Below are 72089 nucleotides of genomic sequence, written 5' to 3'. Positions count from 1 at the left end.
TGAAAAGGTATTTCTGTTTCCTCAACATGTGCAAGACAAGATAAATAATTAGGAGTAAACATGAGAAAATAGGAAGGATCTGTTTCAGTCCTGCAGAAGATGAGTTCATTCTGTGGGAAATGCTTCCAGTGGATTTTGAATAAGGCCAATGAACTCCATGCCAGAAAAGAGACAGCAAATGCTCAGAGGCTGTGGAACTTCAGGAAAATGATTCACTGGGACACCCTGAGTGCCCCACAGACATCACTAACCACAGCCCTCATCTTTCTGCACTTTCATTGGCTCCTCAAGAGATAAGTTGATATACTAAACTGAGTGATAATAAGGAAGTTATCAATTAATTACAAGTCTTTCTTCCAGACCCTCTTAATCAGAGGGGAATAGAGGACATAAAAATCACTGAACAGGATAAAAAATATTATCAAGATTTATTAAGTGGCTTAAATTTGAAAGAACACAGGCCAGTGAAACTATATCAAAGAGACACAAACCTTCTTCCCGTCCCAACGAGACCCTGAGTTTCCGCCCACGAATGACTCCTCCGACTCCTGAATAACCATGATCCCAAAGGCACATAAACCAATCTTGTAACCCAAGGGCTTTTGGCAAAAATCCTTCCAGACTTATTACTAAAATATCAGAAATCCAAATTTGCGCAGCCACGAGAAATTATGTGCTCTTCATAATCAGCAATAGAAAACAAATGATCTAATGATGCCTTTTCAGCAGGTCTGATTGTTGGGGGAAATTCCAAATAATAATGGTGGGTCTTTTGTCGAAATATTGAATGTGATAAAAATAGAGAGTAAAGTGGAAATATCTGCCACACAGATGGGGAGGGGTGATACGGGGGTATACTGGGGCTCTTGGTGGTGGAAAATGTGCACTGGTGAAGGGATGGGTGTTTGATCATTGTATGACCGAAACTTAAGCTTGAAAGCTTTGTAACTGTTCTCACGGTGATTCAATAAATTAAATAAATAAATAAAAAGACAAAGAGATACAAACTAGGGCAATCATGCAAGCATAGCTGTGGCACCTGTATTATTCAATAATCACGAAAAAAGCTCTTTCCATTTGACCCAGAAATTCCTTTTCTTGGAATATAACCAAAAGGTCAAAAATAAAAATGGAGAAAAAAACATTTGTACCCCTGTATTCCTGGAAGCACTACCCACAATGGCCAAAGCTTGCAAACAACCCGTGTCCAAGAATGGATGACTGGATACTGAAACTGTGGTACGTATACACAATGGAATGCTACTTGGCCGTAAGAAAATATAATGTTGTGCAATTTGCTGCTATGTGGAGGGACCTGGAGAGTAACATGCTGAATGAAGTTAGGCAGAGGGGAAGAAACCGACACCAAATGATGTCTCACATATGGGGGGGGGGGCACAAAAAAAAACATAATGGTGGAACAACAAATACCAGAAGACAATGGAAAGAAACAACCGCAAGAACAACAACAATAAAACCATGAGAACTGGTCTTCAGTAGATAATAGACCACTTGAGGGGCCTGGGGGAGGACTGGGAGGACAGGGAGAGATTGCATCTATGGTGAAGGAAAGCATGCAGCCAGGAGAAAGTGGTGGTGCTGAAAGCTGGAAAACGGCTGCATATGAAATCCCATCATCAGCGGTCCTGTAAGCCACAATGCAAACACTTATATATTAATAAAAGGCCCGCTAGTAGAAGTAGACGTGTGTGGGAGGCATTTGTGGAGGGAAGTGGACACTATTGAAGGGGTCAGTGTTGAAACCCAGCCATGAATAACTTTGGATCTTCGCAGTGGTTGTCTGGCTCAGTTCTGCTGTGTTGCCTTTGGCCCTTTGTTGCTGTCTTGCTATGTATCTGTAAGCCCTACATTTGAGAGATCGTTCGGTATGTATCCCTTTCCTTCTGACTGACTTCCCTCAGTCTGATATCATGTAGAAAGAAAACAACCTTCAATATCGACCGATCAGTCAGGCTCCAAGAAGAAGCAGCCAACCCGTTATGACTTCCTATAAAGACTCTTCTTTCCCATGTCATCTCTCCTGCTCCCTGGGATTGTACACTTCAAAGTAAAACTCAGATTTTCTGTTTTCTTAGGCAATAGGGTAAGATGAAATGCCTCTCTAAAATATCTTTAGATATTTTGTATTTTAGAGTATTCTGTTAAAACACTCTAGAGCTCGTTACAACAGCCTCAAAATAATATATCGGTTGTTTCAATCTCATCTGTTGAAATATAAGAGTTATCAGGAATTGGAAAATTTTGTTGAGATTTTAAATAATAGTTTTTTAAAGCCTCTGCATAAAGAGCATAGGAGTAAAGAGTACCTATCATAATTAAGAGCAGCTGATGATATCCTTTGTCCATAAGAACCTAAAGATATTATTAAGGTATGATTTTTTTAACTTAGTTCTTAGAAGTAGATATTTAGACAGCTGAGTCTCAAAATATAGATCATGATCAATTTTTTTAAAACTACAAAGCATCAGAATTACATCTATGAGGGTAAAAAAATTGGACTTATAATTAAAGCTTTACTGTGAAATACAAACATAGGTAAGTACTTTGTACCAGCTACTCTAAAGGCTCAAGTACTCACGTATGAAAATAAAAATGACTCCAAAAAAATTAAAAAGGCTTTCAGAGAGAACACCTTCAGGTTCGTAAGAGTTTTAGAAATCTGATTGGAGCCAGTTATTTTGCAAATAATGAAAGTGAGTCTTCCTGGTTTCATTTTAAGGGAGGGAGGGAGGGAGGAAGGAAGGGAGGGAGGGAGAGAAGGAGAGAGGAGGGAGGGAGGAATGGATGGTTGGAGGGAGGGATGGAGGGAGGAGTGAATGGAGGGATGGAGGAATGGAGGGAGGAATGGGATGGATGGATGGATGGATGGATGGATGGATGGATGGATGGATGGATGGATGGATGGATGGATGGATGGGCGGGAGGGCGGGCAGTGGAACCAGGTTTTACCTGAGATCCTCCTTGATTGATCCACAAATGGATGAACTGCAAAATGTTCACCACAGAAACACAAAGTTTTAATCAACAGATGAGTTCTCACTTTACAGTAGTCAAGGAAGGTCTTTTACAAACACCTTTCCTTCACCGAAGTTGACCAATGATGAAAATGACATCAGCACTTCCTTGAAATAATTTATAAATGAATGCTCTGAAGAACTCTAGTGAGTTTTCAATATAACACTGTCAGCTACAATCCAAATACCTTGTGTGTGAGTTGAATCAGAATATTTTCTCCCAAAAGCATTACAGAAAATATGCTTTTTAAAAGTTTACAACTACCATCATTCCTAAACCCCTTTCTGCTTTGTTTTCCCCCAAAGCAGTCATAAATAACTAACACACTCTGTATACTTACTCATCTTACTCACTGATCATCTCCTCCACGACAATGCAAACTCCACACAAAAAGAGATTTTTGACTGTTTAGATCCCTGTCAGTGTTCTACTCCCAGTGAAAATATTTGTTAGATGAATGGATATAATCTTTTGTAGCATTCTTGCCACTATGGCTATTAATTTTTACTTCTATGACTATATAGTCATTGATATCCTAAATTAAATTTTATACAAGTCTCCTAAATATCTTGTTATATACACTATTCTACAAATAAATTATTATTTCAATAATCTGATTAAAATGTACTACCACAAAATAACATGTGAGTTAATGCTACTAATGCCAACTGAAGGATTAGAGTGGTAGCACAGCAGGTTGGGCATTTGCCTTGCACACAGCTAACGCGGGTTCGATTCCTCCATCCCTCTCGGAGAGCCCAGAAGGCTACTGAGGGTATCCCATCCGCACAGCAGAGCCTGGCAAGTTACCCGTGGCATATTCTATATGTCAAAAACAGTAACAACAGGGAGAAACTCCAAATCAAAAATAGTGAAATTTTATTGAAATATTGAATGTAATCAAAGTAAAGTTAAAGTAAAGTGAAATTTACCAGTTACACATGCGGGGTGGGGGGCTGGGGAGGTGGGGGGAAGGGGAGAGGTATATTATGATTCTTGGTGGTGGAATATGTGCACTGGTGAAGGGACGGGTGTTTGAGCATTGTATAACTGAGACTTAAACCTGAAAGCTTTGTAACTTTCCACATGGTGAACTAATAAAATAAAAAAAAGAAAAAAAAACAGTAACAACAAGTCTCACAATGGAAACGTTACTGGTGCCCATTGGGCAAATTGATGAACAACAGGACAACAGTGCTACAGTGCTATAATGCCAACTTAAGTACTATTTCCTTTAAAAAAAACTCTCCATAACTCCCCCTCAACAAGGTATTTCTCATCTTAATACTTTCCATACTAATGACTTCCATCACAAACTGTAATTTTCCTCTTGTTACACTTACCACAACTGTAATTAATTCACAATACACATCACTGATTTATTTGTTCAATGATTTCCTTGTTGAACTCTTTAAGACCCAGGAGGATTGGACAATATTACATTCCCAGGATCTAGCAGAATCTGGCATAGTAGACACACTATAAGCGCATATCAATGAATTAGCGTCAAAAATATAATAAATATTTTTGTTTAAAAATATATGGTGAACTAAGAAAGAAAATTACAGACCAATTTCCCTGATGAACACCGATGCGAAGATCCTCAACAAAATACTAGCAAATAGGATCCAACAACTCATCAAAAAGATCATACATCACGACCAAGTGGGATTCATCCCAGGGATGCAAGGATGGTTTAACATTCGGAAATCAATCAACATAATCCAGCATATCAACAAAAGTAAAGACAAAAACCATATGATCATATCAATAGATGCAGAGAAAGCATTTGACAAGATCCAACATCCTTTCATGATGAAAACCCTCGCCAAAATGGGGTTTGGAGGAACTTTCCTCAAGATAGTCGAAGCCATCTATCACAAGCCTACGGCAAGCATAATCCTCAACGGGGAAAAACTAAGGGCCTTTCCTCTGAGATCGGGCACAAGACAAGGATGCCCACTCTCACCACTCCTCTTCAATATAGTACTGGAAGTACTTGCGATAGCTATTAGACAAGAAAAAGAGATTAAGGGCATCCAGATAGGAAGGGAAGAAATCAAACTCTCACTATTTGCAGACGACATGATACTATATCTAGAGAAGCCTAAAACCTCTACTAAGAAACTCTTAGAAACAATAGACTTATACAGTAAAGTTGCAGGCTACAAAATCAATACCCAAAAATCCATGGCCTTCATATATGCAAACAATGAGGCAGAGGAAAGGGACATGAAAAAAGCAATCCCATTCACAATCGTGCCCCAAAAAATCAGGTACCTCGGAATCAGCTTAACCAAGGAAGTAAAAGACCTTTACAAAGAAAACTACATAACGCTACTCCATGAAATCAAAGAGGACATGAGGAAATGGAAACATATACCCTGCTCGTGGATAGGGAGAATCAATGTTGTCAAAATGGCAATACTCCCTAAAGCATTATACAGATTCAATGCGATCCCTATAAATATACCCATGACATTCTTCAAAGAAATGGATCAAGCAATCCTAAAATTCATATGGAATAACAAACGTCCAAGGATAGCTAAAACAATTCTTGGGAAAAAGATGATGGGAGGCATCAACCTCCCCAACCTCAATCTTTACTACAAAGCAGTAACAATTAAAACAGCATGGTACTGGAACAAAGGCAGAGCCGTAGACCAATGGAACAGGGTGGAATATCCCTACACACAACCCCAAATGTATGACCATCTAATCTTTGATAAGGGAGCAAGAGATGTGAAGTGGAGCAAGGAAAGCCTCTTTAACAAATGGTGCTGGCACAACTGGACAACCACATGCAAAAAAATGGGTTTAGACCTTGACCTGACACCATGCACAAAAGTCAGATCAAAATGGATTAAAGACCTCAACATTAGACCACAAACCATAAGGTACATTGAAGACAAGGTCGGCGAAACCCTCCACGATATTGAAGATAAAGGTATCTTCAAAGGTGACACGGAACTAAGCAATCTAGTAAAAACAGAGATCAACAAATGGGACTACATTAAACTAAAAAGCTTCTGCACCGCAAGAGATACAGTGACCAGAATCCAAAGACTATCCACAGAATGGGAAAGGATATTTACACAATACCCATCAGATAAGGGGTTGATATCAATGGTATATAAAGCACTGGTTGAACTCTACAAGAAGAAAACATCCAACCCCATCAAAAAATGGGGCGAAGAAATGAACAGAAACTTTACCAAGGAAGAAATACGAATGGCCAAAAGGCACATGAAAAAGTGCTCTGCATCACTAATCATCAGAGAGATGCAGATCAAAACAACCATGAGATACCACCTCACACCACAGAGACTAGCACACATCCAAAAGAACAAAAGCAACCGCTGTTGGAGAGGATGTGGGGAGAAAGGGACCCTTCTTCACTGCTGGTGGGAATGCCGACTGGTTCAGCCCTTCTGGAAAACAATTTGGACGACTCTCAAAAAATTAGATATTGAATTCCCATTTGACCCAGCAATACCACTGCTGGGAATATATCCCAGAGAGGCAAAAAAGTACAATCGAAACAACATCTGCACATGTATGTTCATCGCAGCACTGTTTACAATAGCCAGAATCTGGAAAAAACCCGAATGCCCCAGAACGGATGACTGGTTGAGGAAACTTTGGTACATCTATACAATGGAATACTATGCAGCTGTTAGAAAAAAGGAGGTCAAGAATTTTGTAGTTAAGTGGATGGGCATGAAAAGTTTCATGCTGAGTGAAATGAGTCAGAAAGAGAGAGACAGACATAGAAAGATTGCACTCATCTATGGTATATAGAATAACAGAGTGGGAGACTAACACCCAAGAACTGTAGAAATAAGTACCAGGAGGTTGACTCCATGGCTTCGAGGCTGGCCTCACGTTCCGGGGAAAGGTCAACTCAGAGAAGCGATCACCAACTACATTGTAGTCGAAGGCCATGTGGGGGAAGGGAGTTGCGGGCTGAATGAGGGCTAGAGACTGAGCACAGCGGCCACTCAACACCTTTATTGCAAACCACAACAGCTAATTAGAGAGAGAAAACAGAAGGGAATGCCTTGCCACAGTGGCAGGGTGGGGTGGGGGGGAGATGGGATTGGGGAGGGTGGGAGGGACACTGGGTTTACGGGTGGTGGAGAATGGGCACTGGTGAAGGGATGGGTTCCCAAACTTTGTATGAGGGAAGTATAAGCACAAAAGTGTATAAATCTGTAACTGTACCCTCACGGTGATTCTCTAATTAAAAATAAATAAATTAAAAAAAAAATTTTATCACCATGTGGAAAGTTAAAAATATATATATATATATATGGTGAAAATATGATGTGAGTTATACATTTGTCATATATTTTTGTTTCTTTCAGTCACATAAATAAGAAAGCTGAAGTAATTAATTATCCTTTCAAATAAAATCCATCCCTAGATTTTTTAATCTAAAGCTTACAATATATAAAAACTTCAAGGAAGACATTTTATTTTTTTCATATTTCCCAAATCTTAATATTTCAAGCTCAAAAAGGAAAGCTTCAATCTAAGAGCCTCTGCATCCATCACAGACACAGGATATGACGTCTATGAAGACTTTCTCTCAGCCAGAACCCAGAGAGAGATACTACTCTTAAAAAAGGGGCGGGAGCAAACCTGACTGGGATTTGACTTTCCATGCCTTAATACATAATATTGAACAGTTAACCTCTGGATGCCTATTATAAATAAGGTAAACATGGTTAAATAGTAAGTTGTATAAGCAAACAATTTGCTTTTTGTCCACCAGTCTTTATCAATTAACCCTTTTACTTTGAAGTTCAAAAATTTAAGGAAAACCACTAACTCAGTAATTCTCAAACTTTAGCAAACAGCAGGGTCTAGTTCAGTAGACCACGAGATCTGATGGGCACTGAAGTTTGAGAAACACTGTGTTTTTTTTTTTCAAGAGAAAATAGCTGGAATGGCTGACAAGCATAATCAACCTACTGGGTAGATATCCATGCGTAAGTGGGATTAAGGTAAGATGGGAGAATCAAAACTGGACTGTGCTAGGCTTCAAGTTCACTGTATCACTGTGTCACTGTCATCCCATTGTTCATTGATTTGCTCGAGCAGGCACCAGTAACATCTCCATTCGTCCCTATCTTGTGCTAGTGTAGCCCAATGGCATACTGGGGCCTTTTTCAGGATCAGGGGAATGAGGATCATCGTTGTTACTGTTTTGGCATATCGAGTATGCCATGGGTAGCTTGTCAGGCTCTGCCATGCAGGCGGGATACTCTCGGTAGCTTTCCGGGAGCCTTTTGGGGCAGCCTCTAATTACCTTTACAGGTATTCCCAGTTTACCGAACGAAAGCTTTTGGTCAACTGGCATGTTATAACAATCTTCACACTGACAAACACGCATCTGCCTGTGTCTCTGGGCAGCACCTGGGACATCTGCAGCCTCAGGTTGACCTCCTTGAGGTTGATGGAGTGTGCCCGGAGGTTGTTGAGCAGCTGGCAGAGCAGGACCCTATCACGGAGGGTCTGTGCCAGGTCGAACACCTGCACCAAGTCCCAGGTCACCCGGTGGTTGGCTGACAGCACCCCGCAGAGGATGAGCCACTGCACACACTGCCGCCACGGCTCTACATCCAACGGCTCCTGCGACTCAGCTCGAGTTTAGCTATGTAACTTGAGTATATCAACTTACATAGATAAACTCCAGGTACTCAAACATAAAGCACTGCCAGGTATGTGTCATCAAATGCCACCATGGGTTTTCATTAAATGTGTAACAATCCAAACCCTCCGTGGCATTTAGTGATAAATGTGCATGGGTCCCATATCCGAAGTGATTGGCCGACAGGCCAGATGCCTCTGCTTGTCCTGGCTTATCTCACCTCTACACCCCTACAGCTGAGCATTATCGGACTGTGGTCTACCACAGGATGACCTCGTCGGGACCCCTGAAGCTAGTCCTCACTCTGCTCACATCTCTGACCCTATCCTCGCATCTCCAGGAGCGAGTAGGACATGTTTTCGTGACCAAGTCAAAAAAGCAAGAGCAAACAAACTCAAGCAGTCTTTGGACTTCTGACTGTATCACATTCATAAACATGTCACTGGTCAAAACGGGTCCCATGGTCAGGGCCATCATGGAAATTGGCATGTATGACAAAGTTACATGGCAAACGGCCATGAGCATAAGGAGAGAATACAAAACTGGAGCAGGTTTTCCATCGACGACACCACATTACCCAAGTGTTATTTAATGCCATGCCAGGCCCTAATACAAAATTTGCATTAGATAGTTAATAAATCAGTCTAGCAGATGGTAACTAAAAATTTTCAGTATGATAGGGTGAAACAGAATGGGAGAATAGAACAAAACACCCCCGCAGAATGGCTCTGAACATAATAAGATTAAGTTTTAAAAAAATGACTGGAACTTAAGTATAAGGGTTAAAACACTTTCCTTGCACATACCCTGATGTGATCCCTGGCACCCTTCGTATGGGAGGGCTCTGCCAGGAGTGACCCCTGAGCACAGCTAGAAACAGTCCTGCGTACTTCAGGTATGATCCAAAAGCAAAGTGAAAATTGCTGACTTGAGTATTTATGTTACACACACGCTGTGTCTTATGAAAACCATAGTTCTTTCTATAGCTTTCACAAGGAAACCTGAAATACACTTATTTAAAGCATATTAATATAAAGCAAAATTTAGATTTTTGTGTTCTTCATTTTTTATCCTGACTATAGATAAATGGAAGTTAATAAGGGATAGATAAATATAATTAAATATGAAATTATAAGCAATTCAGACAAAGCATGAAACTTAGCTGTTCACTCAGCCCAGTGTCCACTGGGCATGAAGGTCAGGCACATTCAAGAGCTCCCATAGAGACAGACTCTGAGCTCAATCCTCAAACAAGTGTACAGATAGAAAGGCATAAACTAATACCTGAAAAAGATCTTGAGCATCACTAATTATTAAGTTTAAATTGTTATCATTAGATGATTGTTATATAATACAGTTGTTAAGAACAGTTAAAAGAAAACAACTACCAAATGCATACTTACAATCCACCCAGAAGCTAATTTTTTGAACTTCTACTTTCCATGAAGGACTTACCAGGAGCCCTACTAAGTGGGTACTATACTTTTTGTCTTTCAATCTATGTGATATATGAGAGTGGAGGGAGGTTTAGGTTTGGGGGATTTTTTTTATAATTACTATTTTGTTTTGGAGCCACTCCCAGCAGTGCCCGGGGCTTACTCCTGACTCTGAGCTCAGGGACAGCTCCTGGGAGGAATAAGGAGACCTTGTGGGCTGGCACAGATCAAACCAAGCCCTCTACGAGCAAGGCAAGTGTCTGCCCACTACACTTCTCCAGCCTCTACCAATCTATGTGATTTGGAGCGTATTACTGAGACTTCAGACACTCATTTCTGTCTGTGTAAAAATTGTTCTGTTCATTTTACAAAACGACTATATCAAGTGCTTGGAATAAAGCCAAAGCTTAAAGGAAAAAAAACTCCACAAAACTCTCAAGGTCTCGCTGAGCACACAGTAGGTCTAGTTGGCTTATGGGAAGTGAACTCTCTAAAGTCATTGAGCACACAGTAGGTCTAGTTGGCTTATGGGAAGTGAACTCTCTAAAGTCCGGCCTATTTCCTTTGGACCACCCGTCCCTTTATGTCAAAGGGTCTTAGAGGCAGCAACTGTCACCAGTGAGTGTGGCTCTATCTCCAGACAGAAAGCGCCTGGTTCCTCAGATACCCTTGTGAACTGTCTTATCTCCTTTACTAACATGGATATTCCTGGAGATTATCTCCCTCTTTCATTTCCTCCTCGGAAAATGGAGCCTAAGATTTCCCATAAGTTAAAACCCCGTGGTTCTTCACTGCCATTGGATATAAAACCTTAAAATCATTTTTCATTCCATAGTTGGTTCTGAAATGCTTTTTAATAAACAGGATTCTCATTCCACTAACTCAGTGCTTTGTTCCCCCAAGACAAATTTGGCTTCCGTGTCATATTTTCTGTCATTTTATGGAAATATATTTGTGGTATTGTCTCTTTCAGTGATGCCTTCTTCTGTCAAATAACAGTACAACTGGAATTTTTAAGCTTCCTTAAGAATCCAAATGAATACATTTGAGATAAAAACAAATATAGGATGTCATGTTTGCTCAATAGTCTATAGAAATAAACATAATATTAAAAAGTACCAGGTAGAGTAAACCTCTTTGCCTTTTTTAAACCTAATTTAACTAGCTATTGTGTCATCTCCTTTATGTTGTCTTTATATCACTTCGCAGTATCATTCCCTTCCAGATTCTTTTAAGAATATAATCACTCTCTTTAAAAACCTTCTGATACTGATTCTATCTATTTCAAATCAAATAACCACATACATAAAGAGAAGTGTTTCCTTCTGGGTTTAGAGTGAGTAATAACTCACCTGCAGCTGGGTTCAAAACAAGGAAATCATTTTGAAAGTAAGAATGCTATTTCTAAGAATTTTAGGGTCCAGATGAATATGGAAGGTGGGCCTTATCACTAATAAATGGCTCTTCTCCCTAGTAAGACAGGCCAAGCATGCCTTAGACACAAAAATATAGCATCAAATTACATACATGCATAGGGAATACATTTTCCCAACTTGTTATTCTTTGTATCACATCTTTTTGTTTACCCTTTAAAGAACAACACATTACAACCTGAACACCAAATGGTAAATAATTCTTCCAAATGGAATTCACTGAACACCTGAATTGAAGATCATTATGGCTCTAGGAAAAGCAACATAATTGAAAAGGTTAGTCTTGAATAGAATAATTCACGGTGACAATTCAGTTCAGTAACACCTTAACTTCATCAAATAGAACATGTATGATTTTATACTCACTTCTAATTGGCACTGAAGTTCCTATCGCAGTAGCGTGGGGCAGTCACGGGAGAGAACAGCTGGAGGAATCGGGGCTGGGGGGGCAGTGAGGGGAGGGACACTCTGATGACACATGAGGATGCTGAGCTGGGTCCTGTCTGTCTCTTATTGTTGAACCTGAATAGATCACTTCCTTTGAGTTATTCTTGGTAAAATGTGTAAGGGAAGTCAAGTCCTGTTCCAGAGGAGTAGCAACAAGGGCCTATCCTTCGAGCCTCTCAACAATCTAGTTTCCTCGGAAATAGCAGTCCAAGAATCTTCCCCTACGTGTCTCGACAAGAGTCCCCAGACTTTCAGAGTCCTGGCTCCAAGGTGGCTGTTTAGTTTCACCCACTTTAAAAGGCCCATCTGACACTTCGTTAGACTGACACATTCTGGGTGGTACAGCAGCTGACGACACCAGTGAAGCTCGTGCCACTGAGTCCAGCCCCCATTTCCTTTGTTGTATAAATATTCTGCCTCATTTGCATGGATGACGGTGCAGGTGTGCTTCTGGTGGATGGTCGGGGGAGAAAAGACAAACTGATCTCTCTGGAACCAGCATTTATTCCCACAAGAGCAAAATATTGGCATTTTCAGGATTATAAGGGCACAATATGGTTAAATTTTCACTACAACTTTCCCCTAGGTGGTGGGTGGTCTGGGCTGCTTGGAAGGGCTGATGCTAGATTAAAGGCACCCCTGGACATCTTTCTTGGCAAGCTGATACTCAGAATTGGTACTGGAAATATTTGCCATGAAATATTGACAGTAAGTGGAATCCAGGCTGCTAGATTCTAATTTATCACTCACCTCTACCTCTGAGGCCTCTTCACTGGTGTGCTCAGTGTGCAGTTCTGAAATGATCAATGAAAAAGATCAATGAGTGAAGCATCCTGGCCGGCGGGCACAACAACACCAGAGAATGCTCCGGACTCCAGACTGAGCCGATAACACCGAGGTGCCCCAGATGGAGCAGGTGCCGTCTCTCCGCTTTCTCCAGATGGAATCCCGGCGACCATGAGCTTCTACAAATATGGCTCCGGTATGTGGGAACCGGGACTATTTTTCCAAACCATGTGGCCACTTACACGGCCACATGACCTTTCCTGATATGCAAAAAATAAATTTCAGGAATGACTTCTCTGCCCCTGAACGGCCATGATCCCAGAAGCACACACACCAATCTCGGAACGCAGCAGCTGCTGGCAGAAATGCTCCTGGACTGTGAACTAAGCTACGACCCTGTGCCACCCCAGAAGGGGAAGGGTTTTTGTCCCTCAGTCTTTTCCCCTTTGTGGCAGCATGGAGACTGCCACCTTTCAGAGCCAATTGGACAGAGAGGTAGGAGCTTGCAGTGATGGAGAGCATGGGAAATCTCTCAATGGAGGGACCGGCCCTGCTCCCCGACCAGACGAGACCCCAAGCGGCTGCCCACGAATGGCTCCTCTGCTCCTGAACAGCCATGATCCCAGAGGCACACAAGCCAATCTCGGAACACAGCAACTGCTGGCAGAAATACCTCTGGACTTAATTACTAAAATACCAGAATTCCAAAACTGCATGGCCACTGTCACAGCCGTGCGACATCATATGCTCTTCATTATCAGCAATAGAAAACAAATTATCTAATGATGCCTTTTTGGCACGTCTTATTGTTGGGGGGAAATTTCAAATAATAATAGTGGGTTTTCTGTCAAAAATTGAATGTAATCAAAGTAAAGAGAGAGTAAAGTGAAAATTATCAGCCACACAGGTGGGGGTGGGAGGGGAGGTATACAGGGGTTTTTGGTGGTGGAACATGTGCACTGGTGAAGGGATGGGTGTTTGATCATTGTATGGCAAAGACTTAAACCTGAAAGCTTTGTAACTGCTCTCATGGTTATTCAATTAAAAAAAAAAAATAGATGTGACCCTGGGGGCCGCACGTGTGTGCGGCCTCTCCACAGCTGCACGAGTGTGAATCCAGACCCAGCTAAACTACTTTCAGCATGGGCAACTCCTCGCAGAATGTCTCCAGCCTGAAAACTAAGCCTCGGCCCCATGCCCGCCCAGGAGGGGAAAGGTATTTTTCTCTCTTGCCTCTTCCTTTCCGGGGATGAAGGGCGTGGTGACCACCATATTATGATGACCACAGATGCGGTTTACAAGCTTGCAATGATCCAATATCTGGAAGAAATCTCCCTGGACTTAGTTGTTAAAGTACAGAAATCCAAAACCGTGCAGCAGCGGTTTTTCACAACAATTCTCTTCACAATAGGTCTGATTCTAGTGGGGTACTCCTAACAATAGTAGTGAGGTTTGTGTTGAAATATTGAATGTAACCAAAGTAAACAGAATGTAAAGTGAAACTTATCAGTTACAAGGCGGTGGGGGTGCGGGGGGGGGCCGGGATTAGAGGTGTACTATGTGGGGTTTTTTTTGATGGTGGGATATGGGCACTGGTGAAGGGATGGTTGTTTCAGCATTGTATTACTGAGACTTAAACCTAAAAGCATTGTAATTTTCCACGTGGTGATTCAATAAAATAAAATTCTTATTAAAAAAATTTTAAAAAATATATCAATGAGATCTGCCCTAATGCCAACTACCTGATTCATTTTGTCTTCTTGATTATTTTGGTGCCATTACAATGTCTGTGCTTTCTGATGAGTTTTTATTAGCACACGAAGCAAAAGTCACACTTCATGCCAACTGCCATATGTCTAACCACACACTAACTTTTTCTCCCTATCTTGTCTCTGGTCTTTTCCATTATTTTACTTACAGTCCTTGACCAGAGAGTCAGCGCACTTATTATGCCCCCAAAGTTTGCATATAGTGTCAGTCAGGTCATTCCTTCTTATCCATACAGTAGTTAATGATATACACTCTTATAAGCCCGATTATTGGGAGGATTTCTTCTCGGCATCATCTCTCACAGTTATTCCTGCATGTGACTATGCTGCTCCTACAACCATCGCTAGCTTGCTGCCACATGCCAAGTCAATTTTGGGGGTTCCGTCTCCTCTTTTTTCCAACTGCTTGTATCTATCACACTCCTCACCATCCCGTGTTTGAGCTGAGTAGGTGCTGAAGCTACTGTTAAGGGGATCTCAACCATCCATTCCTTCTGGTCCTCGGTCTTAAAGATGCTATTTGCATCTTACAACAGGTTGCTGCTGACATGCACCCACACTGATGGCTTAGTGGGTCCAACCAACCCCAATTCCTGGTGGGAAAGTCTAGGTGCATGGTCCCTGTAAGACTGTGTGGCCCAAATGACAGCTGTTTACATGCACCCCAGTGTGATCATGCTGCAAAGTTCTATCCTGTCTCTGAGACCATCATAAAACTGACCATATTTAGGCTCAGGTGATATGTAATTATATGGCATATATTATATATTACATATTATATATTATAAAGGATACATTACATATATCATATATCATATGATCAACCATATAATATACAATGATGTGGGCTGTGTTCCTCCAATACCTTAAAAGGCCAGGTAGGCATGGTCTTGTGATTATATATGAAGATGAAGCTAGTTGTTTTCTATTTTGAAAGCAATGGCCCAACGTGCCATGGGTCATCTTTTGGAATATCTGAAGGAACCCATCCCACAGATAATCGTGGTGGTGATTAAGAGTCTTTCCCCCTGGAATCCTGGCACCTCTTCAGACACTATGTTCTGAGTCTAAAAACCAGCTCATGCCTGAGAACTGGAACTACGGCATTTCATTGAAGTGGAAAGATCAGTTTCCTTCTTTCCCCTGACCTCTTTGTCGGTATTACTTCTTTCAGCCTAGCCCCAAGTCCTTTCTAGGGATGAGCCATGGAACACTTTATGCTTCCCCATACCCATGTCCCAACATTTATATTTCCATTCTTTTCTTGACTTATTTTGTTGACTCTCTCTCTCAAACCAGTGCTACTTAATAGAAGATTGCCTTCTCTGACTTTTTTTAATTGAATGTGAGCACCTCAACTCTTTTTTCTTTTCAGTTTCTGGAACGCAGTGTTCAGGGGACCATGCGGATCTGGTCAGTTCATGTGCTTGAACCCTTTGAGCTAAGTCCTCAGTCCCCCTTAAATGTTCTCATAATATAATCCTTGCTATTGGTTTGTCTTTTGTATTAAAGAAGTAAACCCTATTTGTAGTTTGTCAAGTAATTACTAGGAAGGAATCAAACTAATGTTCCACATCCATAAGATTTTGTTGTTCTTGATGCCCTGAGATACTGTCAGTAGAACTGGGATGTAAGGGTGCTGGGGAACGGGGAGTGGAGAAGAATCTATGGGAGATGGTGGAGGGAAACTGGCATCCTCTTGGTGGGGGTGATGTAGCAGCACCACAAATGATTTTTTAAAAGACAGTAGTGGAGTCTTGGGCATTTTGGTGTTGGTGAAGGTATGGTATTTTCATAAGTCAAGACCATAAACACTAACACATCAACACTATTATATTTCTTGTTACCTAAATTACTTTTGTTTTTTTAATATATATATATATATCTTTTATTGTTGATGTGATAATGCTAACGTTCTTAACTGGTTCTTTATTCTTGCATTATAGTTTGTGTCTTGCTTTCTATTATTTGACCCTGAGCATTCTTTAACACATCTCTCTTGGCTGGAGAGAAAGTATAACATGTCAGGCACTTGGCTTACATACAGCCTACCTGAATTCAATCTCTCGCACTATGTGGTTCCCTGAACTCCACCAGAAGTGACCTAAGCAGAGCACAGAACCAGGAGTAAGTCCTGAACATTGTGGGTGTGTCCCCCAAACAGAACCTTTCTTCCAGGTGTGTGGGATCTTTCTCTCTTCTGTCACTCCCATTCTCTCTTCCCCCTTCCTCTCTCTTTTCCTCTCTCTTTCTTTCTCTCCCTCTTTCTCTTCCCTAGTTACCCATTATTCTAGCCTTGAAGATTAAGAAACACTTGCTTGACCATATTGCTGTCATAAAATGAATTCAGTAAGTGCTCTTTATTTTTTAGAATTCCTACACTCACCCATGCTTTTAAAGTCTGAGGATTTTCCTCTTGCTCAAATCGACTAGTCCTACTCATTTATTCAAACAATGACTTTTTGTTGAACAATGAAGTAGTTTTCCCACCACAAATCCTACTTTATGTTGCAGTTGCCAGTTCAAGCAAAATTATTGACAATCACCTATCAAGTCACCTATAATTTCTACAAAGTAAACCACAGAATAATCTGTAGTGACTTTTAAACATCATGTGCATCACACATAAATTTTCATGTATTCTTCCAAAAATCACTATTATCTTGCTTTTCCATCCTCCAGATATCTTGACATAATGCCCAACAGGAAGAGCACAAATATTTAGAGAAATTTTTTTCCGGGATGGGCTATTACTACACTCTATTTCTTCTATAGTATAAATGGCAAAATAATTTGAGACATGTGGAATTTATTACTCTATTGTCAGCCTTTGAGTTTTAGATAGAAACATTTGTAGGCCAAATTGTATCATCTCAAAATTGATTCTCTGGCTTTGACAACCCTTCAGAGCCTTTACTATGATGTCGAAAAAGAGTTCCCAATAAAGGAAAATGGGCTCTTAACAGGGCAGGTTACAGTTCCAAATGGCATGAATGTCCTCCTACTACTCCACCTACAGTTATTTTTCACTCAAACTACACATCTCTTGATAACCTGAACACTTGACCTCTTGTCACAGAATCCTCTTTTATGCTGATAACGTGGTCTAATTATCATTCTGAGTGAGGCCTCTAGAAGTCCCTATGTTTATTGGGCAATTGCAACCACAAGAAATAGTTCGATATCAATTAGACCGATAACGAGGACTGCTGCTTTTGACAGTCTTCAGCATTTTATGGCAAATACAGAGCAATTCTATAAACAGATTCACTCATTTCATTATTTAATGGAGCATTTTGCAATTCATTCAAAGAGGCTCTCTGGAATACAATCCAACAGAAAATTCAATATTACACAAGTTCCACTAAAGTAGACTACTTTTAAGGCCAATTTTCAAAAACCTTCTGGCAGAACTTGCTCTCAGAATTGGATCTGGCATCAGGGCCAGACACGCAGGATTGCTGGTGATAAAACTACACAGCCAACATTGATTTTCTTCTAACCAGATCCCCTCCGACCCTTCCCACTCTTGTCGGCTCACTAGTTTTTGAATCCCAATCAACAGCATTCCTCTGTCTACCGGTGTGGTATGGGAGTAGCCTTTTCCTAGGAAATGAACCAGAGAGCCAGGAAATTAATATGCTAGCCCCCAGCCCAATCACAGGGAATCATTTCCAATCAATCTGAATATTGGACATAAGAGTACAAAATTCCAAGTCTTCTGCCTCATGTAGGAAGACTGGGGATATGTTACACACTGTAGTTCTTCTGTGGAACAAGCCAAGTCACTGATATTGGCCAGACATCTCCAGAGTAACAGAACCAGTAAGATAGATAGATAGATAGATAGATAGATAGATAGATAGATAGATAGATAGATAGATAGATAGATAATTATTGTAAAGAGTTGGCTCACATAATCCTGGGGACTGGGAGTCCCATAATCTGATATATGCAGGCAGCAGACCTAGGAAAATCAGTAGTCAACTTTAATCCAAGTCTTTGTCCTAAGAACCAGGGGTGCTAGTGAAATAAACACAGTTCAGATATCTACAGAATGAGATGAGATGTCCCCAGTCAAGCAATGAGGAAGGAATGAAAGAAAAAAAGACTGAATTCTTCCTTTTGCATTTTGTTCCATCCAGTCCCTTAAAGACAGTGCAAAGTGCAATTGTGCAGTATTGAGTAGGACAACCTTCTCTGTGAGATCTGTCGAGAAGCATGTTAATCTCAGGGTCACACAATAGTTCTGCAGCCAAAGTGCTTGCCTGGCAAGTATGAGCTGTAAATTTCATCCCCCATGGCTGCAATCCTGGCCACCCTGCTTTAGAAGTCTTAAGCTCTGCCCTCTGAGGTCCCTTGACACCACAAGTAATTGCTGGCTGTCCCACAATCCCGTGTATGCCAGCTCTGAAACTAAAGGGGCACCCCTCAAAAAGAACAACAAAACTTGAAGATGGGAAAGGTGTGAGCACTGAATCCAGGATGTAACCCCAGAACAACACATCCAGCAACAACAAGCAATAAATCCAATCTGACTGGGCAGAGGATCGCAACCAGAGAAGTGTGGCCACGGAGAGCCTGTGTTTGAGGACCACAACTCACAAACAGTATGCAACCCCCAGAGAGCACCGAAGTTGGGAGGATAAGCAAGCGGGTGAGATCCCTGGTGAAGCAACAAGGGGAGGGTAGAGAAGGGGGACGTTTAGGGGGTTTTTGATGTTTTACAGCTGTTTCAGGCATTCAATGTTCCAACACCAATCCCACCATCAGTGTGACCGTCCCTCCATCGTTGTCCCCAGTTTCCCACTTATCCCCAAGGTTTTTAATGCTTTCAAAGCATGATCTTCAAAAGGAGAGAGAGAAGGGGAGAGAGAGAGAGAGAGAGAGAGAGAGAGAGAGAGAGGAAAAGTGCCTGCCGTAGTGGCAGCAGTGGGATGGGGAGGGGGTCGGGAGGGAACCTGGGACCTCCAGTAGTGGGAAAAGTACAGTGGTGAAGGGACAGGTGTTGGAATGTAATACGACTGAAATTCAATCATGAACAACTTTGTAAAGGTTTATATTATTTTAAATGTGATCCACTGTATCACTGTATCACTGTCATCCCGCTGTTCATGGATTTGCTCGAGCGAGCACTAGTAACGTCTCCATTGTGAGACTTGTTGTTACTGTTTTTGGCATATCAAATATGCCACAAGGAGTTTGTCAGGCTCTGCCATGTGGGCAGGATCTTTCCATAGCTTGCCGGGTTCTCCAAGAAAGAGAACTAGACAATAAGAGGTTGCCAAATGTGATTCAATTTTAAAAATAAATAATTAAATTTTTTAAAAAATCATGATAAAAAATTTTTAATAAAAAAAACATGATCAAAAAAAACCCATGTCAAAATCAGTAATGCCAAATGGCTAGAAAAAATACTTTAGGTGATTGGACACAGATTCTTGTTTGAGTAATTTTGACTACATTATCTTGCTCCATGTATCTTTGTTATAATGCTAATGCTTTTTTTTTATGTCGGCCAGCATTGAAGCAAATGAAGCTACTTGAAGGGCCACTTATTTGCACATCATTTTGTTTAAAATCACAGGTTCTAAGGACCCACCATAAACCTTAATTGGGGGCTTACCATATCCAGAACTCTCTTTCACAGCTGGAGCTCTCCCGAAGGCCTGCATACAGGGAGTAAGCTTGATGATCGACTCTTTGGAAGTGTCCTTAGAGCCTATACCTGTAGAAGGGAACAGGAGAAAATCAGTGTGGAACGTGGGAGAACTTGGCTGGATGGATTGTCAGTGAAAGCCCCGCCAGCCCTACAGGAAGGTCTAAGACTTGATATTCCTTCCGTGTCGTGGTGAACTGAGAAATAAGGCTGAGCCTAACGTCAATGAATCTGTAGATGAAAACTCTCCCAGGAAGAGAGCAGACCTTAGGCAGCTTGACCATTCACTTCTGAACTGGATTTCAACAGAAATGCAGTATCCTTTACATTCTTCCCCGTAAAAGATTGAGTAAAGGCAAATATAAGAAATAAAATTAATGTGTTTTGTACTAGACAATCTGCAGAGGTGCCTCTAGCAAAGCTCAGTAAGGAAGACTTTGGGGTATATATTGATGGGAAAGTATTCATCAGGTGTCGTAGAAATATTCTAAATAAGTCCCTGGCAAGACCTTGAGCCGCCAGCGGAAGCAGCAGCTGATGGATGAGGCTGTAGGATACAGGCATAGAGAACAAGCCGCAAAGTGAGACAGGGAAGGCAGACCCCACTCTTCAGGAAAAACTGACTCCACACACTTTTTGTGAAGAATATCAGGAAATTCTGCTTTAGGGGAGATCAACTAAAGAAAGTATTTATAATAAAGGAGGACCCTGAAGGAAGGGAAGTAGTGAGTGTTAAATCTTAGTCAAATGCTACCGGAGATTACATAGGTCTACAAATCATTAAGTCTTTTACAGATTGGGAAAGTAAAATAAAGGAGATTCAATAACTTAGCCATGGCCAGCTTCCTTTTTTCTAAACAAATTTATTGAGGTCTACACTACATGCCATAAACTTTATCAATTTTCATGCTTAAAGTTATGATCTTTCGTAACTTTACCAATGGCCATGAGCATTATCATAATTTAAGGACACATTTTCCCAATAAGTTCCCTTGCACTGACTTACAGTTAATTCATCCAACACCAGCTTCAAACAACAACAAATTTATTTCTCTATAAAACTGCCTTTTTGGGACATTTCATAGGAGTAGAGGCAAGACATGACTTCTCCTATGTGTCTTCCTGAGTCGGCATGTTTCTGCTTCGGCCAGGAGGTAGTTTTCTGTTCACTGCTGAACTGCACAGCGTGTATCGATTGGTTTATGGTTTGGAGCCACTCTGCTGGGATCAGAGCATATTCCTGGCTCTGTGCTCAGGGGTCACTCTTGGCAGTGCTCGGGAGCCCAGATGTGGCGACAGGGACCTAACCTGGTATGCCTATTGCAAAGGGAACACCTCACTGCTGTTCTATCTCTCCAGTCCTGATCAAGTCTGTTTATACTCTCTAGCTGGAGGACATTCAGGTTGGTTCCAGTTTCAGGGTGCTATGCATAATCCTGCAAGCAAACACTAGGTAGATAGCTTCTAGCTGGAGTTGCTAGAATTCAAGTCTCGACAACCTGAAGAAAGCACACTTTGCATCATTACATAATTCTCAGTGGAACAGCCCTCTGGTTTAGTCCCATGAGCTACTTTCCTGCATTTCAGTCACTGGCAATGGGGACTGTCCACTGTTCAAGTTCACCCTTGGCAGGGACCAGCGCAGTAATACAGTGGGTAAGGCATTTGCCTTGCAGATGGCTGATCTGGGTTCAATCCCCAACATCCATATGGCCTCATGACTCTACTAGAAGTATTCCCTGAGCACAGAGCCAGGAGTAAGCTCTGAGTAACTCCGGGTGTGGCTGGGAATAAAAGGGGGAAAAAAGAAACAAATTCACCCTTGGCAGACCAAAGTTAGAAACCCTTGGGATTTTTTTTCCTGTTTGCTTTTTTAGCCACACCCACCGATGCTCTGGGATATACCTGGCTCTGCACTCAGGAATTACTCCTGGTGGTTCTTGGGGGACCATATCAGATGCCGGGGATTGAACCTGGGTCGGCAATGTGCAAGGCAAACACCCTACCCACTGTGCTATTGCTCCGGCCTTAAAGTTAGAAAAATTTAATCCACAACAGGATGTGAAAGAACTCAGAGTAGTGCTAGTTAAGTTTTCAAGATAAAATCTTCAGAAGCAAGACTGACGGAATTGAAGTATGCGAAGTACATAGAAAAATACTGGTTGCATGTACAATTCTCAACAAGTGGTTGTTATTCTAATCAGTATCCAAAAATTTGACTTACTTAACTCTGTTTAATTGCTTGAGATCATAGCAAATGTGTTCAATTTCATCCAGACATGAAAATGTTTCTTAGTGATGAAATTCTAATAGTTAATAGCTATTAAGCTTATTAATAGCCATAAATAAACTCAAATAACTATAAATTTACTACCAATATCTGGTGATATAATCACTTATGTATATTTATAAGCTTATGTATATTTTATTACTGGTGAAGAATAAAACCGTTTCACTACTTCTGAACCTAGTTCTGAATCAATTACTGGAATTCCTGTGCATCCGACCACCAAATTACATGTCTGAGAGGTATTCTATACATTCTCCACCTCTCACACCCAATCAATTATCAACTCTCCCTCCCTCTTTCCCACGCCTCTGCAAGTGCTCCAACTCCAATCCTGTACCTCCACAGACTCCAAGATTATTGCTTGACATCTACATTATAAATTCTTCAAAAGCCCCCAAAATTTAATGATCTTGCCCCACTTACCCATCTAAAAACAAATCTCTCCATTCTAACTTTACAAAGAAACAACAGAGTATATGCAATGTCTCACACCACACACACACATACACACACACACACACACACACACACACTTGCTTTCACAAGGAATCTTTTTGCCTGGACTCTTTTCAATCTGCTATTTTGGGTTCAGACTTTAGCATTAACATTAAGTTCAGTAACTCTCCTCTCCAAGGCCTGGGGAATAGCACAGGGGACTAGAGCACCTGCCTTGCAGGCATGTGGTCATGTGTTCAACTCCATGGTCTCCCACCTACACTGAGTGCAATCCCAGAACCTCCTCTGTTTGAATTCATTGGTCAGCTGTCTGTGATCCCCAGGACCACAAATAATTTCCTGCCACACCATGGCCAGGTGTGTGTACACCTCACAAAGCATGCAAGCCCTAGCAAGCCTTGCAACTATAAAGATATGTAAGTGAATCAGGGGGTGTAACTCCTGGAAGGCACCTGTGTGAACACCATGGTTGTGTGGGCAAGTGCTGCATCCTGCTGTGCAGCCACTGGCAAGCTCCACAGGTGCTCAGGTAGCACAGCCAGGTGAATGCACAAACCCTGGAGGAGCATAATGAGAGTGACAACAACAAAGAAGGGGATGGGGCAGAAAAAAAAAAAAACAAAGAAAGAGGCTCTCCACAAAGCTTTTTCTGATTCCCACTGCTGGTGGCCCATTATTGTCTGATTCTTCAGTCTACAGGCTTGCCTTCGCCTTTACATAATTTTCTAAGGCAAAGACCTCTTCATGAGAAGTTCCGGCCGAAGACAGCCTCGACTCAAATGCATCTCTGTCACTGGCTAGCTGTGAGATTTTTGTGCAAGCCCCTGAGCATCTTCAAGTCTCAGTTTCCTTGTCTGAAAAATAAGATCATGAAGATGAGTGAAGAGAGGCCCGAACTTGGCACCAAGTCTGGCCAGTTCGAGCCCTCAGTGCTGTGTGTTTCCTTAGAAGACTGATTCCATTTATGCACAAGGCATCTGTGTCTGACTCAAAGAAGCTGATCAAGGACAAGCTGATTCAATGGCCCTGTGAGCACAGGAACAAAGGAGAGTGGATGGATGGATGGATGGATGGGTGGATGGATGGATGGATGGATGGATGGATGGATGGATGGATGGACGGACGGATGGAAGGATAGACGGATGGGTGAACGGACAGACGGGTGGACGGATAGATGGATGGATGGATGGATGGATGGATGGATGGATGGATGGATGGATGGATGGATGGACGGACGGACGGATGGACGGATGGACGGACAGACGGACGGTCGGACAGACGGATGGACGGATGGACGGACGGGCGGATGGACGGACGGGCGGACGGACGGACGGGCGGACGGATGGACGGATGGACAGATGGACGGATGGGTGGGTGGATGGACGGATGGATGGGTGGATAGATGGATGGACGGATGGATGGATAGATGGATGGATGAGAGTCCCTAACAGTCGTTCATGATAACAGTGGAGACTCAGGTGGTGCTCAGAGGATTATCTGATTTCTCAAGCACATTATCCTCATCCTCCTGGACCTAACACAGCCGTGCTCCTTCCTCCACATTCCTAGGCAGCCTCTGGAGTACTCCCCAATGCTGGGCAGACTGCACTATTTCCCGCAGTGCTCACCATGTCCGTGCAGCTTTCTGAATATTGCGGCTCGGTGGCACAATTCATGCTTGCCTAGAGGAGGCCTCGGGTTTGAACCTTAGAGCTGCAAAAAGTAACAGAGAAAAACCCAAATAATTTTCTGAAAGCAAGGAACATTTCAGGGCAATAATCTTGGAGGTTGTTTTCCTTTGATGTCTGCAACGAAGAACAAGAAATAAAGACGACAGAATCTCGGAGGCCCGGGAGGAGAGAAACCATCTCTTTTCTCTGAGTTGAAAAGGACAAGTAACTATAAAACAAGAATGTCCAAGCCCCAGCTGAGACATAAACAGAGAGAGAGGGTCATTAGGCCGAGTCGTCACCTGTGTCCCCTCTCCGCCTGGCTGCTCGTGGAGCCGCAGGAGCTCCCGCCCTCCGCAGAAGGAGAGCCCCGGGGCGCGCTCCGCTCTTCCCCACCCTCCTCTCTCTACAGCCACTCTGCACTGGGAGGGAAGGACCCACCCAAGCAGCCGCATCTCATGTTTATTCAGTTGCGACCGAAACAGAAAAGACTAAGCAACCCCAACATCTTTCCTACCAATCGACTCTCTCAGAGATCTCATTTTTAATAGGAGAAAGTCAATCCTGCTGTGAGCGGGATTTGTGTTCTTCTCTACCCGCCAGCCACCTGGTCCATTATGCACCAGGCATCGTCTCCCTCCCCAGGAGAAATACCCCTGGGCTCTCTCGTTGAGCTCAGAGTGTAATATAACATATTGTCACAAAATAGATGCATGTGTGTATATGGATACACATTTACACATACATATATATTCATATACTATATGACAAAAGTGGACAGATGTTTCCTGGTGGGTAATGAGTACAGGTTTTCCCAGTTTTTCTTACAAGCTGAAACTAAAAACAAACAGACATTTATACATACATTAGACTAGACCCAACTCAGTAAAAGGTGATCACCAACAATTCCAAAATTACAAAAGCTTAAAAACAGACATTTTTTTATCTTTGGTTTAATCCAAATTCTTCCTCAAAGACAGTTATTACTATTCCTTAATTTTTCAACTACTATATAATACATATTTACACATATATACAGATATAGATATGGTATCTAATGTGTATACATATCTAAATCTATATACATATAGATGCACATGCACATAATTTCCTAGCAAAATTCGGCTCACAAGACTAACGTTGTACAAGACAAATTGAGGAAGGAAATGCTGGGGTATTTAGACCCAAATACTGGGTATTCTGTTCTTGCTCCTTGCTTAAAAGGGGGCATCAGAGAAGCAGAGAGAAGTAGAGTCAGATGTCCACTAAGGTCAAAGGGCAAACTCCTCCTTTCACCACTGAGGAAACCAGAGCCCAGAAAAGTAAAATGCCAAAACCACATAGCCAGATGGAAGAAGATCTATAAAATGCATTCATATATTCTGATAAGACCATTCCATGTCTTATGAAATACTGGGTAATAGTATGGAGAGACATTGATTATCTCTCATCGGGAAAAAAATCCCTTAAAACCCTCACAACAGAAAATTCCAGATTCAATAATCTCAAGGCCTATCCCAGCAAGTTACACTAGCAGCCACACTAGCAGGGGTCAACTGGTGTGTCTGTGTGTCTGTGTGTGTATCTGTGTGTGTCTGTGTGTCTGTGTGTGTCTGTTTGTCTGTGTGTCTGTGTGTCTGTGTGTGTCTAAGTGTGTGTACGTGTGTCTGTCTGTGCATGTGTTTATGCAGATCCAACTGTGCAAAAATGAGACCTGGGAAATCCTTTTTCATGAATGTGGCCATAAAGAATTCACATTGCCACAGTTTTCTCCTTCACGTCTTCTTTTCCCACACTCTTCTTTTCTTGCTTCCATTTTTCTTCACTCCACCATGTCCACTGTCTGAAGCACCCCCTGTCTGCACACAGTCAGTTACGCTTTTATAATTCCAATGACTCCAACAGCTAAATCACATCAACAGTCCAGTGATATAACTCATGACACAATAACCTAATATTTAAAGACAACCTCTTGGGTCTCAAAAAAAAAATTAGGTGGGGAAGGGCAGGATCATTACATCATGTGGTATGATTTTGTTCACTTAATCAGTCAGCAATAATTTTCGAGTTGCAGAAAACAGCAAGTGGCAAGAGGGCACAGCAGGCACTTGGTTTAGAGTTGCTCTTAAGGTCTCACAGAGAACCCTGCTGGGCACAGAGGGACAGAGCAGGGGAGAACAAGGCGGGGGCGGGGGGAGGGGGGACATCAGCATCCACCAACGGGGTAACTTGCATAATATCAGATGGCGCTTTATATGTGCAAAGCAAAGGCAACCTGAAAAAACAAACAGGAGTAAAACCAACAGCATAACGAATGCTTCCATCTCATAAAAGCACTGCCGTGCATGTGCAATGAACTAAAACCTTGTCATTTATTTGTGTTTAAAGTATTACTGTTGCAAAACCTGTGGGATTTTTTTTCCCATCATAAAAACATTTCCCATCATAAAAAAGTGGTTGCTATGACTTTTAAAAAGATTTCTGCTTCTGTCATTTGACCATCAAATTTTTCAGAAAATAAAGAAGTCTTTCCACATGGAGAAACAGATATAGAAGGACTGCACTCATTTGTGGAGTATAAAATAACATAAAACAAGACCACACCCAAGGACAGGAGATAGAAGGGTCAGGAAGATTGCTCCATAGTTGGCAGCCTGCCTCATGAGTGGGTGGGGAGGGGACAGTTGGAATAGAGAAGGGATCAATAAGAAAATGATGATTGGAGGAATCAGTCATGGTGAGAGATGTGTGCTGAAAGTAGATAAAGGACCAAATATGATAACCTCTCAGTATCTGCAATGCAAACCATAATGCCCAAAAGGAGAGAGAGAGTATGGGGAATATTGTCTGCCATGGAGGCAGTGGAAGGGTGGGAAAGGGGGATATACTGGGGATATTAGTGGTGGGGAATGTGCACTGGTGGAGGGATGGGTGTTTGATCATTGTGTGCTTATAACTCAGACGTGAAAGCTTGTAACTACATCTCACAGTGAATCAATACAATTTTTTTAAATAAGTCTTTCCAAACCAATATGTTTATTTGCCAAATCTGTGCATTGTGAATATAGGCTCTTGTTTATTTTTCTGCATGAATTTCTCATTCACTTGAATGCAGAACAGTCCTCAGACCAAGAAGCTCTAGTTATGACTTGCAGAGACGACAGATCAATAGACGGAATAGGTCATCTTTAGTATGAAGAAGCAAACAGGCAGTATTTTTTTTAATTAGATGAAGATAAACTACATGTTTTTATTTTTAAAAAAACTTTTAAAAGATACTACCCAGATGGGGCTGGAGCGATAGCACAGCGGGTAGGGCATTTGCCTTGCAAGCGGCCGACCTGGGTTCAATTCCCAGCATACCATGTGGTCCCCTAGCATCGCCAGGAGTAATTCCTGAGTGCAGAGCCAGGAGTAACCCCTGTGCACTGCTGAGTGTAACCCAAAAAGCAAAAAAGAAAAAAAAGATACTACCCTGAGAAAGAAGAAAAGTGCCTGCCTTGGAAATAGGCTGGAGAGGCAGGGGGTGTTGGGATGATGGCAGGGAAAGTGTTGGTTAGAAACATGCACCGCTGAATGGACAGGCGTTGGAACATTGTATGTCTAAACCCCAACCATGCCCAACTTTATGACTGAATATCTCACAGTGATTCAACAAAAAATAATTTTTTAGAGATGCTATCCATAGCAAAAACCCTTAAACTTCTGATCTAAACCATTTCTAAACTTCACTTTTTTCTTTTTTCCTTTCTCAGCTTTATGGAGAAACTGTGATTTACAATAATGTTGATGATAGTTTCAAGCATATCTAGTTCAACATTACACCCATCCCAGAGTGCCTGTTTTCCACGATGTCCCAAGGCCCATCCTATTGGGTCCCCCAGCCTGGGGAAGTGCAGTTCTATAGATAAACTGTGCTTCTGGTGGTGCCTTAGGCTGCTTGTTTTAATCTATTTTAATTTTAATCTATTTCTTTATTTCCCATATATGAAAGAGGTGTGGGGGGGGGGTTAGTGAAAACTATATACACATATAGATGAACAAAGCTAAACTTCTCAAAGACCACAAACTTCTAAGCATTTTAATTCAGGACCGTTGTCACAAAAACTTGATGAGGAGGCCGGAGAGGTAGTACAACAGGTACGACATTTGCTTTGTACCCAGCACCCCGGTTTGATCTCCAGCATCCCAAATGGTCCCCCAAGCACCACCAGGAGAAATTCCTGAGTGCAGGGCCAGGAGGAACCCCTGAGCACCGCCGGATGTGACCCAAAAAGCCAAAGCAAAAACAAAACAAGAACTTGATAAATAAAAATACTAAAATCGTTGTTTTCTTAAAGTTCTAGGATGCTGAGAAATATTTCTAAACACTTCAAATATCAACTTCAAATATCACGCTTTAAATATCAACTACTTCAGTTTTCTTCTTTTGGCAGAGAGGTGAGGGTAAGGGTCTCCCAAGCCATGTTCAGGAAGCCCCCAGGGACCAATCCGGCTGCAACTGGCCGTCACATGGGCCTAGAGATGTGGTGGGGCTAGTACTTGAGCCAGCAATGTGGTGCTGCTCAGGCCCCGAGTACTGGGGCCACGAGGGTCGAACACTGTGGTACTCAGACTCTGCAGTGCCGGGGACTGAACTCGGGACCTCACACACAACACAGGTGCCCTACCCCATTGAGACCTCTCTGGCCTCTCATTCCTCTACTTTTCTGGTTTGGAAGGGGGTTTATTGTTTTGTTTTGTTTTGTTTTGTTTTGTTTTGTTTTGTTTTAATTTTTGCTTTTTGAGCCACACCCATCAGTGCTCAGCTGTTACTCTTAGCTCTGCACTCGGGAATTACTCCTGCCAGTGCCCAGAGGACCAGAGAGGTTTTTGTATTTGGACCATACACAGCTGTGTTAAGGGATCATTTTTTTACGGGGCCCCCAAGACCTTATGGGTGCTGGGATCAAACTCTGAACTACTGAGCACAAGGTAAGTGCCCTGTCCTCTGCAGTATCTCTGGTCTCACCATTTTTCTACCTTTTACTGAAGAGAATAAGAGGAAAGAAGACTAATTATCACTGAGATCTTTCTAGTGCCTGGTATTACACACTTTACATTCATTTTTTTAATTTACAAAGAGCATCCTCTTGAAATAGAAACTCTGATCATTTTGCAGTATTTTCAAATCACTGTTTAAATGATGCAGATCTTAGAATTAGATGCCAATTTTAATGACCACATATTTGTAAGATAAAAACGTATTTTGTCCACCCAACTAATATCTCTGATGTTGTTTGTATCAGTAGAAAACACCAGAATACTTGAATATTTTGCTCCAATTGTATCAAATTACAGGCAATCCATTGCAACAATAAATTAACCACACCAAAACAGGGACCTAATTTTCATGCTGGTGAGGGGGAGGAAACTGACTTCTTTTCTTTTCTTTCTATTAAATAAAAAAGTAATAAGAGCCTATTAATATAAAGTGACACATTTCAATGTGAAAAATGCAGGCTGTGCAAAGCTTGAGGTTCTCACTGTACTAACAGACCCTCATTACACAGATGGAGTTCCCTTCCCTATCCGCCTCATAAATGTTAAGAGCAGCGCACACAGCTTTTTCGCTGTAGATGAACACTTGGTAAACACTACAATTGAGACCTTTAACTCGTGCTTCCTTCGGCTTGATGGGGCTGCGCCTGTAGCCTGAATGTGACAGAGTCGAGAGTTTGCACTGCACACGTCTCTCGCCATCACTGTGGTGTGTTCGCAGAGGAGGTTCTCAGCACATGGGTAGTTGTTAGTTTGGGTTTCCTCAGCACCCCCTCCCCCTTTTGTTTTAATTTCAAGAAAAACTAATGAGTTTCCAGAAGCACTGTGAGTGCTCTGGGGCTGAATGTGATTTAAAACCGGCAGTAAAAGAAAAAGAAGACAGGGAAGGTAGCTGGTTAATTGACCTTTATTGTGCCTTCTGGTTCATTTAGGAATGGAAATTAAATTAACATGATAATTCAGTCCTACTGTGTTAAGGCTGCTATAAACCCATTAAATTTTATGGCCATTGATTTAGCATTTTTTTCTATTAACTGGGTTTAATTTTCAAAATTGTCATGCAGGTTCTGAAAAGTGGTTCATCCACTCTGGTTCTTCCAAGTTACTAATGTGCAGCCTTCTCTAATGGCACTTAATTACTCAAGCACAGAAGGCCTAGCTCCCCTCAAATGCTTGGGTTAATTTCAAGACTAACCCCACTGAAAGCCTTTCTAAGAAGCAAAGCGAATTCAAGAATGATGAAAGTCAGTGAAATTTCCTAGTCTAGGTATCCGATTTTACAAAGATTGTACTCTGAGACTGAATCTGACCAAAGGAAATGTCTTGGGCATCTTTTGAAAATGAGCATCACAGCAACACAAGAAGTCTTGTGGAAGCATCTCTCTCTTTCTAATGACTTCCTGATAATCTGATAATCCTTTTAAACTCAACTATTCCTTGTATTGAAGGTGGTCCCATAGCTTTTTTAGGTACTAATTTGGAATATGACCAGTCGAAAATTTCTATTTCAAAACTGTGAAAAGGTATCGATTCTCACTTGGGGCTTAAGTTTTGTGTTGATTCTCTCTTTAGCAGATGTCATTTCTCAACTCCTATTTCTTTATCATGGTTAGGAACATATTTTATTTATGAATTCAAACATAGAAGTTTTATTTTGAAACCTTATGACCCCGGAGAGATCTCCAAGTTTCTGAACAATCCTCGCTGTATTCCTGAATAGCAGAAACGTGACAGTGTTATCTTCTTGACCTTTTAGGACAGAAATAGAAAGTAATGATGAATTCACATAACCACAACTAGAACAGGAAGCTTGCCAACAATCCTGGACATTAAACCCCTGTTAATAACTTGAAAGAAGAACTAAGTGACATTCCTTTTTTTGACCAAATTATGGATACTCTTTCTATTATTTTCTAATAGTATGTTCAACTAAAACAGATCTTTTTTTAAAGGCTATACCATAGCTGGCCTATTCATGTTAGAGTTTAAATAGCTGGTTTTATGTGCATAATGTGCTTACAATAGCTTTATTTCACAACTGGCAATCATAATTAAAAACCCTCAGAGCATCTGAAGATATTGCTATTAAAAAAATGGCACAATAAATACTTTACTTCCTTCTGGGCTAAGTAAACCAGGTTCTTCATCATCCAAACAAAATTGCCTTAGATAATGTTTCCACTCCAAGTCAATATTTTCACATATTTACATATACTTCTTGTTTGCTGTACAGCCAGATATGGTACCAAATAAAAGTACTGCTCTACAGAAAGAAGCAAATGAAGAAAGGCTAAATTATTTTCTTTTAGGAATAAAAAATATTGGATATGAGAAAGTATGGGAGTGTAGAGGAGTTAAAACTTGCTGATATGAATTGTTGAGGAACCCTACTTAGAAGATCTTTTGTGGTTCCGAGTAACCAGTACATCATTTGCACAAAGAAGATGTCTGACACAAAAAGCTAACAATGACCAACATACTATGTATCCAGCACCATTCTAAGAATCTTAGACATATTAATGATATGTTCCTACATCGGTGTGCAGCTACTACAGACCCCATTTTGCAGAGGAGGAATCAGAAGTATAAAAGGACGTAGGCAAAGTTTTAATCACAGGCCATCAGCTACTGTCACCTGTGTTAAATGTCTTCTCGGTTAATGCGTGTGTCAGTTTTGCTCACCCCCACCCAGCGGTCTGGAAGCATGAGACGTTTCAGATTCAATCCTTCCAACTGTAGGGGTGGGGAGCTTCCAAGACAGAACCATTTCCTTTGTCCCTGTTTCCCCTCCCAGACCTCACGCTCACTGTATCGGGTCCTATAGCACTTACTTTCTTACGTGATGGCCAGTTTTAGATTTAGAGCATTTTAAATTGAGGAGCAGTGATACGGGCTGTAACTGACTCAAACCATATTCTCACAGCCTCAAATAATGTTTGGCTCATTAGTGCTCAGTACATGATCGATGACTGTGTGAGTTAATGAATGCCTAAAATAAACCAGCCTTCACCAAGAAGCGTAAATAAAACTTGAGTTGAAATTCTAGTTATATTTTCCCCAAAATTGAGGAAATTTAACTCTATCAACACAAATAAATATTATGCACTACATTTATGGCAGAGCCTGGCAAGCTACCCGTGGCATATTTGATATGCCAAAAACAGTAACAAGTCTCACAATGAAGAAGTCACTGGTGCCCACTCGAGCAAATCGATGAACTGGAAGACAGTGTTACAGTGCAGTGCTACTACATTTACATTTATTTTTAAAGCAATACAAATGAAAATGTGAATTCAGTGGTATAATTTGACACTGACTTTTATTTTACTGGGAAATTACTTAGTCTGATTCTGGCCTCATTTTTTATATCTCTACAGCAAAACTAACATAAATATCTGCTTAAAATCAAGCCTTTTGGGGGCTGGAGCAATAGCACAGAGAGTAGGGTATTTGCCTTGCATGTGGCCCACCCGGGTTCGATTCCCAGCATCCCATATGGTCCCCTGAGCACCGCCAGGAGTAATTTCTGAGTGCAAAGCCAGGAGTAACCCCTGAGCATCGCCAGGTGTGACCCAAAAAGCAATATATATATATATATATATATATATATATATATATATATATATATATATATATATATATATCAAGCCCTTTTGTGTCATCTCTGAGAACTGATATTTTACAGGCCTTGAAACACTGCCTACTCCTATGAGACTGTGGGTATTCATTTCCCCCTTTGTTGTTTGAATTTTTTCCAAGAAGAAATTTCATTTTCTTCTCACAGTTTACTTGCCATGATTGGTGTTTTAAATATCAATCGAGTCGTTCATGGATTGCTTTCCTAGCTCAGAGGAGGGGGAAAGCATTTAAAAAGAAGGTTTTTTTTATAAACCCACTTTTGTGGGTGTTTTGTAGCTGAATAGTATTCCATAGTGTATATCCACCATAGTTTCTTTGTCCTGTTTTTGGACATGGTTGTTTCCAGATTTTAACTACTATGAATAGTGCTACAATGAACACAGAAGCACAGATGTCTTTTCTAGGGTCTTTGGGCCCTTAGTGTAAATTCCTAGAAGTGGGATTGCTGCATCTAAACTAAGTTCAATTCTTATCTTTAGTAGTGTCCATATTGTCTACCAAAAAAGTTAAACCAGTTGACATCCCCTACGACAGTGGATTAGAGTTCCTTCTGCCCCACAGCCCCACCAATACTGGTTGTTTCCAATCTTTGTGCTGTATGCCATTTTCACTGGTGCGAGATGACATCTCTGTTGTTTTGATTTTGGTTTCCTTAGTTATCAGTGATACAGAGCATTTTTTTCCTATGCCTCTTGGTCAGCTGTTTATCTTTGTGGAAGTTTTTGTTTATCTCTTTCCCCCCATTTTTGATGGGGTTGGTTGATTTTTCTTGCTAGTATTCACCAGTGCTCTATATATTTAGGAAATTAACCCTTTGTCATATAGGTGGTAGTCAAATATTTTCTCCTTGTCTATGGGCTGTTTTTTTATATTGGTTATCATTTCTTTTGTGGTGAAGAAGTCATCCCGAGGAAGAGAGAGACACTGATGTAGAGCAATCTGTCTGATGTGTAAGATATAAAAACCCATAGTTAGGAAACAACAAAAATCCAAAAGCAACAGAATCTAAAAACTGATCGACAGAACAGACCTTACCAGGGCAGTCAGACTTGGGGAGAAAAGTGAGGCGTGGTGATAAGGTGGGGGTGCAAGGAATGTGGACACTGAGATAACAGTGGGCAGAAAAGATCAGTCTAGTGGTGTGGGATCCGAATGTTACATGCATGAAATCCTATCATGATAGTATTGTAAAATTGCAAGTCACAGTGGCTAAAACAAAAACTTTAATAAATTAATTTGGAAAAAAGAGAAGCAGGGAGAAGTGGGGGGAACTAAAATTCTTCATCAGAAAATGTCTTAGACCCACTTTTAGTACTTCTTCGTGTCTCTTCAAATTATTCATATCTTTTTTATAATAGGACAGTTTTCCAAAATAAGTCTCTGTTTTCCTAGAATAAAATTTAAAAAATTTTACAACCTGACACAGATTTCTGTAACAAAATATTCACTTTATAACCTTACTGACTATAAAAAAATAACCTTACTGACTATCTTAAATGGCAATGTGGAAGACATTTTCTTTTCACTTTCAAAATTAGATTCAAATTTCCCAACAAGAGTAAAAAAAAGAGAAAACTTGCTTATAAGTCCCAAGGCACTGAGGTGTCACCATGCATCATGTAAGTACAGAACAGAGCAGAGGACATCAAATAGACCAGGGTGAGCTCAAAGTGAACACTTTGCTTTATATTTAACCATCTAATCAAAGAGAAAATATAATAAAAGCATAACCAAGAAAGTCAAGTATTAGAGACATGAGGAATAAAATTACATATCAAACTAGAGGACAAAGTTAAAATATAAATATACAAGTGAGATTTTATAAAAAGGTCAGTAACATAAGCAAAAACAAAATAAATTGTACAAATTAGGAGGGTCTAGAAGTGATGACACCCTCATATTATCAAGAGTAACCATGAGGCCAGAGCCATAGTATGGCTGGAAGGATGTTTGCCTTGTAAGCAGCTGACCCAGGTTTAATCTCCAGCATCCCCTAAGGTCCCCTGAGCACTGCCAGGAATAATTCCTGGGTGCAGAGCCAGGAGTAACTCCTTAACATCACCAGGTTTGGCCCAAAAAGGTAAAAAAAATTACCAGAGCCCAGATAATAAAAATAATCAAGAATTCAGTAAAAGGAACCAATGCTCCTCTAGTACTGGATCAGAATATACAGGATGAGGGGAGCATCTGAGAATGCCAAAAGATTGAAAAAAATAGTGATCTAAAAGCAAAAAGATGGGAATGTGGCAAGGGAAGAAAGTATCAACTCAAACTGTTAAAGCAGATGCCATTGAGATGCCCCCAGACCCCACATCACGCTGTTTCATTCGGGGCAACCTGGAGGTTGGTGGGGGGTGAGTTCCCCGCCCTGCCCCAATAGAGCCAGTCCTGGCAGCTAAAAACCTCCAGAATTCAACCGTTGTAGTGCTCATGGCCACTGTCCACAGGCTCAGAGGATCCCACCCATGAGCCAATCTATTCTGGACCATGCAGCATCATTCACTGCCCAACAACATCTCATACTTTATACCACTGATATACCAAGGGTAGCACACCACAGTTGATGGAGTTTAAAGAAGGCAAAAAATCTTAGGAGCAAAGATAGATAGATAGATAGATAGATAGATAGATAGATAGATAGATAGATAGATAGATATAGATATAGATATAGATATAGATATAGATATAGATATAGATATAGATATAGATATAGATAAGCACGCAAGACTCAACCTTTGACAACATGCTAGTAATCTCTTATACAAGGGCTTAATGGTTCCTGGGTGAAATACAGTGATCTTCACACACTTTCCTCTAAGAAAACTTTTTTTGATCATTAGTTTTTTCACAACAAGAAATACAAAATAAATTACTTCGGTTCTGCTTTGGTGCAGGGATTGGGGTTCAGGATGGAAACACTGGAAGTATGATGGTGGGAAGTTGTCATGGTCTTGCAATTGGTGTTTGAATACTAAATGTAATCAAGTATTGTGAACAACTTTATAAAAATTTGATTTAATTTTTAAAAAAAAGAATCCTGACTGCATCAGGGAACTGCAAATAGTTGAGTGTGACTGGTCGCTGGTGAGATGGATGGAAATGGCAAGAAGTGAGGCCAGAGAGAGATGCAGGGTTGCTAGGACGGTGGAGGACTGTAAACAATGGTGATGTCTTCACTCAGTGTGGTTCGATGAAACACACTGTTCCAAGTGTTTGACAGTAGCTCACCACACACATGCATGCATGCATGTGCATGGGTCTGCAGTTCACTCAACCACATATTGTTCCCAACTGCAGGCCATCTAACGCTTGAATCAAAATCAAACTGATTCCCCAGAACTCAGTGAAGTATTTAGGCAAACAAAATTCTAGTTATGGCAGATAACCTGCTCATGGAGAACTTGGTACTTCTATTCCTATTTGCACGTTTGGCCAGAACAATGGTTGGATTAGCACAGCTTCAGATTCCTAGTAACGACATTTTCCGTTTTTCTTTGAAGAATATCATAGGCGCTCATCATTTTTTTAATTTAAAAATTGTTTGCTAGCCACCAGAGACTCATTTACTACATAACAGTACAGAAAACAAGGTAGCATTTGCTCATGACATCCAATAAGAATGACAAACAAAAATTGTGGTGTCCAAAAATCCACTTATTTTTCAGTGTAGATCTAATCAAGCCAACACAGTCCCGTTAAGATCCTGTCTCGTGGAAGCTTTTACACTGGAGGCTCCAGGGGTACGAGCTGAATTCCCCATGCAAAGACAAATTTTCTCAATCATGCCATGAAGGGTTCTTTATATATCAAAGTTGGCAGGAAATAGAGGACTAAAATTGTTTCAAACTGTTGTTGGCAGTAAGCTTCTGTCTGTGTTAATTACACTCTGTGTTTGATGCTCATCACTCAGTCAACAGTTAACGCATTGTAGCCTTCCTGTGACTGACTAAATACCAAATTACTGTGTGTAGCTTTGGGATTTCTGAGTATGTCAATTTTATATCATTTCCAGAGTTCACGATCTAATCTTCTGGGGAGGTTTTTATAGTCCTCAACCCTTTGATAAACAAGTAATCAATGAAAATCTTGCATACAAATCAGATTCAATCATAAAGAAGAGCATTAAAGTTCACGATTTTTCACCTCTTGGAGAAGCGCATGTTCTCTCTTGGACATGGACCTCTCTGCCTTTTCTCCCCACACATATTTCTCTAAATTTATTTGAATAAAAAACTATTTTTATAAATGTTTAGAACCATTTACAAATACAAATTTAGAAATACAACTCTCTTAACCTTAAATTTGAATGAATGGAAGATTGGTTTTAAGAAAAAGAGAGCAGGAAAATTAAATCTCGAGGGGCCCAAGGGATAGTGCAGTGTGTAAGACACTTGTCTTGTTCAAGGTTCATGGGGCCAAATCCAGTTCAATCGCTCACACCATATATGGCAACTCAAGCCCACAAGGAATGATCCCTGAGTACAGAGATGGGAGTAAGCCCTGAACACAGCCTGGTGTGGCCCAAAAACAAAACAACTACAAAAATATATCACAATCAGAAAATAAAAGATGAGAAAGGGGACTACATTTTAGTACTGTCTACTTGTACTTGATTACACAATGAAACGAAATCATCAAAAGTAATGTGGGTATGAGTCACTGTCATCCCATTGCTCATCGATTTGTTCAAGCAGGCACCAGTAAAGTCTCTCATTGTGAGACTTATTATTGTTACTATTTTTTGGCATATCCAATACACCACGGGTAGCTTGCCAGGCTCTGACGTGCAGGCTTGATACTCTCCGGGCTCTCCAAGAGGGGCGGAGGAATCAACACGGGTAGGCCGCATGAAAGGCGAACGCCCTACCGCTGTACTATCGCTCCAGCAGGGTATGTGTACTTGTACAGAATTTTGTTGACATGTATTTGGTATGAGGATGAGAGAGCACTATTAAAAAGTAATTCAAAGACTAAAATATGCAGAATTTTTTAATGGGCATTGTATTTAGTTTTATGTTCAGCATTTGGTTCTCAAAATTTATGTTAACAATGACATTTTAACTCAAAAGAGAATAGTAAGCCCTAAAGAGACTAGTTGTACCAAAGTTGTGCTGAAGCCAGCTTGGACCGGCTTGCTACTCAATTTGTACATCTTTTTTCAGCTCCACATTCAGCAACTTCCCTTGGGGAACATGAAATCGGTCATAGCATAAGCAGTTACAACATAGAGAATGGCCATTGCTGTAAATATGCACACTATTTTTTCCTCAGGAAAATTAATAGGTAAACATTTCCACGACACCATGATATGTGTGTATATATTTATATGAATATGCACAAGAATTCATGCACAGATATCAAAAACATTAGAGAATAACAGAAGTATGATGTATTATATAGGGATTAGTTTTCTTCTTGTATCTCACATTGGACAGCTCTTGTTGAAGTGTAGATATATATAGATGTTAAATAATTTTTTAAAGGGGAGGTATAGAGGTGAGACATATTAACACCAACTAATCAATTTATTACCCTGATGGAAAGTAAGAATAAGTATAAATTTAAAGAGAGTGACTAATAAATGCAGAAAGTATAATGGCTTTACTAACAAGAAGTAAAAAAATCTTAAGAAAAAGCTTAAGCTTTTTATGAAGTGTTTAGAACTAGGAAGATAACTTAGACTATATTTAATCAACTACCCATTTCACTTATATGGAGACTAAGGTGCAGAACATTTATTTAGTTAGAAAACTAGACAAGAGACAAAGTCAGAATTAGAATCAAACTCAGGTTTCAAACAGATCTGTAAAGCCTGTTGCATTCCTTTTTAGTAATATCTTATAAAACTTAAGTAGCAAAAAATAAGCATCCATTTTTTCCAGCAAGATTTTTAATTATTAAGGAAAAATGCTAGTTGGTTTAATTCCCTTGAGCAGAATATTTTTAAGCAAAAACACAGATGTTTCTTTAAGGCAGCCTTCCCAGAGACCCAAGACTTTCCATCTTCTGGAGAAATTAAAGTACAGAACCTGCGATGATGTAAATATTTTCTCACAATGTTCCCTTTGAATTGGTCATGTTTGAGCTCCTCTCATCATTTAATGCGACCATGCAGAGATTTTTTTCTCATCTAAAAGTATTAAGCTAATTTTAAACCTTAAGGAGGTTAGAAGCTGACAAGTACTGTAAGATATGAATTTGTTAAGCTACTAATAAAAATATCTGCCAGATTTAGGACTAATATATGAATCACCTGATGTTATCTAAAATACTCTCTTCAGTGGGAACACTTAGACATGACAGTTTTCATTTCCTAAGCTGCTAGATTGCTAGAAATTTCACTCCTAGCAACAGAAGAAAGCCAATTTTTATTTCCCTCCCACTTCAAGACCCCCTCATCAGACACCTCTGATGGTCGTCACTACTATCTCTGTTGACTAAAATATTCATTTATTCACTAAAAGAAAATTGAGGCAGCAGTATCAAAAGTATAGGTTTTAGAGTCAGACGCTCAGGCTCAAATCCTGATTCCACAACTTCCTGATTGTGAAGCCTTGAACAGGTTACTTAATCATTCTCAGCCTCAATTCCCTTACCTGTAAATGCCTAGGACAGAGCTCAGGATTCACTTGATAGGTTAAGATCAGAGAGATCCTGTCTAAAATCTCTGAAACATTATCCAGTACACGGTTCTACTCAACAAAAATTACTTCTCTGTATTTCTTCACACTCTGCACAGTTTGGATGTTAAAAATACAAAAATTAATAAATCATAATCCCTACACTCCAGGTATTTCTAACATAGCAGGAGAAGAAAATTCGAAATGACTAATTCCCACGCAGTATAACTTGGTGAATCAATTAGGAGCTCATCGGGAAACAGATGGTACCTCAAATTGGATAATTTGAGGAGGGCCTAATAAAGGGACTATTTCCAAAGGTAGGGGCATGGTGAGGAAAATCACAGTAGATAGTGAAGTGTCCCAGGGCTATAAACAGCGTGATACAGCCCTCCCTCTCATGCCTGATGAACCAGGGGAAGAGTACATAGAAACCAGGAAGGGAACTGTGGAACAGCGGGGCAGCGAGAGAGCAGAGAGTGTACATTTCTTCCTAAGTCCACACTGAGTGACAGCCCACTGCCATCCTGAAATCAGCCGTGGTTGTAATATTGACACTACAGAAATGGGCAAACACTAAGACTTCCCCAACCTCCATGCTCTTTGCTCACCCCTTATCGGCATAGCACAGTTGTTGTGGAAAGCAACTAGCCCAAGCCATCTCACAGAAAGTAAGGTAGGGTAATAAATAGTGCAATGTTATTCATATTCTTCCTTCCATTCTCCTGAAACCCAATCCGAAGCTAGGGGGAAAGAGAGTCCATTGATTCTCCACTGGATGTACCAAGAAAGTACATTGAATCTGACCAGGAAACCAACAGGGCGGAGAAGGTTAAAGAGAAGACTGGAAGCAAAAAAATATATTATAAAGAAAATAATGGAATAATGAATAAAGATATTCTGAAATATCAAGGAGGTAATAACATTTCTAAAAAATTCGGACAAGATAAAAGAAGGATGAGTAGGAGTTTACCAATGTAAACTGATTCTGTTTCTATGGGAAACACTATTTGAAATTTCTCCCAAAAATAAAAGCAGCGCTTGGCAAATAATACAGTAATGTCAATCCTAATTGCCTATCAAAAAAACATAAAAATACTAGTTCAAAATGCATCACCCTTAAGACTCTGCTTTGGAAATCTTATATTATCATAGTAACTAGACTGATGAGCTCACATAGTTTCAAGAGAATGGAATGTAAATGCCACCCTCAGAATATCCAAGTGTAAGAATACTTCAGGAAACAGGGGATCTCTGAATTTCCCTGAGGTACCTAAAATACGTTGGTCCAAGGAAAATTCTCCCCAAAACCAACCATAACACCCAATTGTCGTGATTGATTTGCATCAGTTATTACTATGGCAGAGCCTGGCAAGCTCCCCGTGGCATATTCGATATGCCAAAAACAGTAACAACAAGTCTCACAATGGAGATGTTACTGGTACCCACTCAAGCAAATTGATGAGCAATGGGATGATAGTGATACAGTGATACAGTGATTATTTCTACACAGCAAACCCCATGGGAAAGGGTGTGGAAGTGGGCTCGAGAATGACGGCAATAACCCCTGAAGATAGAACACTTTAAATTAATCAAGCAAGATCTTTTAGATTTAGCTGTGAAAGTGAACTGGAGAAAATAAAACTGCCTACAGTACAGTCAAGGAAGAAGGTATTTGTCATTTTCTACCTTTCATCTCTCGAAACAGTGCCTTAGTTTTCTTGCTTTTTTAATAAGAAAAATAATAGCTCTTCCCTCCAGGAGTAGTTGTGAAAACTAAATACGATCAATTTGGTAGGTGCAGTTTTGACATAGTCAGTACTTGCATAAACATGCATAAGATCTATTCTCTATTATTCTCTTTTTCATTTTAATATAATTCCTAAACTTATTTTTTAAATTCAGGTACTATGATTTACAATACTGTTAATAATAAAGTTTTAGGTAAACAATATTCTAGCTTCAGACCCACTACCAGTGTCAAAATCCATCCCACCTTCTTCAAAAACGTTGGGTTTGATGTACAGTTACCTCACCCCCAGCAAAGCACCCTGGGACTCCTACCAGTGACCATGTGTTCAAGTCAGTGTACCTCCGCAATCCTCCCAAGTTCCACCTTGCCATTCTTAGTTCTATCTTCCAGGATCAAGAATTTGTTAGCTTTTGGAACCCTCTATTCCCTTGTTTTATTTCTCTATATACTATAGATTAGTGAGATAATCCCGGATTTGTCCTCTACCTTTTTTTACTTACTTTCCTTATTTTTTCTCTTACTTACTTACCTTTTGTAAGATTTGTCCTTTACTCTTTTTCTTACTTACTTTTATTACTTTCTTACTTTTCTTAACATGATACCCTCCAGTTCTAACCTGAAACAAACTACATGATTTAATCATTTCCTACAGCTGCATATTATTATTATATCTGCATAGGAACATATTATAACTTCTTTACCCATTCATCTGTCATTGGACATTTGGTTGTTGCCATGTCCTGGTTATTACACAAAATTCTGTAAAGAATTTAGGTGTACATATCTTTTGTGTTTTGTGGAACTTGTAAGTCCTATGGAAATTCTGTTTTTACTTTTTTGAGAAATATTCATACTTTTTCCATAGTGGCTGAGCCACACAGCATTCCCAGCATTGGTGAATGAGGGTTCCTTCCTCAGATCCTCCTCACCAATACTGGCTATTTGAGTTTTGTTTTTAAATATCTCTCCATTCTCACTGGCATGAGATTATACCCATTTGACATCCTGATTTGTATTTCCATAAAAGTAAGCAACACTAAACACTTCTTACTATGCCAATTGGCTGCCCATATGTCCTCTTTATGGAAATATCTCATAGTCTCTGCCTTGTTTTAGATGGGTTTATTAGATATTTTTTGCCACTGATCTTTGTAAGTGATTTATATATCCTGGATATTAGTCCCTTATCTGAAGCATCATGCACAAACCTTCTCCTCCATTCAGTAGAAAAATATTTTTCTCTCATAGAGTCTCCAAAACAAATATATATAACTGAATATCTGCATATAACAATTACATTTCTGTTTTGATATGACTATTTTCTTTTAGAAAATATTAACTTAGTCCTTTCTTATGTATGGCTTTTGAGATGATGTCATAGCTAATATTCTTAAATACTTGTGTGAATAGGATCATTGATATTACCAAAAGGAATTTGGGATTTAGTTCCATGGTAAAGCACTTGTTTTCCAAATCTAAAGTCATAGGTTCATCCTGACACAAAAATATAGATTGATATAATAAAGGAAAGAAATAAAACTTTGGAACTGTGATGAAGATTGTGACTTCATACAACAGAATACATATTTTGCACGTGTGAGGCCCTGAGTTTGATGCCCAGCACCAGTAATTTTTTAAATAAAATTTACCAAGAATTTTCTTACTTGTTAATTTTCCTTTAGTGTGAATACTTCCATTATGTTGATTCCCGTAATATGTGCACATATTCACACTCAAAAACAGCAAAAAATATATATAAAATGTTATCGACAGACAAGTGATTTAAAACATCAAGCAGCCTGTGGGAATTTATATCCCAGAAATATCAGCATTCAAGAGATATTTAGTTGTCATTTGCTATATACAAATAAGCCCCTTTATTATTAATCCAACATTACCCTATAAATGGAGATAGGGTCTGGAGCAATAGTAAAGCAGATAGGGCATTTGCCTGGCATGTAGACAACCTAAGTTTGATCCCCAGCATCCTATATGGTCCCCTGGACACCACCAGGAGTAATTCTTGAGTGCAGAACCAGAAATAATCTCTGAGCATCTCAGGTAGTGGCCCCAAAAACAACCGAAAAATATTTTTTATTTAAATACAGGGTAAACCCACTCGCCACTGCCGCCGCTCCAGTATGACCAAGGAGGCCAAAAGAGCTACTTTGGACACCAGCAGCCCACTGAAAAACTTGCAGTATGTGAACTGAGCGTTTCCGCCAGGCTGCCCCTGCGGGGGCCCGGTATTCCTCTTTTTTTTAATCTCTCTCTCTCTCAACCCCTCCTGGGCACAGCACAGCCTCCACCCCACTTCTTTGAGCACAAAATGGAGACATGGACCCAAATGCGCGGCACGGCTTGGGGGAGATCGCGAGGCGGGGAAGTACCGGTCTCCGCCCACCGGCGACACTTAAGGACAGTGCAGCCACGTGGGCTTCCCACTCGCCGCTGCCGCCGCTCCAGTATGACCGAGGAGGACAAAAGAGCTACTTTGGACACCAGCAGCCCACTGAAATACTTGCAGTATGTGAACTGAGCGTTTCCGCCAGGCTGCCCCTGCAGGGGCCCGGTATTTCTCTAGGTTTTCCCATCTTATGAGCACCATAAAAGGGTAAAAGATTGTAGCGATAGAATTTCAGGCAGAATTTTCCCTGGACTTTATACAGAAACCCAAAACCACGCGGCCGATGCTGTGGCCGCGTGACCTAATATCATCTAATCATCAGCAATATGAAATGGTTCCTTTTTAATGGGTCGGACTTTGGTGGGAAATCCTAACAAGAATAGTAAGTCTTTTGTTGAAATATTGAAGGCAATCAAAGTGGTAGCCATCTCTCTAGATTGAACTAAGCCATATCCCCACGCCGGCTGAGAAGAAATATCCTTCTTTCTCGGGAAGAAATGCAGCGTGGCGTTAACCATAGTATGATGTCCATTAAGTTGACACGGACCTGGTGGCGTGGGAATCGGATACAAGGGAATAAATTATTATGTACATGGAACAGCGGGATGCTGGTGGAATCTTGAGCCGAGGCCGATACCAGCGCACTACTTTTGGTTCCAGAAACTGCTTGCAGACATTCTACCAGACTATCAACTAAGCCAGAGCCCCACGCCGGCTGATGACAGGAAATAACCATCTTTTTCGTTTTTTTTCCCTTTGTCAGGCAGCGTGGTGATTACTAAACAGGCATGAACTCGGTGGCACGGGACGAGGGGGGAAAAAAATAGAAAAGTTATGTAACAAACAGCGGGACTTAATATCTCTACATTCTCAGCAATGGAGAACTACCAAATGCTTCCTTGACAATAGGACTGTCTTTTTCTTTTGGGGGGGAAACCCCAGCAACAATAGTGATTTATGTGTTTAAACATAGAATGTAACCAAGATAAAGCATAAACGAAGTGAAACTTAACATAACAAGGGCGGGGACTGGGGGGCAGGAGGATGCGGGAGGTATACTGGGGTGGTTGGTGATGGAATAGGGGCACTGGTGAAGGGAAGGGTGTTTGAGTATTGTATAACTGACATAATCCTGAGAACTATGTAACCCTCCACATGGTGATTCAATAAAATTTTAAATAAATAAATAAATATAGGGTAAAAAGGGGTCAAAAATTAACTTTTTTTTCCAGGTGTGATGTCCTGGGTTTGATCTCCAACACCATATACACATTTTTTTTGTTTTGTTTTGTTTTGTTTTGTTTGGGGTCACACCTGGGATGTGGTTCAGGCATTATGTCCTGGGTTTGATCTCTAACACTATACACACATTAGTTTGTTTTGTTTTGTTTTGTTTTGTTTTTGAGTCACACCTGATGGTGTTCAGGGCTTACTCCTGGCTCTTTGTTCAGGAATCACTGCTGAGCAAAGAATTCTGGGGTCCAATGGGGTACCAGGGATTGAACCACTGGTCAACCACATACAAGGAAAGTTTCCTGACAACTAAATCTCAAGCCCCATATACAAACAAACTGCTAATAAAGAAATTTATATTTTAGTCTGAAACCCAGCATTTTTACCAACCTCCAGTTTCTGCAATTTGAATCTATTGTGTTAGTTTCATCTATGTTCAGAATTTTTAGTACAACCTTGTGAGTTGAACCTTTTTCTAAAGAGCAATCACAAATAATGCCTCCTTACAAAGTATTGCTTCTAGTAGACTACTCCTTTTAGCTGAGTAACAAATGACCCAACTCTTGTAGCAGTATCCATTTATTATCTTGGTTTCTGTGAGACAATCGATCCAGGGAGGGCTTCTCTGAGTCCCTGATCCCATCGCTCACACAGTTGCTGTTATGGTGACTGCTCAGGGTCTACGGGCTATTCTGAATGGGAAGTCAAGCTGTCACTGTTTGAAGATAGCAGTGAACCCATCCCAGTATCCATAGCTCATTGGCTGGTGACCAAAGATTGCTTTCAGCTTCTTGACTTCCTTCATCTCCAAGATGGCTTGGAAGCCTGTGAAGCAACAGCAAGAGTCGACTAGGAATAAAAATATTATCATATTCCGTCATGGATGTGCCATTCTGTCCGCATTGTTCTGTTCTATTGGCTAGAAGTAAGTTGCCCAAGAAGAGGAGATGGAACAAAGGTGGCCCAGCAGGCAAGAGGGGTCATCCTTAACCATACTGACCTCGTCAACTCGGTGAGATAATAATAGAGCCACTCTGCTTGTTGTAGAAACCTGACAGTTTCTTTTCTATGCTTTTAAACTTTCCAGTTCTCAGGTGTGCCTCTTGCAAAAACACACTTAACTAGCTTTTGTTTTGTTATCTGCTGAAAATTGTCATTAGTGGGTACATTTTAATCAGTGTTTATCAGGATCATTGATATTTTTGGACTTGTGTTGACTATTTTCATTTTTAGTTTGACCTATTAATCTTATTTTCTTTTTTCTCTATTTTCTTAATTTAGGAATGTTTGTTTTTCTTTTAATTAACAATTAGCAATTATTAACTCTACTGTTTTTTTTAGGTTTATATGAGTTGTTTACCACTCACACATGGAAAATGTGAAATTAATACAAAATTCCTTTCTCTTTTTCCACAACTGGTGATGCTCACAGGTTACTCCTGGATCTGTATTCAGGAATTCCTCCTGGAGGTGCTCAAGGGACTATATGGGTCGACAGAAGATCAAGCCCGGTTGGCCATTTACAAGGTCAAGCCCTACCTTCCTTGCTGTCACCCAGCCCCAAAATTCTCTTCTTGAAAGAAGTAACAGTCTTACATTTATTTAATGTGTGACCCCTGGGCTCCCCAGCATTGCTTGGGAGATCACCTACCCTCTTCCTTCCTTCCTTCCTTCCTTGAAGCCCTTGGGCCTCCTACACATTTAGTTGGGAAATTACCAGTTTCATCTCCTTGGTCTGTGCTTTTACTTTTTTATCTTTTGGCTTTTGGGGACACATCCGGAGATGCTCAGGGGTCTCTAATGACTCTGCACTCAGAATTGCTTCTGGTGGTGCCTGGAGGGGCCCTATGTGATGCCGGAGATTAAACTGGGGTCAGCCACATACAAGGCAAATGCCCTCCTACTGGACTCTCTCTCTGACCCTCGTGCTTTTACACGGAGCTGGTTTGTGGTGGGGCTAATGTGGGAGGCTGCAGGCTAGGCTTCATAGTGCCCCACGCCCGGCTGCCATGACCGTACTTTCTCACACCCCAAATTGTGAGGAAGACCCAAAATTTCGCCCCAGCCTGGTGACTTGCAACTTTGTTTTGGACCCTGGTCTGTAAAGGCGTGTGTGAGGGATGCAGTGGCCTGCTGGTGTGCCTCTGGCTCTGGAAGCTTTGCCGGCAGGAGTGGGCCAGTGAGGCTGCCTGCCTCCCTCCCTCTCTCTCCCCATCACCTCCTTGGATCTTCAGTGGGTTCATCCTACCCATTTTTTCTTTACCATATTTTCTGGACTATAGCAATAGCACAGCGGGTAGGATGTTTGCTTTGCATGCGGCCAACCCAGGTTCGATTCCTCCGTCCCTCTCGGAGAGCCCGGCAAGCTATCGAGAGTATCCCGCCTGCACAGTAGAGTCTGGCAAGCTCCCTGTGGCATATTCAATATGCCAAAAACAGTCACAACAAGTCTCACAATGGAGACGCTAACAGTGCCCGCTCGAGCAAATTGATGAGCAATGGGACGACAGTGCTACAGTGCTATGTAAGAATCATGATTTTATCTACATTCTCAAAAATAAAGTTTTGATGCTTACTTTAAAAAAAAAATCCCAAGTCTTGAATTTGAGCTGAGAGCCTGGTCTGTGAAAGACCGTATCGACTCATATTTTCAAAGCAAAGGAGCTCCTCTCTCTTCACCTTCCAACTTCATCACTAGCAGCTTCTCCTACTGCCACACCAAAGGGGTCTGAGCACACAAAGGACCCCATCTAAGAGGAAAAAATGAGGTGTGGGAAGCTCCATTTTCTTCCACCTCTGGGCACCTTCAAGGCTGAGCAACACTAAGACATTCTCCTGGGTCGGGAGGAATGACAGGGGCAGATCTGGGCGGGGGAAGGATGTGACAGCAATTGGAGAGGAGTGCTGGTGAGTGGCATTTTTGCAACCCTCCTGCCACGAGACTCAACAAAAACACCGGTGCCATTAGTCACAAGGGGGTCCCAGAAATCTGGGTGTATCTCACAGGCCCAGAATGAAAAAACAAGTCAATGAATAACTCTAAACCTACAGGGGGAGGAGAAGGATGCCGCCCCTCTAAGGTGGAAGTTTGCTCTTCACGTGATTCAGCCAAGGGTCAGCCAGAGCCAAACAATAGACTACAGACACATCAGCAGAATGGAAAGGGAAGATGACCTCATGGCCTTCAATATCTTGAGCATCTTCCTTCCCTCAGTAGGGGAGAAGTTAGATCAGAGAAAGGGACTGTAAAATACTTTGGATGAGGAAAGACTATTATAATAGTTAAACTATTATAGTTAAATTAAGCACTATTATAGTTTAATTGAACAATAACCCAAATCACATTCGTCTTATACATCTTCACCAAGAAATTACTGCCTTGGAGCAGTTTAATCTGATGACAAGTTATGTTTCTGATGACTCAAAAACATAAAATATCCTGAAGAGGAAGTTACCCTCTACAACAAAAATGTATGACCATAAGCTCATACCAATTACGTGTAGATATCACACAAATAGAATTGTACAGTAGTTTCCTAAACACACAGATCTTTGCCTGACAACTCCAGAGGTGAGTGGATATGATGGAAATAAGATAAAGAGGAGTCCCTGAGAGGACCCTTTGATGGAGATTACAAGCTCTACCTAATAGCAGAGTCTGACGTGCCAATAAGCATCCAACAGCCTGAGACAGCCCTGTCATTCACAAGTTTGATGTCAGCCTGTTCAAGAAACTACCCTGCCTTGTTCGACAGCACCCCAACAGGAAGATGAAAAACTACTTTCCGTTCTAATTCTGGGAGCAACTAGAGTTGACTTAGAGATGTAAAGCATCTTCCTCGCAGCTGAATTCTGGCCTCCCTAGCAGAGACCCACTGTCATAGTTGGCAAAAGTGCCACTTGAGGGAATTACAGTAATCTAATCCGCCTGCAGCCAAAGCAGGCCACTTTGCTCCCAAGGCCATTGAAGCCAACCAGGATTTCTTTCTGTCGATATTCTGAAGATGATAATATGCATGTTAACTATATCTAAACTATTCTTTTCAATGCTAACACAAGAAAACTGCACTCACCCCCCCCCACACACACACACCCCAAAGAGAAGCAAACCAAAGTCCCTTTTAACTAAAATCTGTGGAAGTCAGGCTTTGGTTAGTTGTTGCTTCTACTGCCAAAAAATCAAGTAATTGTCCCCTCCCACCTCTTTACCTCCTCCTGCTCTGGCTTCTGTCCACTGAAAGTCATCCGGGATTAACACTTCAGCACTGGGCGGGTGGGGCGTGGAAGGCTTTGTGCCGAGGCTGAGAACAGAGGAGGAAAGCCGCCTGGCTGAGGGAGAAATCAGAACACTCGTAGAGGCAAGCAGCAGCGACAAGCCGAAGGGCTGCCTTCTGGGCAGTGGCTGTGGAGACAGAGTAGCAGGGGCAAGTCCTGAGGTTGCCGGCAGCAGCCAGACAGCAGGCGGGATGGGTGCAGACAGACGGACACCCAAGGTCAAGGTGAAGCAGGTTCACTTGGAATGTCTTGAAACAAAGCCAACAGGCTGCCTGAAAGAAGCTGGCAGCACTCAAGGCAAGAAATACTTCTGAATAATTATTTATCTGGAGCCTCGGGTGTACAGTGAGCAGGAATATAGGTAGCACATGCCAAAACAAAGAGCAAAGTCCTGGCGCTAAGGGGTGTGACGTGTAAAGGCACGTTTGGGGGGAGGCTGGAGCAATAGCACAGCAGGTAGGGCATTTGCCTTGTACGCGGCCTACCCAGGTTCGATTCCCAGCACCCCATATGGTCCCCTGAGCACTGCCAGGGGTAATTCCTGAGTGCAGAGCTAGGAGTAACCCCTGTGCATCACTGGGTGTGACCCAAACAGAAAAAAAAAAGCAGAAAATAAAGACAGCTCAGACAGACACTGAGGAATAGATCCATGTTGAGTGCATCAAGGCTTTCAGAAACAGAAGGGCTTTGGGGAGAGTTGTGATCTTCATTTCATCTTGTATTGGATTCCAAAGAAGAAACTGCTGCTAAGAATGTGAAGTGATCTTGACAGGTAGAGCAATGAGCTAGATAGAGAAGGTGGCTCTTAAAAATAGCTACACTGTGAGGGTCCACATTTGGGTACCAAGACAGAGGGACAAGTTTAGGCACCAGCCATGAGCTAATAGCAGCACCACGCTGGGGTTGAGCTCCAAAAACAATATATCAAACTCAAGATGGATCAAGAAAAGAACTGTCTAGAATGAGCTAAGTGATGGTCTGGCTCAGAACAGTCTCCGAACAGGAGTATCTCAGATGTCACATCCCCAATTATCACATCCCCAGCTTGGCATGACCAGGTGAAGCCACCAAACTCCAGATTCAAATTAATAGATTATAGATCTTCTATCTGCCACCAACTTGGGACTGTTAGTTTCTACTCTGTGTCATAGTGTTCTCAAAGGGAAGGGAACAGAAGAAAATGGAAGGGGAAAGGATGGAAAGGGAAAGGAGGTGAATGGAAGATAAGAGAAGGGAGAGGAATAAAGGGAAGGGAAAGGGAAGGGAATGGGAAGGGAAGAAAGGAAAGAAAGATAAGAGGAAAGACAATCTGCTAATTTAAAAATATATGTACCCCATGATTATTGCAGTATGATCTCTAATCATTAGGGTATGGAAACTACCTAAGTATCTGTCAACAGATGAATGGATCAAGAGGCAATGCTACTAAGCTATTGAAAAGTATTGTTATCTGCAATGACATGAGAGAAAGTTGAGGGAACTGTGCTAAGTGAAATAAGTCAGAAAGAGCAAGACAAATACAGTTATGATCCCATTAATCTCTAGAAGACAAAGTAAACAAACAAAGCACTGCACTGTAGCACTGTCATCCCGTTGCTCATCGATTTGCTCGAGTGGGCACCAGAAACATCTCCATTGTGAGACTTGTTGTTACTGTTTTTGGCATATTGAATACGCCACAGGGAGCTTGCAAGGCTCTCCCGTGTGGGTGGGATGCTCTCGGTAGCTTGCCGGGCTCTCCGAGAGGGACAGAGGAATTGAACAAGGTCGGCCACACACAAGGCAAATGCCCTACCCGCTGTGCTATCGCTCCAGCCCAAACAAACAAAAGACAGCAACAATTCTCCCTTGGATTCTGACGATAGAATGGTGCTTAGCAGAGAAGAAGATGTGGGAAAGCGTGAGGAAGCCGGAGTCCCTTGGATGGTGGTGAAGGAGTTCTAGAACTCCGTGGGTGGACAGGAGATGGTACTTGAAGAGATGGAAAGTTGTATTCTTAAAATATATGTGTGCTGTGAACTCATGTTACCTCAATAAAAATCAAATGAAACGTTCAAAACACCTCGTCTAGGAGAAAGTTCTTGTACTCTTGGCACAGCGCCAGGCACGCAGCAAGCTATTACTAGCTCTGTGCCTCCACACCTTCCCTCCTCTCCTGCCCCCACTCTCGGCAAACCTACTCTTATCAGTAGCTTTCTCCAAGCCCTGATCCTAAGTCCTGGCTCTGGAAAGCGGCCTCAGTTGCCTTCAGAATGAGAAGCAAGCATGGTGGTGAGGGCGTAGCACTCCAAGACGTGCCGCCCCCCAGGGCATTGTTCTTCATTTTCAGCCTGGTGAAAATTCTCGCATAGATTCCTGCAGAACACAAACACAATAAAGTTGATGTTTCACCACTGTCATCCCCTGGTTCCACGCGCTACCATCTTCCCTCATTCATTCGCTTCCAACGGGTCTCACAAGCAGGGACTTCGAGACCTTGAGAGTATCAGCACCACAACGCCCAAGGGAACTTTCTGAAGCGTCTCAGCTCCTTGTCCCCACCATTCCTCACAGGGCCTGAGGCGGTGCCATTCGTTACCAGGGAGTCCCGGGCATTGCCCTCTTGATACTCAGCCTTCCTCTCTCGGAACCTCTTGGCCTGGGGCATGAAATCTTTGCTTCCCCGTTGGCATGGCACTTCTCTGCAAGCCGAAAGTGGTGGGGTGGATTCTGCCAGGCCCCCCACACCCGCCCTGGCCTGCCACTGGAAGTCAGCTTGTTATGCCCAGAGTTTCGGATCCCCAGTCCGGAGAGACCAAGTCCACACACGATAATGCAAAAGCAAAGGAACTGTATTGCTAGCCCGAGCTAGGGGCCAAGTCTCATCCAACGCAGTGGAGTCTTGACAAGGACCCCGACTCCAAATCTCAAGCGGTTTATAGAGTTCGGAGTTAAGCAAGCGCTGTGGCAACAGTGGTCAGCAGTTAAACAACAGTTTCCCGTAACCGTTTGTGGGTATTCCAAGAAGGGCATAGTGACCCCCTCAGAACAGGACAGACCCCTTCTGGCAGTTCCTCATTTGGGCAAGTTACTCAAGTGGGAGTTTCCCAGAAATTGCAAATTCTGCTCTGGGAAACAGAAACCAAGGCCTAGTTGAGACCTAATGCTAGCTGCAGCCTGTCATGGCATCAGTTTCGCCCTCAGAGGCTCCATCAATTTCCAAGTCGAGGTCGCAAGGCCTACCTCCCTCCATGAAGCCCCAGAGCACTCCGACCATAATGATGAAGGGAGTGAACCCCGACAATGCAGCCCAATACCCTCCCCTACTCTGGACTGTCTCCTGCTATGATTTCCTGCCGGCAACACCACAATGCGGACGTGACTGTAGGAACTAAAGACAAATTGCTACTCCGTGTCCTTATTGGTGGCTGCATGTTGATGCCAATGTTATTAAAAGCAATTCACATTGACTCAGGAGCCCTTGTAATAGAATGGTATTGATATTTTCTATTTTTCTCATGTTATCTGCCAGTTTGCATTCTGCCCTGTTCAAAGTCCTAGCATCATTACCCATTCACACACTGTACAACCTCCTTTCTTGTTAGCAGGCTGACTTTTCACTTGGCCTTTCTGCAAATAAACCCACAGAATATGCCAGCTGGAAGAATGGGGACAGAAACGCTACTTTAAATTAAAGATAACAGACATCAGATATGAAAAACATATTAATTCACATTATTGCAGTGATCTGCTAAGGACCTCAGATTCCAAATACAGATCCCCAAGATTCCCTGCATTCATTAAAGATCCCCAAAAAATGTTTTTTAATAAATAATTAATTTAAGATAAATAAGCTTAAAAGAGAGAAAGTGATTAGACCCGATTTTCCCACTCTGTCACCACGTCACAATAGCTGACACACTCCTCAAAAGCTGTCCTTCTTTTCTAGCACGTATGTGTCTGTGTGTGTGTGTATGTGCACGTGCCATGCATGCATAGGGGACGAGAGAGAGAGAGAGAGAGAGAGAGAAGGAGAGAGAGAGAGAGAGAGTCACCCAATACATTGGATAGATTTGGTTAGATTAATGCCATTGCTCATTAAGCAAGCCGGCAATCTGCTCTCTGTTCTCATTGGAGAAAATAAATCTGCACAAAGCTGAGCCCAGTCAAATAACGTGTAGCAAATGATCAATGTTATCCAAGGGAGAAGATGATTGATCCTTTATTTCTTACACCCGCTTGTGCATAATGCATGAAATCCAGGATGTCCTCGGCTTGCCTCAGGACCAGCAGTGGTGTGCCACATTGCCCTGTACCATGCACAACCGTCATTCTGAGTTTCTTGTGAGTCTCCATATCCCTGAGTAAGTGGAAGCCGGGAATGCTTCAGAATTCAAGAGTCCCTGATAGCAGCATGATGGACTCTCAGATTCCTTCCAGGATTTTTTACAAACATATGCATGACTCAGGGAAAATCAGGCCTCAACATACCCCAACCCAAAGCAGAACAGCTAATAATGGCTTCTTCCAGAGTATCAACTGAAAGATTAGGAAAATAATGGAGCTCTCTTTTGAAGAGTCGAAGGTGAGGGAGATAACTAAAAAAACACATTTCAACGGTAATTGCAGTGGTGAAAACAATAACCAATCCACAGGGTGGGGAATGTCCCCCCTGGGCAGGTTATTAAGCAATTGCTCCTCAGTGTCAAACCACCTTCTTCTGCTAAACACTGATACTGGGGCTTCGACTCTGAGCAACACACTCAGGCTTTGCTGACTGCAGAGAGAGCTCTGGAGGAAGACTGCAAGCTCAAGGAAGAGGGGATTGATTCATCCTATTCTACTTCTTCATCTTCTCCAAACATCCACCCAACACTTCTCAGCCCTGGAAATTGCAGCTCATTCTAGCTGGCCGTGGGAAGTTTTATTCCAGCAGAAACAGTGATTCAGGGGCACAGTCTTGGATTATACCCACACGGCCAGCTTCAGGATGCTGCCTGTTTGGTGATCTGAGTCCAGCCAGCCTGCACAAGTCCCTGACGGAGGGCTCTGCTCCCATCTCTGAAGCTTTAATAATACAAATTTATTCATTTTGTTCCCCAGGTGAGAAGTGATACCTACTTCTTACATCATCACTTCTGCGGTAGTACCATGGGACATGCTTATAACCTTTTCATTTCTCTAACACTTAGCTAAGAATCGTTTATATTAAGTTCTATTGTGCATTAAGCGATAAACGTGATGAAAGATACATGTTATTCATACTATATTTGCAAGTTCACTCACAGGCACCACTGCAGTGAGCCCATCTAAAACATATGACAAATATATTCAAATTTCTAAGAAATTCTTAAATATATTTCTGGGACAAAGTGAGTAGTTTGAACAACCTATTGGCCTAAGCACAGTGAAAAGTAAAATGGGGGGGAAAATAGTAACTCTCCACCCTTGTAATGCTCCATCCTAAATTAGTGCCTTTGGCAGCAGCTACCATAACATCACACACCCAGTGGATACCTAATAAACACTGGTTGACAGTGATCACTCTGACGGAATTCAAAGGCATTACAGTGAATCATGAGTTATAAATCAATGAGTTATAAATATATATCTATACAGGTAACAGCTTAGCAGTGGTTGCACATTTCAACAGCAGTTTAGAACAATAAAGCCCTCTATTATGGTATAGATAGATAACAGAATAAGTGAAAAGTAAAACTCGCTTGTCCTATATCACAAAGAAAAATATCACTCAGAGGAGAGAACACATTTTCTGATGGTAGCATTTAAAAAGGCACTGCTCCCTCGGAGACTGCATCAAGATTTTGGAAACAAGTTCAGGATATTGGAGACCGTCAAGGAAAAAAGTATTCTCTTAAGCTACAGATGGTAAAAAATAATATAGAAGAGACTAGAATATTTGATGATTCTAAGAGTTGTTATTTAAAAGTGTTGTTTTATGTGTACTATTTATGTAAGTGAAGATCTGAGACAACAGATGAATGGATTTTAAAAATTGTGATACGAACACACAATTAGACACTACAAGGCTATGAGAAGAGATGCAATCTTGTCTTTGCTACAATCTCACTAGAGTGGAAGGACATGTGGTAAAAGAAGTAAACTAGGATGAAAAAGGAAAATGCCATGTGATCTCACTCTTTCACGGCATATAAAGAAACAAAGCAACAGGATGGAGTGACAGTCAAAACAAATTCCTGGGCTCTGATCAAAGAACTGAGGTTCTCCGGTGTGATATAAGGAGGGAGAGGGTAGAGGGCTGTGGAAAATAAAAAAAGAACAAGAGACAGTGGTGTAGGGTTTGGAGAATATTAGTGGGGGTTGTGGTATAGGACACTGTCCACCAAAGCATAAGTACTAACACTGCTATAAATCATGTTGCCTCAATAACTGTCACTGTTATCCCGTTGTTCATTGATTTACTGGAGCAGGCACCAGTAACGTCTCTATTACACTCAGCCCTGAGATTTTAGCAGCCTCTCCTGACTCGTCTTTCCCAATGATTAAGGCTCTTTCAGGAACAGGGGAATAAGACCTATCATTACTGTTTTTGGCATACCGAATATGCCACAGGTAGCTTGCCAGGCTCTGCCCATGCGGGCGGGATACTCTCCGTAGTTTGCCATGCTCTCTGAGAGGTGTATATATATATATAATATATATACATTATATATATATTACTGTATTTGGGATATTAATACACCATGGGGAGCTTGCAAGGCTCTCCCATGCGGGCAATAGACTCTTGGTAGCTTGTCAAGTTCTCCAAGAGGGAGAACAAGGCTTATTAGACCGCTTCCGGGAGTTTGGTTTTATAGTCTCTGGATGTTGGCCTTCTGTGGGATTACACAGCGCCGGGGGCAGTTTGTGGGTGTGGCTACCAAGCTACTGGAAAATGGAGGGTCTGGGTGGAGAAGGCCCAGTCCCAATCCAAGCAGGCTTGGAGATCTCAGCCACAGCTCCCCCACACCTGGGTTCCTCTGCCGGCCCCTTCATGCGCAAGGCTCGTCCAAACGTGTGGAGAGTGGCCTTGAGCATGGCTGTGGCTGGGTTCCAGAGGTCTGCCTCAATAACAATGAATAAATATTTTATACATTGTGTTCTGATATAGGCTTAAGAATTCACCAAGCCCACCAGCTAAAAGTCAGTAGTCTCAGGGAATATTTGTTATAACCTTATCAGCCATATGAGAACAAGGTAAAAGGAGAATTGCACCAAGAGAGGCATGTGTGTAATAAAGAAAAAGAGAGGCAGAGAAGACATATTCTCATGCTTTCCAGTCAGAGCATATAATTTCCAAATGAGCCCCATTTTTTTCAATGATTGTACATCTTCTCATATCAGATCATCTTTTATTATTATTATTAGTAAATCACTATGAGGCAGAGTTACAGACTAACAAACTTTTGTGCTTGTGTTTAAGTTATACAATACTCAAGTACCCATCCCTCCACCAGTGCCCATTCTCCACCTCCAATGAACCCCCAACCCTATTCCTCCCACCCCACCCCGCCTCTGTGGCAGGGCATTCCCTTTTGTTCTCCCTCTCCTTTTGGGTGTTGTGATTTGCAATAGAGGTATTGAATGGCCATCGTGTTTAATCTATATTCTACTTTCAGTGCGCATCTTCCTTCCCCAGTGGGTCCTCCAACCACACTTTACCTGGTGTTCCCTTCTCTATTTGAGCTGCCTTTTCCTCCAGCATGTGAGGCCAGCTTCTGAGCCATGGAGCAAACCTCCTGGTGCTTATCTCTACTATTTTTGGGTGCTAGTCTCCCATTCTGTTACTTTATATTCCAAAGATGAGTGCAGTCTTTCTATGTCTGTCTCTCTCTTTTTGACTCATTTCACTTAGCATGATACTTTCCATGTTGATCCACTTATATGCAAAGGTCATGACTTCATCTTTTCTAACAGCTGCATAGTAATCCACTGTGTAGCTGTACCAAAGTTTCCTTAACCAGAGAACCATCTGTTCTCCGGCACTCAGGTTTTTTCCAGATTCTGGCTATTGTAAACAGTGCTGCAATGAACATACGAGTGCAGATGTCATTTTGACTATACTTGTTTTGCCTCCCCGGATATATTCCCAGGAGTGGTATTGCTAGGTCAAATGGGAGCTCAATTTCTAATTTTTTGAGAAGGGTTTATACTGTTTTCCAAAAGGGCTGAACCAGTCGGCATTCCCAGCAGCAGTGTAGGAGGTTTCCTTCCTCCCCACATCCACACCAACACCGGTCACTTTTGTTCTTTTGAATGTGTGCCAGTCTCTGTGGTGTGAGGTAGTATCTCATAGTTTTTTGATCTGCATCTCCCTGATGATTAGTGATGAAGAGCATTTTTTTATGTGCCTTTTTGTCATTTGTATTTCTTCCTTGAGAAAATTTCTGTTCATTGAGATCATTCTTATGAAGAAGAAGATGCTCAAATGAAAAATACAAATGGTTTACAAATGCAAATTGGGACAAAAAAGCGGTAATATCTTGAATTCAACATGTTAACATAGATATTTTTTAAAACAGAAAGCTCATATTGGCCAGGTTTGAGGGAACACAGACATTCCCATATATTATCACTGTGAACATTAATTGGTTTAACATATTTAGGTGACATTTTTTATTAAGGCTATCAATTTTTTTCTAGAATTATAATTCTTAACATAATTTATCAAATGTTTTTTAAAAAAGATTTTTCAAAGGTATTCATCACACTTTGTTTTGCAAGAAGAGTAGAAGCAAATTTAATGCTGATATTCAGGAAATTAGTTTAATAATGATAAATCCATAAAATATATTACTGCCTGCTTATTAGAAATTATGACATAGACCTAATGTATTTACAATAAATAATTATAATGATATGATCAAGTTAAAGCAGATTATAAGCAATATAAAGGTGATAATTCCATTAGTGTTTTAAAACATAAAATATATGTGAAGAAATTTACACACTCATAAGAAGTTATGGAAAAATACTTGCCATGATGTTAATAATAATTATACTGGGTATGTGAGAATACAGTTCACGAATACTTTAGTTGTAATTTTTTCAGCTTTTTCTCTTTGTGGTAATAAGCATATCTTATTTTTATAATTAAGGCAAAAGTGACAGTACTTTACAAAAATTAACATTTTTGTCCTCTAAAGTATTTTTATTGCACTAATAAGATATTTGTTTGTCCACAAAAATGTAAGAAGTGTCTAATCATCATAAGAGATACTGTGTATAGATGGAAAGACCACTTTTTGTCAACTGCTAACCAAGGGGAAAAATCACAAGTATGTTTGGATTAATTCTCTGAGTAGAAGTAATTGGATCCTATTCTGAAAGACCCTGTAGGAAAACTTCAATTCCCTACTCAGAGAGTTCTATTGTGGATGCACTGGATTCACCATTATTGCTTTTTTAGGAGGAGGGCGTCACACCCAACTGGTCTCAGGGGTTTACTCCTGGCTCTGCACTGCTCCTGGTGGTGTTCAGGGGACCCTATGGGATGTTGGGGATCAAACCCAGGTCAGTCGCGTGCAAGGCAAATGCCCTGCCTGCTATACTATTACTATGACCCCAGAGTTCACCTTCTTGCATTTGTCATTTGCTTCAAGATCAGCAGATATGTGTGTGTGTGTGTGTAGCTATATAGATATCTCTCTATATACATATATAACGATAACACCATTAACCTTACCACTCACAAGACCCAGGCAGAAAAAACCAGCCAGGTCACAGAGAACCCTTTTTGGGGTGCAACACACATCCCAACCCATTGCGCTGATCCCAGAATGGACAGGCTGCCCGTATCTTGGGTCCTCTATTAAACATCTGTGCTCACTCTCCCATGTGGCAAGGTAAGAGATAGATTCTCAACACAGTCTGACAACAGCTGTTTTATCATTCCTTCTACAATCTCTGAGATCACCAAGGAAAAACATCCAACTGTGAAGCAAGGATGATTGGAAACACCCTGAGTGCCAGATTAAAAGCAAGAAAATTGCACAGACCTCAGAAATATTTTTTCCCCTATGCTTCACACAGAGGCCCCCCACCATCACCGACTCCTGGATTAAATTGTTAAAGTTTAATGAGTTATTACCATGTTCTTGCGGAAAAACTATAACTTGGGACATTTTAATTTGTTTCTAACAAATAAAAGCTCTGAGTCCTCACTGGCAATGCCTCCACCAACGTTGAAAGAAACCTTTTTACACTGAATCATCCTCCTCCTCTAATCACTGCCTTCCTCAAGCATATCCCACCCAGTTAGACCCCGGACAAAAATCATTACGATTCACACTCATACCAGCAATTGTGACAACAGAAAGAAAAGGGAGAGACTTAACAAAATGAACTGAACAGAGAAATCCTGGGAGCTAAGAGACAAACATTCATTTTATTTATTATTATGTGTTTAAAAAAAGCCTAAAAACTTGCTTGTCCACATTTTTTGTTTGTTTGTTTGTTAGAAACCTTCCATTTTAAAAAGATAAGACTTAAATAGGTGACTGGAGAAGTCTATAGAGTGAATTATTCATTCTAGCTGGGCCATTCCAGGTCACAAGACAGGAGACTTCTTATAATCTCACACATTATAGAGATCCAGGATGACAGAAGCTCTTTTAAATCAACTCATCCTGCATTCAGTTCTTCAGAATGCAGCACCGATAAGGCATTGGAAGGCCCAGGAGAGAAACATCTGAGATGAATTGTCAGGTATCAGAGAAAAGCAGGGGAGAATGGAAACCTATTTTTTAAAGCAATTTGTCCAGAAGAACAAAGGGAAAAGATTGTAGAAAATTCTTCCCACCCTGACTCCATGCCATCATTAGCACAAAGACTGGAAATAATGGGCTAGATAGAATATCTCTAAGTGGAGGGAATAGGAAAATTTAAGTTCACTCTTGGTGTTTTTATAGCAATTTAAATCATTATAAAAATTTTATGCATGCCCCTGCAGAGCCGGTGGATGTGGAACAAGCGGGAACCAGAGACAGCTTTAGGAATTGGGGTTCCAGCAAGTGCCTGCACCCATGTATGGAGACTGTGAATTAAGCCTTTGTCCCACGCCGGCTAACGGAGGAAAGAACCTTCCTTCTTGGTCTCTCTCCCCTCCGGGAGAAGGCGTGGAGTCCGACATTTTGTGGGTCCGTTGAGAAGGTACGAACTTGGTGGCGCGGGGAAAAAAAAAAAAAAAAAAATGTGTGCTTTGAACTTGAAACAGCCGCAGGATACAGAGCCAGCCCTAGTCGGGCCCGTGCTCGGCTCCGGCCGGCCGGGTTTTCGGCCCGGGCGCCCATGCCCCTGCAGAGCCGGTGGATGTGGAACAAGCGGGAACCAGAGACAGCTTTAGGAATTGGGGTTCCAGCAAGTGCCTGCACCCATGTATGGAGACTGTGAATTAAGCCTTTGCCCCACGCCGGCTAACGGAGGAAATATGTAATTTCTGGCAGAATTTTCCCAGGACTTTATACAGAAATCCAGCAGCGTCCGCGCGACTTAACATTTATAATTGTCATCAATGTGAAAGGGTTCCATTTGAACAGGTCAGACTTGGGGGGGAAACTCCAAATAATAACAGTAAGTTTTTGTTGAAATATTGAAGGTTCTTAATGTAACAGCCACCTCTGGACTATGAGCTAAGCAAAATCCCCACGCTGGCCAACGTGGCGTGGAGTACACCATACTATGAGGCGCAGGAAGGGGGATGAGGGGGAAAAATTAAAAAAAAAAAATGGAAAAGGAAAAAGAGAAAAAAAAGAGAGAGAGAGAGTTATGTCAACTATAGTGAGTTTTGTGTTGAATTATGGAATGTAATCAAGGTAAAGAAAAAATGAAGTGAAATTCATTAGTTATACAGTAGGGGGTAGGGGGTGGGGGCGGGGGGTAAACTGGGGTTTCTGGTGGTGGAATTTGGGCACTGGTGAAGGGATGGGTGTTTGAATATTGTATAACTGACATATAAACCTGAGAACTTTGTAACTTTCCACATGGTGATTTAATAAAAATTTAAAAAAAAAAAAATTTTATGCATGCAAAAAAGTCAATTTTGAAAATATAAAATAACAAATTGAAGAAATAGTCTCTCCACATGTCACTCAGAAACAACAACAGCCATTAGCACTTGGTATAAACTCTTTTGGTCTTTCTTTATATGGATATAAATATATATACATGCATTTGATGGTGATAATCTAAAACATACACATATATTTATCCACAACATTTAATTTTTATTATACACAGTATTTATAGTCTGATTTTTCACTGGACATTCATGAATATTTCATTATAAAGTTACAATATCATCACCATCAAAAATCATTATAAGCATCAATATAATAATATGCAGTTTAAAAAAATCTTTTACAAAGGCTCAAGTAATTTTCTGGCTTGTAATACATGTATTCTTGAGCTTTGTTTTGCAACATCCCAGGAGTTGTCATAAATAATCAAAAAAGAAGACAAGTTACACCACCATTGTGAGCCTCCATTTCTTCACCTATGAAATGCCATGAAATAGGCTTCTTATGCTTAATTCAATCCTGGGATTAATTTTATTGGTTTTAAGCAAAAATATCAGTTTAGGAGTCCTAAACTGACACAAACACACGTTAGATATTTTAAAGTAACTTAAAACTCAGTGATCATTCATCATACTTGAAACAATGCTCTGGGCTATTTCCAAATCAGAATATCACTGTGGGGAAATCTACAGAGCCATCGTTCTTGCATGAACCCCACCCTTAGCGTACCCAGAATTTCATCTTACTTTCTTTAGAGAGGAACAGGATGGGGGCCAGAGTGATAGTGCAGTGGGTAGGGCGTTTACCTTGCACACAGCCAACCTGGGTTCAATCCTCAGCAACCTGTGTGGTCCCCTGAGCACTGCCAGTAATTTCTGAGTGCAGAACCAGGAGTAACCCCCGTGCATCACCGACTGTGGCCCAAAACCCAAAAATAAATAAATAAATAAAACAGAAAGTATGTAGAGACCTATAAAATAGTCATATAAAGAATGTATGCAAAATCCTCCTCGATTTGGGACTGGCCAGGGGGAGTCTCCCAAGCAATGCTCAGGAGTCTCGGGTGACTCCTGGTGATCCTCAGTCCAGTAGGATGAGCGGGTCGACGCAAAGGCCTGAGGGTGTGAAACTGCTGAGCTCTGCAGTGTAGACGCCTGTTGCCACTACATGGGCAGGGGACCTCCAGGGTAACTCCCAGCAGCTCTCAGGAAACCTCCTGGTGTCTGGGTTTGGACCCAGGGTCTGACAGGTGCAAAGCATGCACCCCGCCCACTCAGCTATCTCCCTGGCCCCTTCTAGAGCTTTTAAGAGCAGCAAGATTTAAAAAACAACTCATTTGATGATTTTTCTTATGAGGAATTTTCACATTGGCAGTAGGAAGGGTTGGTATATTCGTGTATCGAACCACAGAAGCAGCGCTGAAAGCCTGAGACCCGAACTACAACAACCACAATTTAAAATGTGCCTATGAATGAGGCAGGCTGAGGGGCAGGAGGGAAACTGGGGATATTAGTGAAGGGAGGTTGACCCAAAGGAAAGAACTGATGTTGAAACTTTGTAGATTTGAAATTCAACTAGGAATAACTGAAATATAATGCCTCGATTTTAAAAAACTTTTTGAAAAATTTTATTTAAAAAAATAGGTTTTTTCGGCGCCATCTTGCTGCATTCAACAGAGAAGAAGCCGGGCGTTCCGGTAAGCCACGCAGGCCGGAGAACACTCCGGACCCCAGACCCGGCCAGCAACACTGGGGAGCCAGACGGAGGAGGTACAGCCGGTACACCTTCTCCAGATGGTGCTCCGGCAACAGTGAGCAGCTACTAACACGGCTCCGGGATGCGTCTCTGGGACATCTCCAAGCCACATGGCCACTTTTTTTTTTTTGAAAAATGAAAACATACAATCTATTGATGCCATCCAGCATGTCTGACTGTTGGAGGAAAACCTCCAAATAATAATAGTGAGATTCCTGTTGAAAATTGAATGTAATCAAAGTAAGGAAAGAGTAAAGTGAAAAACGTCTGCCACACAGGCAGAGGGGGAGTGGGAGGAGGGGTATGCAGTGGTTTGGTGGTGGATCAAATATGAAAACTTTATAACTGTATTTCACAGTGATTCAATAAAAAATAATTTTTAAAAAATAGATTTTTTCAAAGGCATGAAAAGGATTTCTAAATTCAACTCAGTTTCATAAAACTCTTTTTCTATCCACATATCATCATTTTGTGTAATATTAACCAACTAATACCATTTCGATAACAGATCTTAAAAATAGATTTGGATGGCAGAGAAATTGTATGATTGGTAGGACACTTGCCTTGTACACAGCCAATCTGATTCTTTTGGGTAAAGTTGTTTAGTTCAGGTGTTTGGGCCACACCTGGCATTGCTCAGGAATCACTACTGGTAGAACTTGGGAGATCATTTGGAGTACCGGATTGGCCTGGATTGGCCTCGTAAGACAAATGTCCAACCTAAGCACATAGCCAATCTGGATTTGACCCCTTAGCACCCTCTATGGTCCGCTGCCAAGAGTCAGGAGTGATACATGAGCACAGAGCCAAGAGTAAGCCCCAGCACAAAGTGGACATATATGCTTTCTTACAGGAAAACCAAAACTAAGCAAAAGAGAAACAGGTATAGAAATAAACTCAATTGACCCTTCCCATCTCTCCATGTACTGCTGAAGATTATAGTACTCACTGCAGAATAACCCAGCGGCTTTGATCATCACTGTGCTGTGAAGAAGAGCAACCCAACCTGTGTCAGTGGGATGGAAAGTGCCAGGTAAGACAGCCCGGGGCTATGTGCACAGAGTTGCTATAAATATTAAAGGATGCAACGTGTGCAAGGTACTTAGCACAATGTCTGGCATCCCATTAGTTCTTGGTAAGCATAAAAGAGGTGCAGGAGAAGGTTTGATAAAGTGACAAAACCCTTCTGTACTATTTCCTCACAAGCGCTGGATTCTAATTAAGGTTCGACCAAGACCGCAGAAATCACAGAGAGCCTGGGAGTGGTTCCTGATCTCAAGCAGAAACCAGACCTTGAAGACGAGGATCTGGAAAAATGGAAAGAAAAAGACCTTCAGCAAATTGAAAGCACTTTAAAAGACCCATATTGTTCATTTCTGCAGACAAACTATCTTCGGATACTTGGATCCCAGAGTCCAAGTATGTGACAACATGGACTTAAAGCTAGGAAAATCCAAATGGACTTTTGTTTCATCCTCCATGGATCAACATGATAATGAAGAAAAAGAGAAAGAATGCAACTGAGAGAGCTGAAGACCGCAGTTATTTCATTATCTCTGGCTTTTGTTGTGCTTTTATTTGGGAAATGACTGATTTGTTCTTTAGTTTTTTTTTTAATTGAATAACCATGAGATAGTTACAAGCTTTCTTGTTTGGGTTACAATCACACAATGATCGAACACCCATCCCTCCACCAGTGTACATTTCCCACCACCAATATCCCCGGTATACCCCCCCTTTCCCACCCTCCCCTGCCTCCATGGAGAGTATCATGCTAAGTGAAATGAGTCAGAAAGAAAGGGACAGACATAGAGGGACTGCACTCATTTGTGGAGTAGAGAATAACATCACATGAGGCTGACACCCAAGGACAGTAGATACAAGGGCCAGGGGGATTTCCCCATAGTTAAAGCCTGTTTCATGAGCGGAGGGGAGAAGGCAGATGGAATAGAGAAGGGAGCACTAAGAAAATGATGGCTGGAGGAACCAGTCGGGATAGGATATGTGTGCCAAAAGTAGATAACAGACCAAACATGATGGCCTCTCAGTGTCTGTGTTGCAAGCCATAATGCCCAAAAGTAGAGAGAGAGTATGGGGAATATTGTGCTTTACTTTTACTTCAAACCAAGGTCCGGCCAGCAATGAGGATTTCCAGGGGCTGAAGCAATAGGACAGAAGTACGGCACTTCCCATTTGGGCAGCTGACCCCGGTTTGATCCCTGGCAGCTCGTAGGTTCCTGTGACCCCGCCAAGAGTGATCCCTGAGCACAGAACCAGGAGAAAGCCCTGAGCACTGCCAGGTGTGGCCCGAGAAACAAAACAAGAGAACTTCTTTTAAAGGAGATTCTTCACCTGCACCATCTCAAATTTAATTAAATTCATCGTAATCTTGACTTATTTTAGAAAACTTGTCTTTTACCACCAGCCTAAGCAGAGATGCTTCCATTTAAATTTTCTCTGTAGTGAAAAGGATGATAGCAAACACAAAGTTTTAATGAGTTGCACTTTGAGAGCTTCCAGAATATAATGCAAGAAGAAAGATTTCTAATTTCCCTAAAGCCTGAAACTAACGGATCAAATGCAAACAATCAGTTGATAGTACCAACAATATAAATAAATAAAAACTGCATGATGCATCCAGTCTGAGTTCCAAAAGCAAACGTTAAAGCTGGTGCCTCTTGCCAATTATGACTGCGGAAAAGACTGTAAGTAAACAAACGTAAAGGGACTTCTAGGATTTGAGGAGTGAATGCTAAGAAAATGTCATCCAAGAAAGAGCTGGAGCAATAGTACAGCGAGTAGGGCACTTGCCTTGCACATGGCTGACCTGGGTTTAATCTCCAGCATCCCATCTGGTCCCCCAAGTCATTTTAGGACTGATCCCTGAGCACAGACCCAGGAGTAAGACCTGAGCATCACCAGGTATGGCCTCAAAACCAAAAGGAAATGTCATCAAAGAACTGCTGTTGAAGTTTTAGTGGGAAAAATCTCTGATTACTGAAAGGAAGAATGAGAAAAAAATATTTCCCTGCATGACAATTTGGAGTCAATAACTGGGTCAGAGACCACATTGGGTAATGTCAATGACCTTCAAAACGTTATGGTCTTCTTTGTTAATGTGTGAAAAAGCTATGACTCAAAATTGTTTTGGAGTCTTAGAAAATGAGGCGCACTTGCCATGTGACCCAGAAATTGCACTGCTGGGCACTTCTTTCAAAGAAATGGAAAAAAAGGCTCACACAAAAATCGGCATACTACTGTTCATAGCAGCTTTACTCATAATAGTTGAAAACTGGAAATAACTTAGATTTTTTTTCCAGTGTGCAAATAGCTAACCAAACTGTGGTACAGTCCTACAGTGAAATATTCAAAAATAAAAGGCGAAATATTGATACATTCAACAACTTAGATGAAGGTCTGGAAAGCTATATTGAATGAAAAAAAAAGACAGAAAAGAAAAACACAAATATTAGAAGACTCCGAATATTAAAATTCTATTTATATAACATTTAGAAATAACAAAATTATATATATATGAATAACAAATTAATGATTGTTGTGGATTAGGGCAAGCAGAGAGAGATTCACATGGCTATGGAAGTTAGCAGAGGAGATCGTGATTATAATGGTCAGCTCTCTACATGACAGGGATATCAACATGAAATATGATTTCAAAGAAACACACACACACACACACACACACACACACACATGGGTATGTACAAAACTGGTGCCACTGTCAGTTTTCTGGGGCTTTGCTATTTAGCACCGTGTGATGCAATGCGGTTCCAATGAGAGAGACACTAGGCCACGCTACGCATCTGCTACTCCCTGTGAATCAAAAACACATTTAAAAATAACGCTTTTCAAAAGATAAATCTACCTGCTATTGTGGAAATATTACCTTATACTGAAGTCAATTCCCAAGTAGATTTGTGGCACAGGCCTCTCACAAGAGGTAAGAAAAGAGATTACGGATATAAAGGACAAATAATGCAGAATAGAATTCTAGTTTTTTTTACTTGATATGCTTCTATGCTGGTCGAATGTTTTAACTTGACATTCTTCCTTAGAATTTTTAAATTTTTATCATTTAAATATATCATTGTATCATTGGGGGGATGATTTGGTAGCCAAATCCAGCAGCGCTCAGGGTCTTTCGTGACTTGGGACTCAGGGAACGATAAGTAGTAACTGGGATTGGAACTAGAGTTACAGCAAATGCATATACGTGCAAGGCAAGTGCCTCACCTCCGTTACTCTCTATCTTCACTATCACTTAAAAGTTACAAGTACATTAATATAACAGGACAACTTATTTTTTCAAATCTCTGCATTTTCTCCCCTCCCTCCAATCATACACAACTGTGGACAATTTTAGCAATGGTATCGACCCCCAAACACATCAGTGGATCTTCTCCAGCATCTGTGTTCCCCTGACTAAGTGTCTGTCATGCTTTTAAAAAATGGATTCCTGTGTCAGTGGAGAGAAGCAGGGTCAAGATTCTGTTCAATATATTCTGTTTTGTTATGATACCCACCCTTATGTGGGAAATAGAGATTCATTTTGTTGTTTCTTGGGAGGCAACTATATATGAAACTCTGAATTGCAACTTTAGGAACCACACCAAGGGTGAGCATAAAGAACGGGAAGGAATAAATTAACATATAAATAACTTATTACAAAGAGTACTTAGAACAACATGAGGAAATAGGATGGTTCTCTGAGCATTTGTTTATTAGATATATTCCAGGCAATACGCTAAGCACTGGGAATAGGGTGGTGAGAAAATCAGGAATGTTTTCCACATACAAACTACTGGTGTTTCTTGGCCTAAGAAGTTCTTTACTACAAGATGTTTCATCTTGTTTCAAAACTTCAATATAGAAAACTTGAATGAAGGACTAAATATAAGAATTATATATCCAGAGCTAAAATATTTTAAATCAACCTCTGAAGAATTTACAATAGTATAATTACATTAAAAAAACCTGAGTACACATATTAAACCACACACATATGCACAGAAAGAGAGAGAGAGAGAGAGAGAAAGAGGGAGAGAGAAAAAATATAATGAATCAACTACCAAATGGCTATGCTCACTGAGAATCCTTTCCGATAATCACTGTCTTCACTCTTTTTGACTTAAACATGACAATAAAAGCTAAAGATTCAGCAATCCAGACAAGGAATCTCTTTTTTTATTTTATTTTATTGAATTACCATGAGATAGTTACAAGCTCTCATGTTTGGGTTACAATCACACAATGATCAAACACCCATCCCTCCACCACTGAACATTCCCCACCACCAATATCCCTGGTATATCCCCCTTTCCCACCCTCCCCCTGCCTTCATGGCAGACAATATTCCCCATACTCTCTCTCTACTTTTGGGCATTATGGCTTGCAACACAGACACTGAGAGGTCATCATGTTTGGTCCATTATCTACTTTTGGCACATATCTCCCATCCTGACTGATTCCTCCAGCCATCATTTTTTTCAGTGATCCCTTCTCTATTCCATCTGCCTTCTCCCCTCTGCTCGTGAAGCAGGTTTCCAGCTATGGTGCAATCCTCCTGGCCCTTGTATCTACTGTCTTTGTGTGTCAGCCTTATGTGATGTTACTCTATACTCCACAAATGAGTGCAGTCCTTCTGTGTCTGTCCCTCTCTTTCTGACTCATTTCACTTAGCATGATACTCTCCATGTCTATCTATTTATAAGCAAATTTCATGGACTTCATCTCTCCTAACAGCTGCATAGTATTCCATTGTGTAGATGTACCAAAGTTTCTTTAACCAGTCATCTGTTCTAGGGCACTTGGTTGTTTCTAGATGTTGGCTATTGTGAATAATGCTACAATGAACATACAGGTATAGTTGTCATTCTGACTGTGCTTTTTTGCATCCTCGGGTTATATTCCCAGAAGTGATATTGTGGGGTCATATGGAAGCTCAGTTTCTAGTTTTTGAAGGACTGTCTGTATTGTTTTCCAGAAAGGCTGGACCAGTCGGCATTTCCACCAACAGTGAAAGAGCATCCCTTTTTTGCCACATCCATGCCAGCATTGGTTGCTTTTGTTCTTTTGAATGTGTGCCAGTCTCTGTGGTGTGAAAACTGTAATGGAACTTCAATAGGAATAGACCTGTGATGTTAAAAAAAATGTTCAACATTTTGTGACTGAGAAGTATCAGGGCATGGAACACAAATGGCTAATCACACAGATCCTGCAGGCAGACCTCCTGGGTTGAAATCCCAGGTGCAGTTCTGGGACCACAGGACTGGTCTAAATCTCTGGGCCTCATTTCCTCATGTGATAAGTTGTAATAAAGATAGAAAGAATTCAAGTTCTATAAATTATCAAATAAACTTTTTAAGAAACTTTTTCATTTTAACTGACACTAAATACAGTGGGTGTGACAGGAAAATAATTCCTAGGAGAGAAGTGAGTGAAGTGGATGGGACTCTCTGACACAATGATATGGGAAATATTTCCCTGATGAAAACATTTCCTGATGAAATGTAGGCAAGGCTCTGGAAGGAAGGTAAGGTTTGGTGAAAGGTAATCCTGGAGACGAGTCATAAAGAAAGAGAGAGTGGCAGGACCAGAGCAGCAGCCCAGCAGGTACAGCATTCGCCTTGCTGACCTCGGTTCAATCTGTGGCATCCCATGTGGTCGCAAGCTCCACCAGGAGCGATCCCTGAGACCACCATGAGTTCAGTGACAGTAGTAAGCCACGAGCTTTGGCAGGTGAAGCAAAAACAAACCAACAAAAAATAATAATAATAAAAAGAAGACAGAGAGCTGCAAAAATGTGGTAGGTTAGTTCAGCCAACTTTTGCCTGCCAACTAAGGGTTTGAGCTTTATTGGATAAATGATGCTTAACCTCTAAGGAATTTCAAATTTTGCACATATGCTGCCAGAACTCATGTGCTGCTTGTGCCCACATGGCTGAGCACATGTGGTACCCGGGCACATGTGTTGCCCTCATCTCCCCTCTTGAGATGTGGACTTTCATGCTTTCCCAGCTAATGTGCTGGGGTGTGTGGAGGGGCTTTCTCTGCCCTAGGAGAAGTCCGGGTTCTCTCTTGAGCACGTTACTCTCCGCTCTTTCTCACTTTCTCTCCGTTCTCCACTTTAACGACCTCCAAATAAAATCTGTTTTACTTAAAAAAAAAAAAAAATTTCAAACCTTAGAAAATCTGATCTTCACCTTCAATATTATCAACCCGGAGGCAGAGAAACAGTTCTGGGGTATTTACAGTCCTTACTTCGCATACAGCCCGCATGCAAGGGAGCACTGCCAGGAGTGACTCCTTAGCACAAAGCCAGAAGTAAACGCTGAGCACATCTGGGTGTGGCCCAAAAAGCAAAATAATAATAATAATAATAATAATAATAATAATTTTAAGTAGTCAATCTGTCTCTTGATTGAGATCAAGATTTAGGGAAATTAGTGCTGAAACCATTGTAGCTCTGTCATCCCATTGTTCATCAATTTGCTCGAGCGGGCACCAGTAACGTCTCTGATGTGAGACTTGTTGTTACTTTTTTTGGCATATCGAATCCGCCATGAGTAGCTTGCCAGGCTCTGCCATGTGGGCGGGATATTCTCAGTAGCTTGCTATCCGAGAGGGACAGAGGCATCGAACTCGGGTCGGCGGCGTGCAAGGCAAACGCCCTACCCGCTGTGCTATAGCTCTAGTCCGCTGAAAGCATTGTATAAGGAGAGAGCAGGAGGTGTATGACAAAGGCCAAAGCATAACCAGGACAATGAGACTGAAATAGTGACTAGAGATTTGCTCAGCATTAGAGCACTTGCCTTGCAGACATACCCCGGGTTCAGTGTCTGACACCCACAAAAGGAAAAGAGAAAAAAGAATCAAAAGCTGGCCAGTGAGAGACAGAAATAAGTCTAAACAAATTAAGGAACATAGAGATTAGAAAAATGGCTGAGCCAGTAGAAGAAATAGGAAATTATTAAAATAGATCTAAGGAATAACTATGTGCCAGACATGCTATGCAATGTTCCATAAATTTTCACATTTAACACATGAAAAAAATAATCAAAAATAACTGTGTGAACCAGTTCAATTATCCCTTGGCTTTCCCATAAAAAAAAATCACAAACTAAATTATTTGCCGAAGTCACACAGTCAGTGAGAAGCAGAGCCAGGATTTGAACTCAAAGTTTCTTAACTACTCCAGGCTCGCCCTTGGGGGTACGGCCAACTCCATTTTCGAATTCCACCCTGGACCTCCAGATAAACGTTTTGATCAGGCAGCTGGAAAGCCAGGAGGAAGTTGGAGAGGGAAACTGAGATTGGGGGATGGAATTCAGAAGCTGCACGGAGATTTTGTGAGGATTAGTGAAGCCACTGGAGTGAATAATCAATAACAGATCATTTATAATTATTAACTTGCACATTCATGTGCTGGGGTGGAATCATGTTTGTCTGAAGAGCCAACACAGCAGTTTTAAAGGGACTTGCAAACAGAAGAAAGCTGTGGTTCTCTCCAGTAAGCAATATTTCAGTGGCAAAACACCCTGTGAATGGTTTGTGAGTACAAAGCAGCAAGCTTGTGAATAGCTCTTTACAATGTCACGTTCTCTTCCTTCCATGGGGAAGGGAGCACAATGCTACCATAAGCAGATACTAACAGATGCTGGTGCTGATGTGAGCATAAATGCTGTCCCACACCAA

The sequence above is a fragment of the Sorex araneus genome, chromosome 2 (assembly GCF_027595985.1).
Source record: "Sorex araneus isolate mSorAra2 chromosome 2, mSorAra2.pri, whole genome shotgun sequence".
Lineage (NCBI taxonomy): Eukaryota > Metazoa > Chordata > Mammalia > Eulipotyphla > Soricidae > Sorex > Sorex araneus.
This window is presented reverse-complemented; position numbering follows the sequence as displayed.